Raw genomic sequence first — 72089 nt, forward strand, 5'->3', positions numbered from 1 at the left:
CATGCTTTAAAAAAAAAATGAGACAACTCCTGCAGATCCACTTAGGGTCCCAAACACACATTAATTAAAATTAGAGATTTATAAACATTTTCTGTAATAATCAAAATACTGGTCCCAAATATACTTCTCATTTCCTAAACCTTGAAAACTGAAGCCTGAAAGGAACACTAGGTTGTCTTCTTTTCTTGGTCCCTGCTTGCTGACACATCCCTGTTAACTATTCTCACACTCCCTTTGGAATCAGAGGGTTCAAAGAAGTTAGGAAAGAGGGTGGGTCTGGCTGGACTTGATGAGTTTTGACTTTCAGTTATGAAGATGTTTAGAGTGGAATTATTTAATGGGATGCTTTTGAGGCTCTTTGGAGATTCTCTATTAAAACTCTCCAGCATTTTCTCTGATCAAGATGGGTACTTCCACACATCCGGTACTGTTTCTACTGAGTCTTCCTTGACTCTTGCAGATCTTATGGGAAAAGAATCCAAGTTGACTTCATCATGGTTGTCTCTGCAGTTTTACCCACATATGCACAGGGAATAGTCATGCTTCTTGACTCAACAAATTGGGAACCATTCCCAACACTACAGTACTTACTGTCCTCACTCTCATAACAAAGTAATTAAATCAACCCTTCCATTGTTGGCCTGGGTAGACAACATCTTCTGTCTCCCGGATTTCCCCAGAGATACTTCAAAGCCCCTCCCTGAATTGGGAGAGCTAGTATCACCACACCCCATGCCTTTTCCAAGCTTGGAGCAGGAGAAGCCTCACTGCAGTATGACTGCTCTTGCTAAAGAAGTCTGTCCCTGTCTCCTTTCTCACAAAATCCTCTTTCTTTATTTTAAAGACATTGTTTTTAATCTCACTAAGAGTACCAGAGTTACAGAACAAAATACTTTTTCATTCCTTTTAAAAGCTCTGAATATTTGAATGGGAGGTGGCCTGGGGGATGTTCTTGTCTCAAAACACTTTGGTATCTTGAGATCTCTTACACTATAATCCCAAATGAAACAAAAGCCAGTCTTCATCATGAGTTAGAAATTGTACAGATATTCTATACATGACAAAGAGGAAGAAAAAGAAAATAATAAACTTGTATATGTAACACTTTCTATAAATAATATTTCAGCTTTTCAACATGAAATATGCCTTTGTAGTATTAGTACCTCTGCATTGTCTACATAACATTGGATCAATTTTTCAGCTTTCTCCATAGTGATTTGCACTCGAAGGGAAAGGATATTAAGCATACTAAGCTTTGGGGCCGCCACCAAGGTTATTTATTTTCAATTATGTATAAAGAGACAGCATAATGCTGTGTTGTGAATTAAATGGCTTCAATTCTCCATTAAGTGTGAATTCAAAGCTCAACTGTAGATGTAACCAGCCATGATAGAGGTGGAATCCAACAGGGGTCCTGCCAATAAAAGGATTTATTTTAAATAGCCTCATATTCAACTCATACTCTCCCTTCATTTTTTTAATAGTAAGTACTGACCATTATAATTAAGAATTAAATGTGCTGAGACCAGGAAATGCACAAAAATAAATTGAGGTGTCATCAAAACATTTATTATAGCCTGTAATTGTATATTTATTTGATAATTCTTTTATTTTCTGGTTGCATCACCAAAATGTATATGCAAAGAGAACAAATACCTTATCCTTCTTGTTCTTTATGTGTTTCCCAGTAACTAGAAAAATAATGTCTAGGACATAATAAACATTTTGTAATTATTTGATGGATTGAAAAATGAATGAGTAAATTAACAGAAAACTAAATCTTTAAATGAACATTTTTCATTATAATTAATTCCCAGAATTTTTTTTAAAAAGGAAATTTCACTATGAATGAAAGATGTAAAAGTAACTAGAGGCAATTAAAACAAAACCATCTATCACATTAGCAGAAAGTGAAATTTATAAAATATTAACACCATAGATTAGGCTATTCGAATCTTTAGGCTGCTGTCATACAACAATACCACAGGTGGCTGAAAACAAAAGAACTTTGTTCTCTTTGAGTCCTGAAGGCTAGAAAAGCAAAACTGAGGTGTTGGCAGAGTAGTTCTTCTGGCAGCACTGAAGGAGGACCTGTTCCATGCCTGTCCCCTAACTTCTGTTAGCTGCCAGCAGATCTGCGGTTTACCTGTGATGCACAGCTCCCAAATCTGCCTCTACACAGTGCCTGTCTCTGTGTCTCCAATCTCATCTGATTTCTTATAAGGACATTGTTCATTAGTTTTAGAGCCCACTCAAACTCCAGACTGATCAAATCTTGAGATCATTAACTTAATTACATCTGTTAAGTCTATTTCCAATGAGGTCGTATTCATATATGTCAGGATAAGAAATTGGAAATATTTTGGGGAGAGACACAATTCAACCCACCACAGTAACTTTAAGGAATTGGCTAATGGAAGCCAATATTAATCCTTTTCAGAACTAAAGATTCAGATACGCTCACCTCATATGCCTGTGTTGGCCTCTGAACCAGATTCTCTGGTTCTTCCATTCATTCAGATGCACTCCAAATCCCAGACTACCGTGGTTTGATCCTTCTTTTTAGATTGGATTCCTGCCTGGAAATTCTTGCCATACTGACCACCTTGAAGAATGGCCACCTAAATTCCCAGTCCCCAAGTGTAGATTCCTGCCTGCTGCTAAGGAGGTCCTACCTACTTTGGGAGCTCTACCACCCTCTCTCACATCCTCTCCAAATTACAACAGAAGCTTGGACACTGAGCTTTGATTGTCTTCAGCCTTCTTTGTCACCACAGCTTATGGTTCACACGGGGTATTCAAATCCTGCCTGCCCTGTGTTATCAGGGAAACCATCCAACTGTATAAATTCAGCTCATCAGAAAGTACTGTCCTGCTCTGATATTTCTTTTTCATGGAGCTATGAAGTTGCCTGAAATTCAACATTGAAGTGTTTGATCCTCAAATGCCTTCTTAGAAAGAATTGCTCATGCTAGATTGCATTATGTCACTAGAGGGGAAAGAGCTGGATGTCCTTGTGGAGTGCCATGAGGAATAAGGGCCAGCATAAACCTGGGACCAACAAGGCCAGAGTGTGTGTGGGGGGGGGGCGGGGGTTCAGAGGAAGAAATGCTTCTTTCACGTATTTCCTAAAGTTATCCCACATTCAGTCCTGTAACTCTCACTAGTAATTTTTATTGCCTTTTCCTCCAGATATCTCAACCTGATGATGAATATTCAGAGGAAAAACATCACATTTTTCCCCAAAATGTAATTAGTATTATTTTACTTCAAGAATCTTATTGCAAGCCCTTTAAATTTTGAGATAATAAACATTTTTCTAACATATAATTATATGAGTCCTGTGATAAATAGCTCTTCTAATAGGCATGGAATGCAATTAGAAATGGAAAGACACATTTTCTTCTACATAATATACTCAGTCAAAAAAGAGGAGACCTGGCTTTTTATCCCAAGCAAGTCATTATTGCTTTGTGAACTTAAAACTGTCATAAACTTAGCTTCCTCTACCCATATAAACTAGCAAAAGAATTAGATTCACTCAAATTCTAAAAATTTATAATTAAAGTCTTTGCACAGGATTCAGTATTATTAAAAAAAAAATAGAAAACTGCAATAAAAATTTACTGGCTCTGGCAGTAGCAGATATTAGTGACACTTAGGCTAGGTTCACATTCGCTTCTGTGATGTACATGCATCACCAAACTCAAACAAGGGCCTTGCATTCATTAAAGTGAAAGCAGAGATCACAATTCTGGTGATCTTTCAGATTTAAAAAAGAAAAGTTCATATTATATCCAAATTTTCATCATCTCTTGAAAAATAAGAAACTCTGCCATACTGAGCATGCAAGTCCTCGAGGCATTGAAAAACTAGAGCTGAATGCAGTTGCACACTTTAGTTAGCTCTTGGGGTTTCCATCTTGCCTTAGCCCTACTACTCCCTCTTATTTCCCTGAAACTGAGACCAAAAATCAGTTTATGCCTGTTCTGTTTTTCCTATACTAAGTACGTTTGGGGTATTTAAAACATAAACCTGTCTCTTAGAAGAATAGAAATTCGAAACTTGTGTATGTCTGTATTGATTGCCAGAGAATGGAGCTTGGTAGAATTGGGAGCCTCTGCTCTCAGCAAGAGCTACTGAATTGTGAACTTCTCAAGTGTCAGGAACTGTGACTCAAGGATTATTGTGTTAACAAATTCTAAACACAAGGACCTCAATAGCATTATGGAAAAAACAGTGCAGAACTAGAAAATAGTAATGAGTCTTTCCATCATAGTTTCCTCTCCAAGCTAAGTTTCTCCCCATTATTTGCTCCATGACTTGCACAACAGTGTAAAGTACTCAATGTTGCTTTGGAACTATACCTTGCAGCATGTGCTTACTTTTGTGCTACTTTGAGATTGACTACTCTCTTCCATGTTGGAAAAGACTAAGTCCATATCTTTTGTGCAGACTGTGTAAAAGCCCATTTAGGCTTCTGCAAACTTGAAATATCAGGCAGGATTGATCTGCTTGCAACGCAATACCTCAAGCTGACCAAGGATAAAATTTCACAGATGAAAAACAAATCAGATCAATTTTTATCTGCTCCTCAGCTAAATCATGCTAATAGCCATCTTTTCATACTCTTTCAATCCCTCAACTGCTTTTGAGATTTGTGCATGCCAGGACAGAAGTTTAAATTCTATAATCACCACTCAAAAATGAAGCTCATTCCCCGACCCAACATCAGAAAAGAAAAAGGTGGGAAGAGGAAAACTATGAGGGAGTATCTTGTTGGGACCACTGGATACTATGTAATCAGCTTCTCAGTATCATCAAAGTAAGGAAGTCTTCTGTAGAGATCTACATCTATAGAGATCTACTCTTATGAAGTTCTGAAGCCTTTCAGGCAGCAGCAATTTGCTGGCGCAGACAAATTGTTTGATAAAGTAAGACAGTTGTCTAAATATACTATTTTAATGATTTAGATAGCCTATTCTTCCACTGATAGGGAGAATATTGGTCTCATCAATTGAAACAACCTAAGTCAAAAAACATAGTTTTAAAAAACCACTGAAATGGTCTCTAACTTCATCAATATTTCCTTAACCTTTGCTGGGAAATCTATATAATTCATCATGATCTACGGAGTTTTTATTAGAGTCAACCATCACCTTGAAACCTCAGATACCTGAGATATACCTGACTTTCTTTCCTACTAATTCTAAATTAACTTTCCTGATAAGAGAGAAATCATAAACTTGATCAATACTTGTTTTGATAATTAAAAAATTATATCTTTGCTCACAAATTCCTCACTCAAACATCAACTATTTCCAGTAGCCATACTTTGGTTCACTACTCCTTATGCTAATTTTAATTGTTCTGTGTCAACTCCAAATTTTTAAAAAATACATTTTTTTAAATGTCATTTTTCAAAAACAGTAAACAAATAACAAACTCTAGCTATGTATGTGTGGAGGTGATTACAGGTAACATCTGCAATTTTGACATAGAAAAATAAGTTGGGTTGGTAGATGGCTAGACGGTCAATGAATATTTAGGTGATAAAATAAAGCAAATGTTAATTGCCAAACCTAGGTAGTGGACAAATATGTGTACTGTACAATTCTTTCAACTTTTTTTAATATATATTTTTAGTTGTAGATGGATGTAGTGCAGAGGATCTAACCCATTGCCTCATATATGCTAGGCAAGCACTCTCACTGGGCTATAGCTCCAGTTCCTTATTTGTTTTATATGTTTAATTTTTTCACAATAAAACTTAAAATGTGGAGAGAAGTTCAGCTGTGATAGTATTATTTTTTCCTCTTCCTGGAAGTATAATATTTAAAATATTTAAAAAGCAAAGCAGTATTTGTGCTCACCAATCAGCACAAATGCTCTCAGTAAACAAGAGACAAGCCATATTTCTGCATGGAATCATCACTATTAATGGCACTGAAACTTAGGAACTTCAATTCAGAAATGTAATTAGGAGAGGTACAAGATTCTGACTTGTAAGAGCTGCTCCTTTTATGGAATGTAGAGATCTACAGACTCATGCTCAAAACATAATTCACGTAACATGAGAAGAAAAATTCTCTTGTTTTTAACAAATTTGTGTTTCCTCCTGAGCCCACAACTGCATAGCAAAAGAGAAACATAACTTTTCATTAAGTTTTAAACTATATTATGGTCTGATGGATTAAGAGATTCTTTCAGGATAATAATAATTTTTCTTAGAAAAATAATATTTTGCCTCATATTTCTCTTCTGTTCTCCATCTCCCTGGCTTCTCTTATGACATCTGAAAATATCTGGCACAGGGAGGGAGATGTGCGCTGTCAACAATCTCTCAACAAAAAGACTGAGCTAGTCTCTCTCTCAGGGGCCTGTCCTCTGACCTTCTGGTCTCCAAGGTGATGTCCTTCCTCCACCTTATTTGTATGAACATCTAAATTCCAAGAATCATGATCACTCAGAATCTCTGCTGTGCTTGGTCATAAATCTGAAGCTTTCCCTGAGTCAATGTCTACACCTTGGCTTTAGTAGTTCCTTAATCTTGCTGTGGTTTTCAGGAGTTCCTTTTACCTGTCTAATCTGTGTTCCATAGAAACCAGTCTTGACCTAAGAAAGCTCAACTTTAACCCCCACCCCACCTAAGTAAGCAGGACTTCCAGGTTGCTTTTACCAAATGTTATATGTTGGCACCCCAGTAGGTCAAGGAAAACCGGGAAAAGATCTTCTTCCAGAAGCACCACCTTTGCTTTTCCACATATCTGCTTCTATAACCTTTGACCCCTTAGGACTTACAACAGTGAGTAGGACGGGTATTAGAGCCTCAGTCTTTATTACTTTCTTCAATCTTTTATTTCTTCCATCAATCAGAATGTATTACTTTTCTATGGTTGCTATAACAAAAGACCACAAATAGTGCAGCTGAAAAACAACACCCATTTATTATCTCCCTGACCTCCAGCTCAAAAATCCAGGCACGGCGTATCACAGTTGTCTTTTCTGCTTCCTTTCTGAAGTTTGTAGTAAAATATCTACTTAGAAGCACTTTCAGGTTCTTGGACAGATGCAATTCCTTGTCATTCTAGAGCTGAAGTCTTCATTTTCTGCTGCCTGTCAGTCTGCATTCCTTTTCATGTTTTCTGTATAGCATCCCTCTAGCCACAGATTCTCACTTTGAGTATCTTTCCCCATTGTTGCATCCATCTGCCTTCCTCTTCTGCTTGAAGTTAAGGAAAGTTCTCTGATGTGATGAAAATGGGCCTATCTGGGTTAACAGAATAACCTCCCTGATTTAAATATGTAACATACTTACATTTGGGGATCATTACTACAAAGGTATCAATGATTTACTTCTTCTTGAATGTATCTTGCTTAGGTAAAACACCTTAACTAATGAATTAAACCTAACATTCATAAATCTACCATATAAAAGCAAAAAAACAAAATAAATTCATAAAATATCTCTATATGTATTATATCTCAAAATGTCTGCTATAACAAATATAAACAAAAAAAATATTGGCCTGCAACACAGTTCCAGATCTGTTCATGTGAATGACTACAGAAGGTGCACACCTGTAATCCCAGCAGTTTGTGAGGCTGAGACAGGTGAATCAAAAGTTTGAGGCCACTCTCAGAAACTTAGTGAGGCCCTAAGCACATTATCAAGACCCTGTATCAAAATAAAAAATAAAAAGGGCTGGTAGATGTGACTCAGTGGTTAAGCACACCTGGGTTCAATCATGAGTACAAAATAATAATGATAATAATAATAATAATAATAATAATAATGTTTAGGCTTAGAATTTATAGAAACATCATCCGTTATACCTGCCTGAAGTATGAGGTAATAATTGCTAATATTTAATTGTATGCCAGTCTAAAGTGTGGTATTCATATTAACAAATGTAACCCACAATTCCATGAAATAAGTAGCATTATTATGTTCCATTTTGAAAAAAAAAATTAAAATACCAAGAGTTGAAGTCAAACTTACTGGGAACTAGAATTCAAATCCAGGCATTGTGGCTCTGGGTTCATGATCTTAACTATTCTTATGGAATAGAAATCCCTCTTATAAGAGTATAAGGTGACACTGCAAACCTGAGATTGATCAGAGTTTCATAACAGATCAGTTATATTTCTTATTAATAGTACTTAAGAAGGCTAGTTATTTAATCTGAAACAGTTCTTTTATCTGTAAAAGAGAGTATATGCGTTTGCTAGGATTGCCATAGGGCATCACCATTTTAAACAGATATTCATCTGGATTAAACAACAGAAATTTATGCTTTCACAAATTCATAATCTTGGAAGAGATCAAGGCAGGGTTGGCTCCCACTGGAGAGGTAGGGGAGAAAATCTGTTCCACACTTCTTTCCTAGCTTAAGGTGGTTTACTGATGACCTCTGGCATTTCTCAGCTTGTAGACGTGTCTACATTTTTGTGTGGCGTTCTCCTTGTGTGCATGTCTCAGTGCACAAATGATTGTTTTTTATAAGAACAACAGTCATATTGGATTACAGCCACCCTGATGACCTCATTATAAGTAATTATATCTGCAATAACACTTTTCAAATGAGGTCACTTTCTGAGGTACTAGAGATTAAGAATTCAACACATGAATTTGGGAGGGGCCACAATTCAATCCATATGAGGGAATAATGATATCTACTGTGGAGGGCTATTGTGGAAGTGAAATAGGACCAAGCACATGAAGTGCCCAGAACCATTTCTGGTTCACAGTAGGAGGTCAGTAAATATCGTAGTTATTTCATGAAATAATGTTGATATCAAAAGTAACAAGGGAATTTTTTTAGAGTAGAAATGAAGGAAAATTAAAGAAGCTAATTACATTTAAATTGGAATTTTGAAATGAATAATTTTGACAACCCAAATGGAGCTTAGGAGATCCACTGCCAATTCTAACCTTTCACTCCCTGACTGACTCTACTCACAAATCCTCTTCCTATGCTTGACCTAATCAATTTCACAGAAATATCTTTCACCTACCAGAGTAGGGAGGAAAACATGAAAATGGAGAAGCACAAAATCCAGTGTTCTTTCCAAAGGGTCTTCCAGGTTCTTCAGGCAAGTTTTGAGGAGAAAGATGGCAAAAATAAGATGCAGGTGTAAAAGAAAGGGCAAAGGACAAGAAATTAGGAGAAGGAGCCAGACTTTACTTGGGTCCAATGATCTCTAATCCATTCAAATTTCCTGGTATACAGAGTAAGAGACTTAGAAAGTTGCCTTTAAACAACATTCCAACTGCAATTCTCTTTACTTTCAATCTCTAAAGTTTTTCTTTAGAGCTCAAGCTCAGAGCTTGCCTTCCTTTAATACGGAAAGGAAAATTCAAAACCACAAGAATAGGGTCCTAACTAGAATAACTTATACTCTGGATATGTATATTTGCCAAAATATATTTTACTGCCATATGTAACTCAAAATAATGAAGAGAGAAATAAAGAAATTAAAAATTAAAAGAGAAAGTGTGTGTGTTAAAAAAAAAAAGAAACTCAAAAGGCAAAATTCTGTGAAATACATGCAATAATAAGAATGTTTCACTTTGGGGGGGCTTTCCAACTTACAGGGCATGGTAATGTATATTACCAAGGAAGGACAGCAGGAGTGACCTGTGGCACATATAAGGAATGAAAGGCTCACAGAAGCTGATGGCCTTCTTCCCACGCTGATTATCCACCATGTGCAGTGATGCATCACAGAAACAGTACACACATTGTTTTTCCACTTGTATCTGTATGTGGAGCATCTTTTCAGTTTGGATGAAACCCTGGAAAGTCTGTTTTTAACACCACAGCACGTGATCAACTCAATGCAATATGAGACCCTGGCAGGTACCCATCTCTCAGTTTCCTATTCTATTTGTAGCTCTGGGGTATTTGGGATCCCAGAGAATCTCTGTCTGTGATAAGAATAAGAATGAAAAAGTAAAGAGAAGGAAAAGGGAGCATTAAAAAATCCTCAGAGAGGCATGCAGTCCACAACCAGAGACTGAATTCTGGAGCACAAGTGCTGTTTTATATAATTTATTTTCTATCCTATTTTATAATATTAGAAGAGTCAGGCGATATGTAGAAAAATGTGACCAATTTAGATAGTAAAGCAAAACATGCCACTTGGTCTCATTTATCATAATAGAGATTTAAAAGGACACTCATGAGCTATTTAGAACCCATGAGTTAGTTGAGCAGAACAAGTGGTTTTGCATAAGATCTGCCCCTAAATCATTTAGTGCCTTCCTGCACCATTAAAAGGAATTTTTCTTTCAAATTATAAGAGTCATGACAACTTATCACAAAAACAATTTCAGTGCTGCTTAAAGAGCATGCAGGAGTCAAGAGAACCACCTGTGTTCTAAGTTTCAATCCCTGTGAGACACCTTAGTGTATTATTTTACTGTTTGTGTGATGGGGAAATACAACTTTCTTTACCCCCTCCCACCTTCTCTGTGACAGTCTTCAACTACAGTGTGTTAGCAGGTTCTGGGAACTCTCAGTCCAGCAGAAGAGAAAAGCCACCTGGCAACCACTCTGAGACAGTCAACACAGAACACAGAGCAGAAGCCCAGAGAAAGAGAGAGCAGCTTTGGGCATTGACTAGTCTGCACATCAGGCCTATTACAAACCAGACCTAGCCTCCTATTCAGAGGTCTTGCACCCTTTTCATGAAGTTTATAGTGAAAAGTGATCCCATCTCCCCACCCTACCCTACCCCAGGTGACAGCAGAAGGCAGACTGGTATCTTTTCATTGCTCATAAATCGATCTTCTATGAACACAGGTGATGGAGACCTTTAGTGAAGAGACTGTACTGAGCACAAAGGACAGCTGCTCAGAGCTCTATTGAGTGGTGGAGACCAATTAAGGTTGTCAATATCCACATTGGGGTCCATGTGCCATATGAAGAACCAAGAATACACGAGATATCTGTGGTATGTGAGAATATTCCTGGACTATCTCACGGTGGCTACTATGACATTGTTTTTACTGGCCTCTATTATAGCTAATGTCACAATACATAAAAATTATTTAAATGGTGATAGTGTTGAGTTAAAACTTGCATATGTTAGCTCACTTTCCCCATACAATGACTGGGAACTGTACCATGTCAGAGATGAGGAAATTGAGCAGTGGTAGGTCAGGTTATTCCTCAGAGGTCACACAACCACACTAACACAGGTCTGGCTGCAGAGTGAGCTTGTGACTCTGTGCTGGTCTTCCCTGTAATGGCCTGTCTTTCCTGCTGGGTAGTGAGCTTCCTGAGGGCAGAAGCTGCTTATCATCCAAATCTGAACCACTGATGCATGCCATGTAATAGCCTGTCCAACACACTCCACTGATCCTTCTGTCTTTTTTTTAAATTGTTTTTATTTGTTTTAATTAGTTACACATGACCATACAATGATCTTGACATATCATACATTTGAATCAGATTTGAATAAAAAAATTTCTCATTTTTCTGCATGTACAGGTTTCAGAATCACCTTGGTTCCTTCTGTCTTAAAACACACTTTCTTTAGGGTTACAGACAATTCTAAATCATAGGAAAAGCAAGTAAGGAGCCAGCAACACTTCTTAAACTGGCTGTAATACCAGATTCTTGACTTTAACCAAACTGTTGGAAACCAGATTGAAAAACTCAGTTGGCAAAGTTTCCTTGATTTATTATTATTCCCTTAGAATAATTATTAGTAGAGTTATTAATCAAGCTTGAATTTGATTTATTTTTACATTGAAAGAGATAAGGCCTATATATTCATTGTCTAGAAAAGTAATAAGTATATATTTTTTTCTTTTTTAGCCAACTTTTGGAAAAAATTTTCAAATATAAGGTTTATACACGAAAATATCCAGTCTCCCATGTGGTCTCTCAGTTGTGTATTTTTCTCCTAGAGACAAAGAATACAAATAGTTAAGTATGCACTTTGCTTTGTATTCATGTTCAACTTTTTGCAAAATGAGTATGATTGTATAAACTGTGGCTACATCCAGTATGCTACAACTAAGTGAAGCTCCATAACAGAATAAGGAAGAATATGTAAAGATAAAATGGCAGGTCAGGGTTGCTTGTAGAGGGATCTAGTGGGTTTCTGGGATACCTGCTTCTACATTCACCTCCATAATTTTTCCTGCCTTTGAGCATTTCTTATTTCTCATTGGCTGTTGGAGTCATTCATCTTTGTTTAAGCCTCTATTAGGAAAGTACGGCCAGATTCACTCACTAAAATGCTCAAATCTGACATGTTTCCTGTACTGTTTTTAAGTGAGTTGAGTTTACCAATTCAGGTTCTAGACTTGTTCTTACAAATAAGCCTCAATCAAGGGTCACATAATACACATTGATTTTTAAACTGTGTTTTGTACATTTTTCTATTCATCCTAACAACGGAATACTATTTTGTGGTATGACAATTCAACACTATAATTAGATATTTACTTTTTATTATTTATTTATTCTAATTTGTTATACAAGATGGCAGAATGAAATTCATTCCAAATTACACATATAGAGCACAATTTTTCAAGTCACTGATTTTGCACACAGTATTTCACACAATTTGTTCTTCATACATGTACTTAGGATACTGATGTCTAACTCATTCCACCGTCATTTCTACCACCTTGTCCACTTCCTTCACCTTCATCCCCTTTGCTCTATCTAAAGTTCCTCCATTCCTCCCATGCCCCCCCCCAAATCAACATTATGAGTTAGCATCTTCATATCAAAGAAAACATTCAACCTTTGGTTTTTTGGGATTGGCTTACTTTACTTAGCTTTATATTCTCCAATTCCATCCATTTACCTGCAAATGCCATGATTTTATTCTCTTTTAATGCTGAGTAATGTTCTATTATGTATATGTACCAAAGTTTCCCTATCCATTCACCTACTGAAGGGCACCTGGGTCAGTACCACAATTTAGCTATTGTGAATTGTCCTGCTATGAACATTGATATGGCTGTGTCCCTATAGTATGCTGTTTTTAAGTCCTTTGGTATAAGCCAAGGAGTGGGACAGCTGGGTCAAATAGTGATTCCATTCCAAATTTTTCAAGGAATCTCCATATTGCTTTCCATGTTGGCTGCACCAATTTGCAGTCCCACCAGCAATTTATGAGTGTTCCTTTTTCCCCACATCCTTGCCAACACTTATTGTTGTTTCTATTCTTGGTAGCCGCCATTCTGACTGGAGTGAGATGAAATCTTAGAGTAGTTTTGATTTGCACTACTCTAATTGCTAGAGATGTTGATCATTTTTCATGTTTGTTGATTGATTGTATATCCTCTTCTAAGAAGTGTCTGTTCAGTTCCTTGGCCCTTTTATTGATTGGGTTATTTGTTGTTGTTTTTTTTTTTTTTGGTGTGAAGGTTTTTGAGTTCTTTACATACACTAGAGATTAGTGCTCTATCTGATGTGTTTGTGGTAAAGATTTGCTCCTATTCTGTAGGCTCTCTATTCACTTCACTGATTGTTCCTTTTGCTGAGAAGAAGCTTTTTAGTTTGAATCCATCCCATTTATTAATTCTTGGTTTTAATTCTTGTACTATAGGAGTCTTATTATGAAAGTTGGGGGCTAATTTGACATGATGGAGATTTAGACCTACTTTTTCTTCCATTGGACATAAGGCCTCTGGTTTAATTCCTAGGTCCTTGATCCACTTTTAGTTGAGTTTTATGCATGGTGACAGATAGAGGATTAATTTTATTTTGTATCATGTGGCTTTCCAGTTTTCCCAGCACCATTTGTTGAAGAGGCTATCTTTTCTCTAATGTACATTTTTGGTGACTTTGTCTAACATAAGATAAATGTAGTTATACGAGTTAGTCTCCATGTCCTTTATTCTGTACTTTTGGTCTACCAGTCTATTTTGGTGCCAATACCATGCTGTTGACTTAACATCTCAAAGCCCTAGAAAAAGAAGAACAAATCAACCCCCAAAGCACTAGAAGACAGGAAATAATTGAAATCAGAGCTGAAATCAATGAAATTGAAACAAAAGAAACAATTGAAAAAAATGACAAAACAAAAAGTTGGTTCTTCGAAAAAATAAATAAAATTGATAAACCACTAGCCATGCTAATGAAGAGAAAGAGAGAGAAAACTTAAATTACTAACATCCATGATGTAAAAGGAAATGTTACAACTGACATTACAGAAATACAGAAATACAGAAGATAATTAGAAATTATTTTGAAAATTTGTACTCCAATAAAATAGGCATCAACAAATTTCTAGAAGCTTATGATATGCCCAAACTAAATCAGGATGATATATACCATTTAAACAGGTTGATTTCAAGCAAGGAAATAGAGGATGCTATCAGAAGCCTACCGACCAAGAGAAGCCCAGGACCAGATGGATACAAAGCTGAGTTCTATAGACCTTTAAAGAAAAACTAACACCAATACTTCTCAAACTATTTCATAAAATAGAAAAAGAGGGAACACTTCAAAATACTCTCTATGAGGCCAATATCACCCTGATTCCAAAAACAGACAAAGACACATTAAAAAAAAAAAACCTTCAGACCAATAGCTCTAATAAATATAGAAGTAAACATTCTCAATAAAATTCTGGCAAATCAAATACAAAATCATAAAATTCTGGCAAATCAAATACAAAATCAAATACAAAATCATGCACCATGATTAGGTAGAGTTCATCCCAGGGATGCAATGTTGGTTCAACATACAGAAATCAATAAATGTAATTCATCACATCAATAGACTCAAAGATAAGAATCATATGATCATCTCATATATGTAGAGAAAGCATTTGATAAAATACAGCATCCTTCATGTTCAAAATGCTATAAAAACTAGGGATAACAGGAACATATCTCAACATGGTAAAAACTATCTTTGCTAAACCCCAGGCCAGCATCATTATAAATGGAGAAAAATTGAAAGTATTCCCTCTAAAAACTGGAACAGGACAGAGATGTCCTCTTTCACCACTTCTATTTAACATAGTTCTTGTAACTATAGACGAAAGAAATTAAAGAGATACGGATAGAAAAAAAAGGAAACCAAATTATCACCATTTGCAGATGATATGATTTTATTCCTAGAAGACCCAAACATTCCACCAGAAATTTCTTAGAACTAATAAATAAATTCAGCAAAGTAGCTGGATATAAAATCAACACCCATAAGTCAAAGGCATTTCTATACATCAGTGACAAATCCTCAGAAAGAGAACTAGGAAAACCACAACATTTATAATAGCCTCCAAAATAAATAAAGAAATAAAATACTTGGGAATAGACTTAATGAAAGAGGTGAAAGACATTTACAATGAAAACTACAGCACACTAAAGAAAGAAATTAAAGAAGACCTTAGAAGATGGAAAGATCTCCCTTGTTCTTGGATAGGCAAAATTAATATTATCAAAATGAACATACTACCAAAAGCAAAAATACAGATTTAATGCAATACCAAAAAAAATCCCAATGACATTCCTCATAGAAATAGAAAAAGCAATCTTGAAATTCATCTGAAAGAATAAGAGACCCAGAATAGCCAAAGCAATCCTTTGCAAGAAGAGTGAAGCTGGTGGCATTACTATTCTATCCCTTAAACTACACTAAAGAGCTATTTACTTTTTCATGAAGGAGATTTAGGTTCTTTCCAATGTTTTACTATTAGAAACACTATTGCAATGCATTTTCTATTTTAAAAAGGTAACTGGAGCTTATAGAAAAAAAGGTGCAAATTGTGAAAAAAATTAACAAAGAAGATAACTATGGACTACATGTTTCTGTCCCCACCCTCACCCCCAAATTCACGTGTTGAAACCATAATCTCCAATAGTATGGTAAGGAGGTGAGGCCTCTGGGACATATTCAGGTTTAAATATGATCATGGATTTGGGATCCCAATGATGGAATTCGTAGTCTTATAAGAAGAGAAAGTGATTACATTTAGCTTCCTCTGCATCATGTTAAGTCTTTTACTGTCCTAGATTAGAGATACTATTCTTGCTTTTGTATCAATGCTTCAATGTAAATGGGTTATGGATCTTATTATATGTGTTAGGGGACTCGACTCAGCTTACCATTTTTTGTTGTTGCTATTGTTAAATAATGTTGCAGATACTATTTTTCAGGAGTTTATGAAAGATCTCTTGGGTTTTTTTAATAAATATAAAGAGGATTATTTTTTCTTATAGTTATATATTATAATACATTTTTAGTTCTGTGCTTGAATTATTATTTAAAATTTTATATTTAATTTTAGTCAATATCAAATTAATTTTGAGTTATGAAGTAAGATAGGATCTCACTTGTTCTTCATGGTAGTGTCATTATAATTAATATTCAGCTTTTCTTCTGGAATAAAGATTTATAATCTAATTTTATAGAAAAACATCACTTCCTATCAGGTGTGGTGGTACACACCTGTAATCCCAGCAACTGGGGAGGTTGAGGCAGGAAGATCACAAGTTAGAGGCCAGTATCAACAACTTAGAGAGACCCTGTCTCAAAATAAAAAGTAAAAAGGACTGGGGAATGTAGCTTAGTCATAGAGTACTCTGTGTTCAACAAAAAGAAAAGAAAAGCATCACTTCTTCATTGTCATGTTTAAATTTATTAGCAAAAATATCCCTCTTTTCATATATTCATGATATATATATATGTATATATACATATATATATATCCATGATATATACATGCTATATGCTAAATATATATATATATATGTTGAATATGTGTATGTATACACATATAAGAGATATAAACATACACTTATATCTAACATATATATAACAATGTGTGTACATAAATATCTAAAAATATATAACATTTTATATGTGTATACATATATATTTAACATCTAAATAATAGTAACTTTTGTATGTATACATATATATCATATATAATGTTTTATGAGTTGAGTTTTGCATTGTTTGAAATTTATCTGGCCATCTTAACCTCATATTTTTTTGTTTCATAGTTTATACTCATTCTTGTCCCTATATGCACTATAAAGTTATGTTTTGCACTCTGTCTGGCTTGTCTTCTAATAATGTAGTTAAATTTTCTACCCAAATTTATAATTTTTTGTTTGTCTTATTACTGTTCCTTGTTTCTTAGACCTTTAAATATACATTTACTTCATTGATGTTTTGGGAGGAAGGAGTACCAGGAATTGAACTCAAGGGCACTCAGCCACATCCTGAGAAATATTTTGTTTTTAATTTAGAGACAGGGTCTCAATGAGTTACTTACCACATTGCTGTTCTAAGGCTGGCTTTGAACTTACAATCCTCCTGCTTTAGTCTCCCAAGATGCTGGGCTTTTTCTAAATGGAATTTTCCACTTTTAGCTTCATGTTAGTGCCCCAGAAGTTTTTGATTTTGGAGCATTCTAAATTTCAGATTTTTATTTTTAATTTTTTGAAATTTGTTTTGGTTCTGTCGACTGAACCCAATGGCACTGAGCCATATACCTAGCTCTCTTTACACTTTATTTAGAGGCAGGTTCTCTCTAAGATGCTCAGGGTCTCATTTTAAGTGCTAAGGATGGCTTTGAACTCGGGATCATCCTGTCTCAGCCTCCCTAGCTGCTTGGATTATAGGCATGTGCCACTGAGTCCAGTTCAAATTTCAGAATTTTAGGTTAGGAATGCTGAACCTATAATCCTAGTAACTTCTGTGATTGCAGCCCAGGGGCACTATTGCTTGGAAAATAATATAAATAAAATAAATAGGAAAAAAAAAAGAGTGAACAGGGAGGTGTATTCATGGATAAGGCATTGCCAAAACAATTACAGCAAGTATCTCAGTTTCCACCCAGCTCAACCATCAGTCTCCTAAGCAGAATATTGAGATAAATCAAAAATATTTATGATGCACTCAGAAATCCTTACATATAATCCTTACATATATATCCAAGGCATAGACATATCTGTTCAAATTAGTTTAAAACTTAAAGGAAATAATTGGCTCATGTTACACTAATAAAGTCATATCTCTGAATCCAGGGAACACTTAATCCATCAGCTTGAAGGAGATTTTAAAAAAAAGTTTTTCCCTGCCCTTTTGATCTACTATCAATGGAATTTATTTCATCATCTCTAAAGGGACCTAGCAGTAAGTTTGCTCTGGAGATAGCAAATGGCTAGAGCATTTCCCAATTTTGCATCCTGACACCAGAGTAACCACACGAAGAGAGAAAATATCTATGTTCCAGAAACAGCAATAAATATTATTTTGTGTCTCATTAGTTCTGGTTGATCTTTGGGATGACTGGAAGAATGAGATTTGCTGACTGGGTTCAGTTGAGGAGAACTCAAGAATGCAATTCAGAAATGAATAAAAACTATTGAAAGCATAAGGCTTATACTGGGAGAGAGGCAATATCATCCTAAAACAAAAGGGTTGGATATGAGGCATAACAATAACCTCACAGGGCTGGGGATGTGGCTCAAGCAGTAACTCGCTCTCCTGGCATGAACAGGGTGCTGGGTTCAATCCTCAACACCACATACAAATAAAATAAAGATGCTGTGTCCACTGAAAACTAAAAAAGATAAAATAAAATATTAAAAAATTCTCTCTCTCTCTAAAAAAATGTTTAAAAAAATCAATAACCTCACAAATGACTATTATGGTTACACATGTTTAGATGGGGGAAGATGTTGAAGAGATGAAAGATAATGAGTGATATCATGGCAGCACTTAAGATCCTGAGGTCATGCAAGATCGGCAAAACAGGACAGGACCAAGAAAGATTTAAGTTATACTACTTTCCATATTAATCAATGTAATTTCAAGAAAAGCACCTTTAACTTTCCTGGGTTATATATGTTTATGGTAAATACATAGATAGTGCCATCTTCCTCCTCATTACTGAAATTAATCTATTTTGAAAGAGGAATTAATAAAACTTACAAAAATTGAAAGAAAGGTATGGGTCTTTAGAAAACATTCAAATGTACATGAATTTAGCAGCACACTTTCTAAAAAGCAGATAGCCATAAATGTAGACATCCTAGGTCTTTAGAAACACAGGAGGGGGAAAAAATCAGGCTTTTTCTAAATGGAATACAAATTTATTGCAGCAGGCAGATTTTAATGCTACTTTCAGAAAGCTGTTAGCGTCTATTATGTCAGCTCTCTCACCTCCTACAACACATCTTTGTCAGTGCATAGTCATTCAAAACATGAAAAATCAGAGACCTCAAAATGTTTAGAAATCTGCAGTTTGTTGGTGGCGAGTCAGAAGAAAATATTTAATAAGATCAGAAAATCCAACAAAAGTCAGAAATTCTCTGAATCAGAAGGTTGAATGTTTTCCTGCAGGTAGTGAGAGAAAGGTTGACATCACACCAATCAACCCTTAGGCTCAGGTGCCCCCAGGAATTGACTCACAGCATTTCTTGTCTATTACATGTCTCAGCTTCTCTCCTACCTTAAAAACTGCCTGGCAATCTGACCCAAGGGCCTGAAAGCTTCATAGTACCAGTGTATAGAACCAGCGGCTGCCTCCAGGCATGTTGACATAAGGATCATAGACTTAAAAACAAATGTGTGGCAAGGATGGCAAAAGATATTTTAACTCTTTTATTCCTTTCATAGACTTTTACTGAATACATTTAATGTGTCAGGTGTTGTCACACTTATATGAATATGAAAAAAATAATAATAAAATTTGGTGAAGAATAGGGACAAAACTACCACATGATACAGTCTAGGTCTGCAATGGAGAATTGAATCTTGGAAATGGTCCATGGTATCACAGAAAAATAGAAGCCAATTTATGTGACCTGATCTAGGGTGAAAAGGAGGAAGGAGTGCCAATAATGGGGAAGGCTGGAGAGTACATCATGGGTAAGCACAAGCTTAGGGCGAACATTTAAGTGTATGTCTTCAGGAGCCTTTGTAATGACTTGGTGTAAATAGGAATCTCCTATAAGTGCACAACAAGCTTTTATGTATTATAATTAGAAACAAGTATTATATGTATGGCAATCACTCATCTTAATTTTCCTGACACAGCAGTGCTAATATCTGCTGTTACAGCATATTTACTGTAGCACCCTATTCATTCTCTTAATTCTCCTGGGTGGGATGATAAGTTGTACAGTTTTGCTATTCTAACAAAATACCAGTGAGATCTTTTGTCATTCACAGAGTTCAGTAAATTAGAACCCTCTTTGTTAACTCATGGTCTCTTAGCTTTGGAAACCCAAGCCATTCTCTGAGAATTTCACAAATTCCCAAGGCCTTACATTAAGCTGGAAATCTGGGATCCCCTGACCTGTATTTTCTTTCCACACTGCCCTCATAGCCCTAGATAGAATACACATACACACACACACACACACACACACACACACACACATACACACTGCAATTAGCTTATAAAGAGATTCTTTATAAGTGACTACAAAGGGAAAACAGAGCAGAGGTGAGCAATTCTTATCACCCCAAAAAAACTGATTTGAGCTGCAAATGGCATGTCAGAAGTTTCCTTCTTTCACCTTCTCCCAGAGCGTGTCCAATCTCACCTTTTCCTGGGTCCTCTCCCTCTATATCCATTTTTACTTTTTCTCCTTCTTAAGTCTCTCCCTTATTTCTGGAGTCAACTAAACACTTTTTCCTTTTGTCTTCTGTAACTTCAATATCATGCTTGGTATCTGCTAACATTTATTCTCATCTACCACAAGAGGACAGAAACAGTCCTCTCTTTAATTGCAGCTCTGTTCCCAGTGGCAGTGGAACTCGAAATGTGGAAAAGGAAAACTGGAGAATTCCAACATGTGCTGGCAATGGCTGGGATAAGAGAGAGCACAGTGATTCCAGGTAGATACTCAGGTGCCTATTTTACAAGCATTTCCAAATATCCTAAATATTGACCTAAAAGTCTTCCTTTCATAATTTTCTTTTACAAATAAGATTTCTTATTGGAAAATATTCTGCCATTTTCTTTCTACTACAAATTATCATATTGGCTTTGTTACTTCAAATATTGTATAAGCTTCAGTAGTACCATACAATATTTTTTAAGATTTGGTTACTTTGTGTTCACTCATATTTATCGTTCAGGAAAAAATAATCAACCTGTGACCACTTATCAAAATACAAACAATACAATGGCTCTATTGAAGGGAAAATATAGAGAAAGGGAAAAGAAACTTTAATTAGCAAACTTTTTTAAAAGTGCATTTTATATACACCTCAGTATATGCTAGAGTTAGGTTGAAAAGTCAAGTCAGTGTTTCCCAGCAATGAAAACCAAAAGTGAAACCAAAATCAGTGAAAATATCCATAGTACCTATAAAATTTTAAAAGAAAAAAATGACTTCAAGAACAATTGTTTGTTTGTTTTTCTGGTAAAAGACCTGAAAAGAATTCCTCCCATGAAATTTCATTAAAAGAATTCTCCAAGATATAATGGACCATCTCCCAGCAATGTCTCTTGAAGAACTTTATGTACTGATTATTCCGTGTAAGTTACTGGCATATGCCCATTGCCATTGTTGAAATCAATTTTGGAAAAAGCTAAAATAACAGGGTGGATGTATGCAGCGTTCTAAAGGCATAATACAGATGTTTTATATATTTTATGGTTTGCATAGCCTTTAATAAAGGCTTCTTTAATATAATTTCTTTTATGCAAGATTTTGATAAGAATTGAACAACATAGGATTAAAATAGTGCTATCTGGCTAGAATTTGTAGTGCAGATATTTCAAACTGCTGATGAAATGAAAATCCATATTCTCTGACACTCAATGGAGTAGGCTTTACACAGTAATTAAATTGCTTAATCAAGATTTGTTGCTAAATAGATAGTCATCACACCTCCACACTAGGGTGGGTCTTTTTTTTGCTCTATTGGCAAAGAAAATAATTTCCTCAGAACATAGTTCTGGGTATCCTGTAACACACTGACAAATATACAGTCAAGACCCAAGGATTCTGTATCAGAACAAATCAAGAAGTTTTACTAGGAGAATGTGACTTGCCTTTGGATTCTAATTCTAGTTTTCCAAATGCCCTGTATGCATGATATTTGATATATTGAGTAGAGTTGGGTGGTCTCAACCTATTAAAATTGGGTGACATTGACTAGAAGTAGTAAGTTGGATTTTGAAACCTTTCAAAGATGATTTTTTAAAGAATTTGAATTGTATTGTATTTATTTGTTTTTATGTGGTGCTAAGGATCAAACCCAGGGCCTCACCCATGCTATGCAAGCATTTTGCCACTGAGCTACAAACCCAGCCCCTCAAAGATGATTTTGAACCAGTTTCTATTATAATTAGCTGACAGAACGAGTTGAAGCTATCTTTTACTTCGTACATTAAGACGGATACAGAAGAATGAGTTTCTATTTTTCATAATCGAAGTGCCATAAAAGAAAATATTATTCTTCAGTAGGCTGAAAATTTCCTTGAAGAAATAAGAGATCCATGCTTGAAATGAATAAGGTTTCATCTAATTCCATTAAAGACAGTTCAGCTTAGCAGAGGCCCAGGACTATAATCTGGAGGTTAGGATCTGAGTTCTAGATTGAGTTCTAACTACGTGGTATGACTTATACCAATCACTTAACCTCTTTGGGTCTTTGTACTCTATAAAATGAGGGGAAAGGAAGGTTCAGACCAAAGAGGTTCTCAAGCATTTGAAGTTAGAGACTTTCTTCAAATAAAAAACTGTATGTGTTGAAAATAGAGTTTTAGTTGCTCTGGCTGAAATAAGGCCAGAGCACACTTATTGTTTTTTTTTTTTTTCAGCTAAAGTAACCTCTATATGAATTCTGAAAGAATACTAGAATTGTATAGGGCAGTCTTCAACATAAATAGTTCTAGATTATCTAGAACATTGGCCATTGACTTGTCACTAGAAATTATCTAGCACAACATCTTTGATACACAGAAGGAAAACTAAAGAGCACAGAATCTAGTGGCTTTTCAAATACCAGGGTAGTAATTCCATGAGTCGGGCTCTGCATTTAGAAATTCATTCACTATACTTCAGCCAGAAAAAAAAAAAAAGAAAAAGAAATTCTGTACAGATAACTCTCTACCTAATGGTTCCTGAGTTAAAGTGAATTGTTAAATCAAATTGAACTGAGATGCTTTATCATGCTTAAATAAGGTATTACTGAAGCAATTGTACTTTTACATTACTGAAGAGTTGGATTGGATTTCATGTCCTGCTTACATAGTGACCGTGACCACCCTCTCCCTATCCAAGCTATCCACCTCCCATCGGTTCAACTTGACCTAGATTTTCATGACAATGTTGTTATTGTTACTATTTCTACTACTGCTACAGTTATTGTGGACCAAATAGTGCTAAAATGGGTGAAATTACAAGCTCTTAGAATTCTGTTAATGATGCTGGATGATTTTAAATGAAGTGAAGAAAGAAAGTAGTGAAGTGGAGGTGGGAGAAAGGGGGAAAGGGAAGGAGAGATGAAGCAAGAAGGACAGAAGTAAGCAAGGAGGGAAGGAGAAGGAAATTTTGCTTCAAAACAGCTTCATCAGAATTTGGAAGTTGTTTTTATTTTTCAAATTTAATTCATCTTCTATTTTTAAGTAATTGATTTTAATTTATTTATTTAATATACCTCATCAAATGAAAACAAGTCTCTATATATTAAAAATTTAATATTCTCACCTCTATATACAATAAAACAAAGGTATGTATTTTATTTTCTCTACTAATTAGATTCTGTGAAATTTTACAAATATGAACAAAAGTACCAGTGGAGTTTCTTGGTTCTCAACAAGGTAAATATCAATCCAGAGTCCTTCCATGTATTTCTCTTTATTTTAATGAAAACCATTTTCTTCAATGTTGTCTATGAGAAAACTTAATTGTAAAACATCTGCTTTATTTTAATTCCACATGGATCAAATTATGCAAATAGGATTTCACAGGATAGAAAAGTCAAGACTCTTTACCATTTGAGGTTCAAAATTTTATAACTCAATATTGTCATTTACTAACCATGGATGCAATATTTGCATGTGGATCCCACATATTTCACTGTGTATGTTTATCTCTGGACTAAATTGGGTCTTTCGAATGCAAAGGAATCCAGACAGACAAGGAGTTTGTGTAGATAATGTAGGAATAAATGTGTGAGTTACAATCATTTTTAGTAAGAACAGACACTCTCATGTTAATCCTACTAGAGCAAAGTATGTCCAATACATACCATCACGGGAAAGCATGTTTTTTCCCCATAGAATGCTTATTAATAGATCTCAAATGGCTTTCATCTTCTGATCAGAGTTACATTTTCCTATTATTTAATAACATTATGTTTTCTAACTAACTAGCCCTCATTTCATCAAAAACTGAAATTGTCATTTTAAAAAATCAACCTTGAGATTTGTAATCATGTCATATACTATTCAAATTATACCCAAGATTCATCAAAGTGAAAAATTTGAAGTGCAATTTATTTCTCACTCTCACTCTCATTGATGTGTGTGGAGGCTGAAAGGGAGTCCACTACTTAAGATGCATCATATCCACAAAGAGATTCAAACTGATTTTGAATTGTTCAGAAGAAGCATATGGTTAAGGGATAAATTTACCAAGATATTTGAATATTGAATATTTGAGTATTGAAGCTGACATGTGGAGTGTGTGGATTTGCACATATACAAAATATCTTAAAACCGTTCTTGTTTCAAGAGACAAAACCACTTCTTCATTTGTTCTACAAGGAAGCAGCTACAACAAGAACAAAATGCTCATTTCCTTCAGCTACGTAATTAGAAAAAAGAAGGAAAAACTATAAAGAGAAATACTCCCATCTTGTGGCTGCTGTTGAAATTACATGTCTTAACAGGTTTGGTTGCTACAGAAAATGTAATGTCATAAATTCATCACAAGTATTATTGCGTTTTATTGATCCTCTTCTAAGACCCAGGTATATATTAAAAACTATATGTTCCTAACATAATAATAATAACACATAAAACATGGTATTTATTTTTCAAAATAATTTTAAAAAGGATGTCCATTTACATTTTGCAGAAAATTATGCGATTTTATAAGAAACTCAGTGCATCTACAGTCCCACTTTTTTATTTCACAATGAGAATTGAAGTCCTAGCTGTTGAAGAGCTTTTACTCATTGATATCATTAATTACAATAGGCTTGGACCTCTCAGTTCTCGGTTTTATGCAAAAAATATCCCATCTCCGTTTGCATTATAGTATTCTACCATCTATGAAGGGAAAAATGCAGACCTCTAATTTTTCTGTCATTGTGATCTTACAGTGATTTATACTGGAATAAATGGTGCAATTCCTTATTGTTCCTTCCTTCCGTCTTTTCTTTTTGGAAATTGTATATTGAGTTACAATTGGTCATTTACTGGAAACAGGGTGTTTTATTTTTAATTACCTAATGTTGGTTCAGGTCAAAATGCTACTTCTGATTGGTAAAGGGACACTGTAAAAACTTTCAGAGAAAAGAAGTACATGGGTTTTCAGACAAACAACAATAGTCTAAAAGGTAACATAGTAAGAAATCCCATGACTAGAAATATATCTTTGGACTTTATAAAAAGGGATAAACTTCCATGTTACATTTCAACGTGTCATATAGCAAACTAGTGAGAGAGACTCATTGTATCATCTTCAATTCTTCTTTGCAGAGAAAGTAGAATTTTCTGAAATTTTCCCATAGTGAGTTTTTGTTAGATTTACTTAGATACAGGGGACAGAATGACATATTATTATTGTGGGGCTGGGGATGTGGCTCAAGTGGTAGCGCGCTCGCCTGGCATGCATGCGGCCCGGGTTCGGTCCTCAGCACCACATACAAAAAAAGAAGTTGTGTCTGCTGAAAACTAAAAAATAAATATTAAAATTCTCTCTTCTCTCTCTCTCTCTCTCTCTCTCTCTATATATATATATATATATATATATATATATATATATGTATATATATATACATATATATATATATATTATTATTATTATTGTGGGAAGTTCTCTGTTTCAGGGATCCCAATTATTGATGACTGGTTTGGAGGTTTTTGCCTAGATTACAGCAATAAAAATCCAGAATAAGGATTTTTATTTTGAAAAGCATGCTTCAGCTTCGAAAATATAAGATTGGTCAAATAAAACTATTTATCATAAAAACTCTGTTGTGCAGTTATTTCCATCCTGTTGACATGGTGCAGATCTCATTGTGCCAAGAGTGCAAAACAAACCTTCCTTGGCTCTCACTGTGGCCTGACACTTAACACACATCAGCAGCTCTAAAGAAACTGAAGAGGACTTTCTTTCATGAGCTGATATGGGGAGGAAGGATAAAACTTGCTGATTTAGTTTTACAGCATTATTGGGAAGGCATATTTTTTCCTGTTTTATGTAATTTTGATAAGATAAGACAAATATTCAGTTAATGAAGAAATCAAAAGTAATATATATCCTTCCTGAGAGGAAAAGTAAAAAGAGTGCTAGGGATGTACTAATGTCAGACTCTAATTCTAATATCCTAAGAATTGGCTTTTAAGTAAATATAATTTGGGGGCTGGGGATGTGGCTCAAGAGGTAGCGCACTCGCCTGGCATGCGTGCGGTTTGATCCTCAGCACCACATACAAACAAAGATGTTGTGTCCACCAAAAACTAAAAAATAAATATTAAAAAAATTCTCTCTCTTTCCCTCTCTCTTTAAAATATATATATATATATATATATATATATATATATATATATATATAATTTTGAAAAAGTATTTCTTAATGAAAGTTTAAATTATTGAAATGATGAGTGAAAATACTATTTAATCATTTTAGGTTAAAAACACTTTGAACTTCAGGACAGAGTCCCCAGTTCAGCAAAATATGATTTTTTTTTCAACTGTGTTCAGTACTATATACCATAAAAGATAATTCTTCAGTTCATTTTTACATTTCAAAATAAGTTTGATTTTTTAATGTGAACTTTGATTCTTGAATATTTCAAATGTATAACTAAATAAATCTCTATTCATATTGTGTGTATGTATATATATATATATATATATATTTATATGCACACGTGATTACATACTCACACACAAACATACATATTTTATTTTATAGCAAAACAATTATCATTTATGACTTCTGGAATATGAAGTTATACATAGAGACTAGCACTGAAAGGTGAAAGCTTCCAGGAGAAACTGTGTATTCTACTACCCTTGGCCAACACGCAAAAGATCATGTGTGCTGAACAAATTAGCTGCTGACTAGAGGCAGCTAGCATCTCAGTAACAAAATGTACCAGGTATAATAGTCTCTCACAGCCTGAAATAGCCCCTGAGGTCATATCTTCAACATCTGTATGCATGACTTAGCACTTGAGCTACTGTTAAAATTGAGACACCAAGCTGGGATATGTACAATGACCAAATTAGCACACCACTGCTTTCTGTTACTGTCAAATTCCACAAGGCTTTCTTCCTCCTGAATTATGTCATTAACTCCTTCCACTAAGAATAGCAATGAAATACAATAGATACATAAGCAAATGACATCAGTTTTGAAAGTCCCATCTAGTAGCATGTTCTCTAAACTGGTAGAAGACCTATAGGATAACTTGAACATAACAATATGTGGACAGCCATGAGCATTAGATTTGTGGAGAGTTTATCTATTAATAAAACCTCTGAATTCTTGACCATCCATAGGGGGAGACAGAAAGTCCCCAAATTCCCAATTCCCCCTATTCGTTGGAAGAAGAGTTAGAAAAGTGCAAGAACTAACGTAAGACGTGCTGACAGTGCGTGGGCAGACTGAAGGCAAAGAGGGAGGGGGCATCACAGCACACACAGGACAGGAATGGCCTCCATGGAATATGTGGCCACCGAAGACCTGGTTGAGGAAATCCAAGATGCCTTAGATGTGTTGCTCTTTCTCTTTGAAGTCCCTGAGCTGCCCGCATTCTAGATTCATTCATTTAATTCTACAGTTAGGATGTTTTGACCTTCAGGAGTTCCTTTTCAAAAAGAAATTATCTCTGTGCAAAGTCAAATTCCTCTACACTTAACAACTAAGTGAATATTTATTGACCCTTTGTTGAAAAGAAAGTGGAGGAGAAGATAGTTGCTGGGTTACCTAGCCGCAGAGGGAGAGCAAATAAACAAAACACAGGTATTATTTAAAAAAAAATACATTTTGTCTAGAATCTAATTTTATCTAGGGCTGATGCTTGGCTCCTATTCAAAAACTCTGCTATTGGTGGCTCCTCTAGTGTAAATACCTATGATTTGTGCCTCTCAAAATAAAAGGCTTTAGGGGACTATCTTACACTCTTTCTAATTGGCAGAAATAGGACAGGTTTTACATTTGAATAACCTGCTTTTTGACTCTCTCCCTGAGAATTTTTTCTAATCTAGTTATCAAGAACATCACACCACTCCCTACAATATTTCTTTATTAAAAAAATGAGTGATAGATCTGGTCCCTGGATTCTTGCTGTAAAGCTTTTTGCCTCTATTAAAAATTATTTCTTCATAGTGGGATAGGGAGAGGGAGCATGGGAGGAATAGATGAACTTTAGATAGGGCAGAGGGGTTTGGGGGAAGGGAGCAGGCATGAGGTTAGAAATGATGGTAGAATGTGAAGATCATTATTATCCAAAAATGGGTATAAAGACACAAATTGGTGTGAATATGCTTTGTATACAACCAAAGACATGAAAAATTGTGCTGTATATGTGTAATAAGAATTGTAGTGCATTCCACTGTCATATATAAATAAAAATTTAAAATATATATATATATATATTTCTTAAACATTCAGGTTTTCACACAGTGATAAAACTCAAGGTTTAACATATCATAGAACATAGCCTACTTGGCTGAATACTTGGTCACCTGTTGGTCTCCTATAAAGGTGGGAAGAGATCATTTGAAGTAATAAGGGGGAAAGATGCTCATGAGAGAAGAAAGACCCTTCTGTAGACTCCCTGAATGTAAAGTTCAAAATCTCATAGACTTGCTAGTTTTCAGGGTAAAAATGTCCACCATCCTTAAAGTTTTACATTCTAGGACAAACATAGTACTTATTGAACCAAGTAAAAGAAGGTAAATCTATCAGTCCTATTCAGGGCCCGCCCATAATTCTCTCTCTCTCTCTCTCTCTCTCTCTCTCTCTCTCTCTCTCTCTCTCTCCTCTCCAAAGTGAGAGCACCCACTAGTGAGGCCAGTACTTACAAGAAAGAGAAACTACTCTCATTTTTTTGGAGAGTAGGCCATTAGCACCTTCACACCAAATTATCTTTGCTATCTTATGTTCCCTCTGAGGAGTGAGAAGTCATTAAACAAGTTTCTCTTTTCCCATAAAACTCTAAATTACATTTTAACATCTCAACCACCCCCCAGCCTGATCCCAGTAAGAAAAATTGTCAAAACCAATAAAATCTTCACAATATTTTGTTGTCTTCCACTTTGGATTGATATATTCATCATCTATGTGTTAAGAGACTGGACCAGTTTCTTGCTCTTCTTGTTGGTTGCAGATAAATCTTAAACTGTATTCTTTGGGTGAAGAATGAGGACCTTAAATATTAGTGTGCATTGTGTTAAATTTCTGAAACTTTTTAAATAAGAGATTGGTTGGCCAAATTAGGCAGAAAAAACTGCTGGACATGTCAGGTTTTAAAATGTTTCATGGGTTCTTGCTAAGAGATAAACCAAGAGATAGATGACAGATATTGAATAGTAGATTGAATTGATAACTGTTTCTTCAAATAATATAAAAGGTATTTATCAAGATGCTAAATTTTCACTATTTGAAATTATGGATCCCTATTTACAAAATGAGCTCTGGCACTTTCTTTTGCTTACATTTGGCTTTTAGGAAAAGGAAGGCCTAATAGGCTTATGACCATCTATATATCCATAAGCATCTTCCTTCTTAAAATGCAAATTATGTATGTATGAAATAATTTGAAAGTTGAACAAAATACAGGAGATACAAAGTGCAATTAACTCTCAATTAGTTATTATAACTCTCAATATAATTATTGGAAAGGTCTCTTGAAGTACCCATGAAATTAAAAATGCAGCTAAATTCTTACTTCTTTCCCATAGCACCATCTTAGCTATAAAAACTTGGCTCACTTACAACAAAGAGTACTTATTGGACCAGTCCCAAATCTTAAGTAAGCCCTAAACTTTATTCTTAAGGGCTAATGAAATGCAAAGGACATGCAAATCAGGCTTCTTAAAACTCAAATAATCTTAGTTGGTAAAAATGTGCATAGATTTATATAAATATTTAATTTCTAAATATATACATATAACCATTATATTGGAGTTGTTTCTTTTAAAGTTTGATGATAAACTCTATGTTTAAAATATATAAATTAAAACATCAATCTTCTGTCCTTCAGTTCAATTCCTTTTTAAAATATATGACAGCTTATATACCAAAGAGACAACAGAATACTCAACACCTGTCTGCTTAGGTCTACTTGACTACCCACAGATAAGTGGCCTATAAACAAGGGAACAAATGAATCCAGACACTGTTAGGATCAAAATGACAACTAAGACTAAGGAGGAAGCTGCCACTCAGCCTTCACCATCATTCAAACCTTACAGCAAGGTGTTTTTAATACTTGAACCAGGAAACGTATATCTATGGAATTTGTAGATATTTCTATCAATTTTTTATAGAAGAATAGCAGCCTCAGAAAGAATCTGGGAAAAAAAAATGAGGCAAAATCCCTAAGCTTAGTGGGAGAAGAATTCAAAATACATATCAAAGTCTAAAATCTCTCTATTCTCAATCAAAGAATTTATACTCCATCAATTTGATGAATCCTAAACCTTTCAGTCATTTAGATTCAGCCTTAAGAAGCAAAACTATCATGCATCCAAAATGGTGTTTTTCTCATTAATCTCACAGCAGAACATCAAACAAAATGATCCAAAATGGACCTGCTCCAATCCATCTGGACCAGCCAGACCATGGGCAAGGTTTTCAATCACACGGTGAGGATCAGAAACAAAAGCTGTGTCAAGAAATATAGTCATCTCCTTCCTCCATACCTTCCTCTGTTCTACCCACTACCTTACCCCATGACCTCAAATAATCCCCAAATCTGGGAAACATTAGCAGAATTGCTCCAGCTGTCCCCCATTTCTGTCCCTGGTAGCTGAAGGTAGTCTCTGAGGTAGCGAATGTCAAGGTTTAGTGGGAAGCATAACATTATTTTCAGGCACAGAGATACTGAATGTGAAATAAAGAGGACATTGATGAAGAAGTGCATAAATGTCTTACAAGCATAGAACAATATCCTGGGTGAGGAAGTGATAAATAATAAGCCATTCTGACCACACCTGCTACTCATTAAGAGACAGAAGCCTCTTGGCCACCATTAATGCTTTCAGCATCTGCCAGAGGAAATAGAAGGCTTTATAAAGAGAATGATGTTTTTCAAAGGTGGTGGTAGAACGAGCAGATGTGAGTCTATTTGTTGATTATGCTGCAATGAAATTTACCAAAACAAGGTTTCATACTTAAAGCTGAAGTATAAACAGCATAGATCAAATACAATTTGCCTAAGTAGTTGAGGAGGTTCAACTCAGAAAGTCTGGGTTCAAGTACCCACCTCTGCCATTAACATTGTGTAACTGAAAGTTATTTCTTAAATACTGGAACATTCTTTGAATTTTCTATGAAAAAATTTGTTATAGGTAGTTTTTGGATTTGGAGGTTAATGGGGAAAATAAAAACTGTAAACAGAAGCCAATCTTTCTTTCACAAGCAGGAAAGGAAGGTACCCTAAGGATGATAGCTATAATGGCCCAGGCATTTTTTAATCTTTTTTTTTAATTGGTTGCTCAAAACATTACAATGATCTTGACATATATCTTACATTTGATTCAAATGGGGCATGAGCCCCACTCTTGCTGGGTGAAGGCAGTGGAAGAAGGGAGACAAGTCCCCTCTACCTTCTCAGAATGCATGGACACTACCACAGGAATGACCTCATGGTGCTAGGGGATGGAAGTGGGGGCCCAGCAAAATGTTATATAAAAAGAATAAATGTCTCATCTGCATAGTCCTGGATGAGTCTTCACAGAGCTCAACTTTGAAAATTCGGAAAATGGTACTTTTTTTATTCCCACCTGTCTTCCTGATAGGATTCTCTGCTAGAACCCCAAATAAAGATAACTGCACTGGAAGATATAGCTGGAGTTCTACCGTTCTAGTGAGACTGCATTTAAAGGCTTGCTTTACCCTTGGCTTGAGTGAGAAAAGGAATGAAATTTGTCTACTAGAAAAATCACTGAATTAAACTGTCTACTATAAAAATCACTTGGCTTGATTCTCAGAAGTCTGAGTTTCTGAGAAAAATTTAGTAACTGCTTTAATTCTTTAGGACCACTAAGGGACAATTTAAACCGTTACTACTAAGCTGCTAGCCTGCCCTGGCTCCATTTCTGAGGCTTTGTAATATGACAGAATTCTTTTCACTGTCTGCTTGGGTTCTGAGACAGCAGCATGATTTGATAACTATTGAAATTGTGATTAAGATCAAGTGTTCTCTCAGGGTAGTTTGCCCCCTACATTTTTTTTCCTATCCCAACCACTAAGATTAAAGACTTCACTCCTGAATACAATATTTGCTATTTCAAGTTGCAACCACAAGATAGCAGAATAACTTAATTTGAACTCCATCTGATAAGATAATGGATTCCCAGATTGATAAGATCAAATCAGGAAACATAAAAATATAATTATGATGTGTTACAGAAAAGTATAAAGTAAATAATTATTTGAAAAATAATTTTAACAATGATTCATCAATTGACCATTTTATGAATAATTAATTATGAAGGAATATTATAGAATAATAAATTGTACAAAAATCTGAGTACTTATTAACATAATGATGAAATTAATGTTAAAACCCCTTTCATGTCATTACAGATTAAAATGATACATATGTATATATATAAACCCAAGTCTTTCTACATAATTCCCAGCTCTTCTTATTTTGAACATATCACTATAATATTAGTAACTTATTTATGGAATGACATAAAAAAGGGAAAAATATGTTTTATTAACTACTAAATGTAATAATTAAATGTAGTAATGAAATGTTCTGTAAGAATAATGTAAAAAAAAAAAATAAGATGTCTCATCTGCATAGTCCTGAATGAGTCCTCACAGAGCTCAACTATAAATGTGTCTCAAGAATCCCAGCCAGTCCCTAGAGATTTCATAGCACTTCCTTCTCATGTCTCCCTAAAAGCAGAAGCCTGAGAAACCAGATGGGTCTTCCTCTGTGATTCACAGACCAACAGCCCAGCCTCTGGCGAAGAGTCAGAGAAGAATTCCAAGGCCAAAGGCCCTTCTCAAAAAATATACTGTTTCATTTTTCCCAGAATTCAAAGTGAGACCCTACTTTATGTACCACTGGGTTTATTGAATCTCCATGAATTGATAAATATCCCACCAGATTCACTATAAAGGAAGAAAAGAAGAAAAATAGATAACACTAGAAGAATACACAAACCACTTATGGATACATGTATTTTCAGAAATCAAGCATCTCCTAAGATATGTTAGTGCTAAATGCTGTAATTATAGAATGAAGTAAAGCAAACATAAAATCTAGCAATTTAGCATTGAGTAATGCTAATGGAAGAGAAGGTACTAAACTTCAAGTATGCCTGTAAGAATGAATAATTAATAATGTAGTTAAGGATTTAAGTACAAAAAAATACACAATCTGATGGGAAATCATGCAAAATATTTTCTCAGTCTAGGTAATTTTGAAAATTATTTGTGAAATTGAGTAACTTTTAATATGTATACTGAGAACAAAGTAGAAACTCAGTAAATGCATTCCAGTAAAACTATAACTATCATAATTCTTTTTCGTCTCTAGAAAGACTTCATTTCCAAAGGGACAAGAACAGTTTCATCCAAAACCTGTTTTACAGAACCACAGATGGAAGCAAGGAGTCAAAATATCTTATTGTGTTTTCATTAAAAATTCCATTATCTTTTTAATATATTGTACCTCAGATGTATGCTAATAAAATATAGATTTTATTTTCAAATAGTAATTTAAAAAGATTAACTAATAAATACTATCATAATTATCCTCCTTTATAATGTTTTTCCTTTGCAGCCTAGAGAGGACAGATGAAATTAATTTCCTTAAAGAATAAACCTTTTGTCATTTCAACACATAAATAATAGGTCTCAACACTTGGGCCCATTACTCCTTGCATCCTTTCCCAAAGCCATGTTCAGTTTTTATTTAACCTAAAATCTAGTGAACTCCAAATGATATCTCCATCTCAGACTGCTCTCCTGACACTTATCTTTCTATACTCATCTGCCTTGTGGACCCAACAGCCTGATGATTCACAGAAGTGCACAGGGTCAGCTAGTCTGGGACTAAAAGGAATGAATGAATTCATTCTCTTTCCTGCTTGAAGCATTTTATTTTCTTCAGGAAAGAAAAAAATATATGCTTCTGTTATTTCATTAACTCCATTAGCATCAATCTACCAATCACTCATTGGGTTCTTTCTTCTCATCCTCTCTGCCACTGCTTTAATTTAGAACTTTATCCCCTTTGCCTAGTGCATTATGACAATTTTTAAAAGCATGTTGCTGCCTCAAATATTGAACCCTTTAATTCTCCTCCCAAGGAGAACATTCTGAAAAGAAAAATCTAGTAAGTTGTGGCCCTTACTTAGAACTTTTAATGGCTTACCCAGAGGAAAAACCCAAAATTCTTAGGATGACATACAAAATCCCTCATGCATGCTTAAAGCTAATGCTCATGTTCCATTTCTTCCCTTTCCACTTCACTACCTTCTTTATATACTAATCACCTTGTGCTCTAGATACTCAGAAATACATGTAGTTTTCCAATAAGCATCATGCCATCTCACACCTCCAGGCCACTGTTCAAGCTGTCCTTGTTCCTTGGGTACTTTATTATTGTCAGACTTCTAGATAAACTCCTCCTTCAAGTTCTTTAAAATGTAAATATCTCAAGATTTCTTGGTCAACTAAATTTCCTTACATTCTCTACTCAGATTTTATAAATCTTTATTTTGTACCATTCTGTTTTAGTCAGCTTTATCACTACTTGACTAAAAGAACCCGACCAGAACAACTTTAGAGGAGAAAACATTTATTTGAAGGCTCACAGTTTCAGAGGTCTCAGTCTACACATAGCTGTCTCCATTCCTTGGGGCTTAAAGTGAGGCAGAACATCATGGCAGAGTGTGTGGCAGAGGGAAGCAGCTCCTATGATGATCAGAAAAAGAGAGAGAAAAAGTCCTCACTCTCTAGATACAAAATATATACCCCATAGCCACACCCCCAATGAGCCACTTCCTCCAGCCACACCCCTCCCGCCTCCAGTTACCACTCAGTTAATCCCATCTGGGATGGATTTACTGATTAGATTAAGGCTGTGACCCATTCAAACCTTCTTGCATTGTCTCACATGTAAGTTTTGGGGGGATACCTCACATCCAAACATAATGTAAAGAAAACAATCCTGATAATCCTGCATGCATTTTTATTTTAAAATAATTTTCAAAACGTCTTCCCTACAATACTTTGAAATCTTCTTAACAAAGACACACCTTTCCCCACCCTTGTATTCCCAATGACTTGGAGATGTTTGGTACCCAAGGAGCACTAGAAAACAGTTTAAATTAAAAAATAGTTAAAAAAAAATTAAAAAAAATAAAAAAATAAAAAATAGTTAAGACCTGATAAGATTATTTAAATTCTGCAGTTTGTAAGTCATTATTCTAGGTATTGTGGGAAATGAAAATACAAATAACATAGTTTTCCACCTTTAACCAGCTAAAGGAAGGAACAAGCATATATGTCAATAAGAATACATAGCAAGATACAAAATTATATTACTGTGAGAAATTAGAGAAAGATCTTTTTCCTGGCCAAAAGGACTCCGAAGTTTACGTGGGGAAATAGGAACTGGACATGGTAATTGAAAGTCATATTCAGCCTGAAAGTACATGGCTTTTAATTTAAATGACATGAAAATGAATGTCAGAGCACTACTGAGAAAAATAATTCATTTAATCACAGTGGTGAGGATCGATAGCATCAATGAAGGCTGAGTACAAAGAAAATTGGAAAATGACAATATTCCAGACACCCCATTCTGAATGACTTTTAGATCTCAGATACGGTCTCCTAGTTGAGAAAGTAAAGAAGTCAGGACAAACTTGGAATATGTGGAAGACAGAATCAGTGAAACCTGGCAAATGTTTTCACACAACCAGGTTAAAAGCATATTTGCCCAAGAATTAGAAGTTTTAAATCTTAGAATCTGAAAGAATATTGGTGTGGTGCCATTCATAGAAACAAGGAATATATGAAGACATGTAAACAGTGGCACCAACAAATAGGATATTCAATAAGCAACTGGAAAGGATTTTTTAAAAATCAGGAAAAGATTGTGACTGAGAGTAAAGATTTTGATCATGTATTCAAAGAGGATATTTAAAGAGATTGGAATTCGTGTTAGCGTCAAGGGATAAAAGGTAGGAAAATAAAAGGGTTCATGAAGAAAGTTGGGAAGGGAATAGCTTACATATAGGAAACAAGAAGATGAAAAGAATGCAAACACAAGGGCAGCAAACAGGGAATAATCCTGAGATTGTGATCCTTGAGAGCAAGGGAAAGCCAGTGTCAGTACGGAAGCCCAGTCAAAAATATCTAATTTCACTGAGGTATAGAGCTGCACTCTCTAGTGGGAACACAGTCACTAGCAACCTGTGCCTATTTAAATTTCCATCATATTAAACTAAAAATGTAGTTCCTCATTGACACCAGCCACATTTTAAGTGTTTAACACCCATATGTGCCAAGTGGCTTCTGTAAAATAATAGTGCAGGTACAGAAAAATGCATCTTGACAGAGAGTTCTTTTAGACAGTGTTAGATTAAAGAACATAAATATTAGGGGAAGAGTCAACAAAAAGGTAGGCTGTCATGCCAGCTAAGGGCTTAGGATTCCATTAGGAATAATTCTTCCTCACTCTTCTACTTATTCTCCATGTGTCCTCCAACAAATTACTGGATCTCTTTATACCCATTTGCTAATACTTAACTCCTAAAGTTCCTTTTTTTAAGACATTTAATAACATTTATGCTAATCTCATTCTTCATGGACCACTGTTAAGTCCTCAAAAAGGAAAAATGGCAGAGATGGCAGCTGCTTCTGGAGCAACCACAGCAGAGCACAGGGAGGTTGGAAGCCTGATGGCTAAGGATAAAAAAGAAAATGGGTGGACAACATGTGGATAGAGCAGGCTGACCCCACTCCTGAGCAGGCCAAAAAGACAGGAAGGCAGACTACACAGGTGACAGGAAAAGGAGCTCTTTTGTAGTAAGAGTGTTAGAGCAGGGAGCCATGTGCATGAAGGGATGACATAGAGGGGACATGAAGAGGGAACAGCTAGAAAGCTGGAAAGTATTTGTGAGCATAGATTGATGACTTTCAACTGTTGAAGGGAAGGCTATCTGTCAAAGGAAATATCACATGTTAGGGAGGAGATTGGAGAGGGGAATTTTTATTGGGAAAGGGCAAGCAAGAAGTCAAAGTAGGAGCAAGAGGTGTTTCACATTGCTACTGAAACCATATTATTTCTAGAGTTAGGATTGTTTTCATATCTAAAATCTAAGTCTGACTTTACTGGTCATTGCTGTCTGAGGCCTATGTTTGGACTCTGGAAAAGAGTACACAAATAAAGAGCAACTTTGAGTGGAAACAGAAGTTTCAATTAAAGGTCAACTCTGCCTGTGGCCCTGGTTTAATTGGTGTCAGGTGGTTAAATAGCCAGAAAGAAATGTTCTTGGCTTTTCTGCCTCAGAAGGTCTCTTGTTCTGGGACACACAGACTGGAAGACTTACACTCTAGAGAACTGTCTGTAGTGTCTCACATCCATGTAACCAGCAGCCTGTGCCCTATTCCTCCCTTCACCAAACCAGTGTAATTCCCTGAGGCCCTAATTCCTTGTCCTTCTTGTGTTCCTAGAGGTCCAATGTCCTTAATGCAAAATTCATCTCCACTTTCACTCCTAAATCCCCTGAAGCATATCTGGCCCCTACCCATGGTGCATGATGACAGTCTTCCCACATGCCATCCATAGCCATTTGAGCCTTTAAAAGCAGAGAATAGTCAATTGACCTGGTCAAGGACACTGAGGTCATGGAAGATGGAAGCTGACAAAGAATTTAACATAGATCCTTTTCTGTTTTGTTGTGTTTCCATGTGAGAGTGTAGATGATAAACATTGAACTGAATAAAGGAAATGCCTCATATTTTGGTTTGGATCTGAAATATCCTGGCAAAAGCTCATGTGTTCAAAGCATGATTCCCAATGCAGCAAGGTTCAGAGTATTTTAGGCAATGATCAGATTATGAGGGCTATAATTTTTGATGGAGTGAATTTTGGGAATAGTGAAAACCACAGGCAGGTACAGCATGGCTGGAGGAAGTAGTTCACTGGAACCTGGCTTTGAGAAGTACATTTGTCCGAATCCCCCACCCTTTCTCTCTTTGCTTTCTGGTTGTCATAAACTAAGAAGCTTTTCTCTTTCATGCTCATCCACCATGATGTTTCGGGCATTGGAGCCTGCTGACAGAAGACTCAAACTATGAGCCATAATAAATCTTTTTTCTCAAAGTTGTCTTTTTCAGATATTTTGGTCACAGTGTTGAAAAGCCAACTAACACATCTCATTAAACATGGTTACACATGTTCAGAACCTAGAAAACAAAGTGTGAAGATTATTTGTAGCAAACACCATACACTGCTTATTTTTTCATGAACTTTGAATATCTGCCAATCTTCAGTCAATGCATATGACATTGGTGATAAAATTATAAACAATATCTTACTCCTAATTTCAAGGTAATTAAGGTCTTGCACATAATGGGCACACATGATTTCTATTAGTGACTTAACAAGAATAAAGACTTATTTGACTCTATAATGAACACATATTGCAGTCATTATGTGATTTTTTACATGTGTTGTGCTTTTTAAAATCCTTCTAGAGCATCAGTGATCATGCTAATCATTGAATGTGTCAGAATAATTTAGTGATAAAATACAATTGATTAAAATATTAACTGTAATAGATTCTCTATGTAATTTTATATAATTTTCTCATCATAGCCTCGTGTCCTGTGTACTAAAAATAAGAATATTGCTCACATTATACTTCTCAAATAATTCAAATCTCAGCACTGATGCTCATGTCCTATCCCCTTTCTAGTTTTCAGAACAAAAATTGGGAAAGAATGTAAATATTTACCTGAATTTGGTTAAGGTTTGCCAAAATTACAGTGAACAAACATGACTACACATTTAGCTGTTCTGATTAAATTTTATTTTTCTTCTTATATTGAATCATTTATTATAGGTTTATGGAGAATTCAGATAAAAAATGAAGGAACTAGTTTGAATGATCCTAAGCAGTAGGGGGAAAAAAACTGACAGATCACCAATCCTTCAGGTTTTATTCTCCATGATAATAGAACTTTGAAAAATTAGACAAAGAGTGCTTAAGCTAAAACTAAACAGGGACTTCTCAGAAAATCTTTAGAACAAACCAAAGAAATGGGGAAAAAAAAACTTGTTCTTTGAATTTTAGTGCTGTTATTCAGGAGTTATGTGGTTTTTGGAGTCCAATATAGCCTTTCATTTCTCTCTGAGACAAAATGTTTCTGTATAAATCAACCAAGGCTTCCTAATCAGTGTATCAACTCTTTCTCTTTCTTCTGTTCTCTCCCTACTCTCCTCCCTGTTAATATATACTGAGCATATGCTTCCTTTGACCACTTCAAAGAAATATAACTTTCTTAAATATTATTCAAGTGCAGCTCTGTGTCTTTAAAAGTGAGAAAGTATAACTGACTTTGAATCTTTTACTATATGAGTGGAGAAAGGAGGAGTGATTGAAATGTTACATTGACCAGCCTAGGAAGTAAGAAATAGCTTGTGATCAAATGCAGATGTTAACCTGAAATTTTTAGTTAATCACAGATATTAAGTATGCTTGGAAACCATAAAAAGACAAAATAAACCAATGAATAACCTTGCATTGAAATAGTATAGTGACAAACAATTCACATTGGGTAAAAAATAATGGACTAAATTTAAATTACTTCAACTTTTCCATCTTATGTAAATGTTTATGAACAAATGAACACACCAGTACAGGGACTAGTAACCAGGGAACAGTGGCACCTTGAATAAGTAAAAATCAGAGTGGAAAGATCCGTGGATGACAGGTATTTTAAGTAGTACTTGGAAAAAAACAAGCTGAAAAATATTCTACTTGAGTTATTAACCACATTAGTAATATTATCAAGAGCTTTAAAAACCCATAATGCCCATATATTTAAAGATTGTGCAATAATATAGAAAGCAGATTACAATTTGCCATAAATAGTGCTTGGAGATCCAACTAGGCATTTCATATCTAGTGCTCCATAGCCTAGTATTGGTCTTGGCATACAATTGAAACTCAATAAATGTTGGTTCTGATTTATTGTTATTAGTGTTCCTCAAAATATAAAAAAATATATAAATTCAAATGAATTTGAGCAAGCTAATAATATCAGTTGTAGATATATATATATATATATACACATATGTATATAATTTAGTTATAAGATACTTTTGATTAGACTATTAACTCTAATGATTCCCCATATGATTTTATATAATTAAATGTAATACATGTTACATTTTACCAGCAGTCACCACTCTTTACTGCTTCCAGTTACCAATCTAACATTGTTAAAAAGCACCTGTATTTTACTCTGAGCTCCAATGAGTTTCTCATTAATCATTTTCTGTTGCTAATTTATCACTTTCAGCAGCTGAATTTTGAAATCCCAGTGTAAATGCAGTCAGGAGTCTGGTGATACATGAGGATAACCATAAATTACAGCGTGGCATTTTGCAAGATGAATCAAAATTATTCCTCACCAGTTTTGCTTTCCAAAGCGCCTTCCAAGATGTACTTCAGCAAATGTGGCATGTTTCATATCAATAAATGCCTACCCCTAAGAGCCACAGTTTTGGTCAAATCACAGTACTGAGACCAGAAGGTAATTCTAAAGTTTTGGGGTTTTGTTTTTGTTTTTTGGAGGTAACTTTTTTATTATAATTTGTTACATATTACAGAAGAATGCATTACAATTCATTTTACACATGTACAGCACAATTTTTCATATCTCCTTGGTTGTATACAAAATATATTCACACCATTTGTGTCTTCATACATGTACTTAGGGTAATGATGCCCATCTCATTCCACCATCATTTTTTACCCCCTTGCCCCATCCCTTCTCCTCCCTCCCCTTTGCCCTATCTAGAGTTAGTCTAATCTTCCCATGCTCCACCCTCAACCCCACTATGAATCACTTTCCTTATATCAAAGAAAACATTCGGCATTTGGTTTTTAGGGATTGGCTTACTTCACTTAGCATTATATTCTCCAACTCCATCCATTTACTTGAAAATGCCATGATTTTATTCTCTTTTATTATTAATATTCCATTGTGTATATATGCCACATTTTCTTATCCATTCATCTACTGAAGGGCATCTAGTTTGGTTCCACAGTTTAGTAATTGTGAATTGTGCTCCAATAAACATTGATGTGCCTCCCTAGTATGCTGTTTTAAGTCCTTTCGTATAAACCAAGAAGTGGAAGAGCTGGGTCAAAAGATGGTTCCATTCCCAGTTTTCCAAGGAATCTTCATACTGCTTTCCATATAGGCTGCACAATTTTGCAGTTCCATCAGAAATGTATGAGTGTACCTTTTTCCCCAGATCCTCACCAATACTTATTGTTGTTTGCATTTTTAATAGCTGCCATTCTGATTGGATTGAGGAAATCTTGGAGTTGATTTAATGTGCATTTCTCTACTTTCTAGAGATGTTGAACATTTTTTCATATATTTGCTGATTGATTGTATATCACCTTCTGAGAAGTGTCTGTTCACTTTTTTGGTCCACTTATTGACTGGGCTACTTGTTTGTTTGTTTGTTGGTGTTTGGCTTTATGAGTTCTTTATATACACTAAAGATTACGGCTTTATCTGATGTGCAAGTGGTAAAAATTTGCTCCCAAGCTAAAGGCTCTCTATTCACCTCACTGATTGCTCCTTTAGCTGAGAAGAAGCTTTTTAGTTTGAATACATCCCGTTTATTAAATATTCATTTTAATTCTTTTGCTATAGGAGTCTTATTATGGAAGGAGGGGCCTAATCTAGTATGATGTAGATTTGGGCCTACTTTTTCTTCTATTAGATGCAGGGCCTCTGGTTTAATTCCTAGGTCTTAATCCATTTTGAGTTGAGTTTTGGGGAGAGATAGGGATTTAATTTTATTTTGTTGCATATGTATTTCCAGTTTTCCTAGCACCATTTGTTGAAGAGGCTATCTTTTCTCCAATGTATGTTTTTGATACCTTTGTTTAATATAAGATAACTGTAATTATGTGGGTTAGTATCTGTGTCTCTGATCTGTACCAATGGTCTACAAGTCTATTTTGGTGCCAATACCATGCTGTCTTTGTCACTATTGCTCTGTAGTATAGTTTAAGTTCTGGTATAGTGATACTTCCCTCTTCTTGCTAAGTATTGCTTTAGCTATTCTGGGTCTTATATTTCCAGATGAATTTCATTACTGCTTTTTCTATTTCTGAGGAATGTCATTGGGATTTTACTGGAATTCATTAAATCTATACAATGCTTTTGGTAGTATGGTCATTTTGACAATATTAATTCTACCTATCCAAGAACAAGGGAGATCTTTTCATCTTCTAAGGTCTTCTTTAATTTTTTTCTTTAGTGTTCTGTATTTTTTTGTTGTAGAGATATTTCACCTCTTTTGTTAGGTTGGTTCCCAAGTATTTTATATTATATTTTGAGATTATTATAAATAGGGTAGTTTTCCTCATTTCTCTTTCAGAGGATTTGTCATTAATATATAGAAATGTCTTTGATTTATGGCTGTTGATTTTGTATCCTGCTACTTTGCTGAATTCATTTACTACTTCTGGTGGAATGTTTTGGGTCTTCTAGGTATAGCATCATGTTGTTGGCAACCTAGTGCTAATTTTAGCTCTCCTTTTCCCATTTGGATCCCTTTAATTTCTTTTGTCTGTCTAATTGCTCTGGCCAGTGTTTCAAGAACTATATTAAATAGAAGAGGTGAAAGAGGATATTCCTGTCTTGTTCCAGTTTTTAGAGAGAATGTTTTCAATTTTTCTCCATTTAGAATGAGGTTGGCCTGGGGCCTAGCATAGATAGCCTTTACAATGTTGAGATATGTTCCTGATATCCCCAGTTTTTGTCATGTTTTGAACATGAAGACATGCTGTATTTTGTAGAACACTTTTTCTGTATCTATTGAGATGATCATATGGTTCTTATCTTTAAATCTATTGATGTGATGAATTACATTTAATTTTTGTATGTTGAAACAACCTTGCATCCCTGGGATTAACCCCATTTGGTCATGGTGTACTATCTTTTTGATATGTTTTTGTATTAGATTTGTCAGAAATTCATTGAAAATTTTTGCATCTATGTTCATTAAAGATATTGGTCTGAAGTTTTCTTTTTTGATGTGTCTTTATCTGGTTTTGAAATGAGTATGATATTTTTCTCATAGAATGAGTTTGAAAATTTTTCTACAAAAATTTCTGAAATAAATTGAAGAGTACTTGTATTGGTTCTTTTTTAAAGGTCTTGTAGAACTCAGCTGTGTATTCATCTGGTCCTGTGCTTTTCTTTATATCATCTTCTATTTCATCACTTGAAATTGATTAAATTGTGTAAATCATCCTGATTCAATTTGTCCAAATTATATGACTCTAGAAATTTGTCAATGCCTTTTTATTTTATTGGAGTACAAATCTTCAAAATAATTTCTAATTATCTTCTCTATTTCTGTAGTGTCTGTTGTGTTATTTCCTTTTTCATCATGTATGTTAGTAACTTGAGTTTTCTGTTTTTCTCTTCATCAGCATAGCAAAGTATCTGTCAATATTATTTATTTTTTCAAAGAACCAACTTTTTATTTTGTCAATTTTTTCAATTTTTTTTTCAATTTTATTGATTCCACCTCTGATTTTAATTATTTCCTGTTTTCTACTACTTTTGGAATTTATTTGTTCTTCTTTTCTAGGGCTTTGAGATGTAATATTAAGTCATTTATTTGATGACATTTTCTTCTTCTAAGGAATGAACTCCCTGCAGTGAACTTTCCTCTTAGTATTGCCTTCATAGTGTTCCAGAGATTTTGATGCATCGTATCTGTGTTCTCATTCACCTCTAAGAATTTTTTAATCTCCTTGATGACTTCTGTAACCTATTGTTCATTCAGTAGCATATTATTTGGTCTAGAGGTGTTACAGTAGCTTATTTTTTTCATTGATTTCTAATTCATTCCATTATGATCTGACAGAAAGAAGGGTAATTTTCTCTACATTTTTATATTTGCTAAGAGTTGCTTTGCAGCATAGTGTGGTCTATTTTAGAGAAGGATCCATGTGCTGCTGAGAAGAAAGTGTATTTGTTCATTGAAGGGCAAAATATTCTATATATGTCAGTTAAGTCTTAGTTATTGATTGTATTAATTGGTTCAGCTTTTGTTTGGATGATCTATCTAGTGGTGAAACAGGTGTGTTAAAGTCACCCAAAATTATTGTGTTGTGGTCTATTTGACTCTTGAACTTGAGAAATATTTGTTTGATAAATGTAGATACTCCTTTGTTTGGGTTATATAAATTTTTTATTGATGTCTTGTTAATAAATGGTTCTCTTAAGCAGTATGAAATATCCTTCTTTATCCTTTTGATTAACCCTGGCTTGAAGTCTACTTTATTTAATATGAGGTTGGAAATCCCTGCTTTCTTCTGCAGTCCATGTTAGTGGTATGATTTTTCGCAACCTTTCACCTTCTTTTTGTGGATGTCTTTTCCTATGAGATGAGTCTCTTGGAGGCAGCATATTGTTGGATCTTTTTTTTTTTTAATTTCATCTGCCAGTCTGTGTCTTTTTTTTAATGAATATATCTTCATTATTTTTATTGAAAGTTATATATCTTCAAGCTATGGATCAGAAAATCAGTTAATTGGAAATTTCTTAGAAGTAATTGATCGGATTTAGCTCCAGTCCATTTCTTTTTTTTTAACATCAGAAATTTATTAGTTGCTCAAAACATTACATTGATCTTAACATATCATATATCATACATTTGTTTCAAATGGGGTATGAATTCTTATTATTCCCACGTGTACAGATTGCAGGATCACATTGGTTATACAGCTACATTTATACATACTGCCATACTAATGTCTATTGTATTCTGCTGCCCTTCCTATCCCCTTCCTATCCCCCTCTCCTTCCCTTTCCTTCTCTCCCCTCCCCTCTCTCTACCCCATCTACTATAACTCATTTTTCTATCTCTCTCGTTTTTTTTTTCTTTCTCCCCTTCGCCTCACATCCTCTTATATGTATTTTTGTTGATTGATGAGGTTAGGCCATTAACGTGCAGGGTTATTATTGAGACATGATTTGTATTCCCAGTAATTTTTATTTATTTTTGGTATTTAACTTGACTTGGTTTCTCCTTTGATTAGTTTCTCCCTTCGTGTAATACATCCCTTTGCTGATTTTCGTTGCTATTTTACAATTCCTCTTCATGAAATATTTTGCAGAGGATGTTCTGTAGTGTTGGCTTTTGAGTTGTAAACTCTTTTAACTTTTGTTTATCATGGAAGATTTTTATTTTATCATCAAATCTAAAACTTAATTTTGCTGGATATGAGATCTTGAATGGCATCCATTTTCTTTCAGAGCTTGATACATATTGTTCCAGGATCATCTAGCTTTAAGGGTCTGGTTGAAAAATATGCACATAATCTAATTTGTTTCCCCCTATATGTAATATGATTCCTTTCTCTCATGGCTCTTAATTTTCTCTCCTTATTCTGTATGTTAGGCATTTTCATTATAATGTGACTTGTTGTGTATCTGTTGTGATTTTTGCGCATTCGGTGTCCTGTAAGCTTCTTTAATTTGGTTTTCCAATTCATTCTTCATGTTTGGAAAAATTTTTGATATTATTTCATTGAATGGATTGCTCATTCCTTTGGTTTGAAACTCTATGCCTTCCTTTATCCCAATAAATCTTAAATTTTATCTTTTTATACTATCCCATATTTCTTAAATATTCTGTCCCTGGTTTCTTAGCATTTTCACTGTGTGGTCTACATTCTTTTAAAGATGTTATATTTTGTCTTCATTGTCTGAGGTCCTTTCTTCCAAGTTGTCTAATCTGTTGGTGATGCTTTCAATTGAACTTTTAATTTGGTTTATTGTTTCTTTCATTTCAAGGATTTCTGTTTTTTTGTTTGTTTGGGGGTTTTTTGTTTGTTTGTTTGTTTTTGGATTTTTTGGTTTGTTTGTTTTATTTTGTTTTGTTTTAGAACCTTTATCTCCCTACTGAAGTAATCTTTTGATTCTTATGGTTGTTTATGTAGCTGTTTGTTAAAATAAAATCTTTTGCTTTCTGTTTTTGGAAATACAGAAAGCAAAAGATTTTATACCCCCATTTAATTTGCAGAACATTTTAGTTATGTACACCCTGAACTCCTTCTCTGTAATTTTTTCTGTGTGTTGGCCATGGATTCTAATAATGTGGTATTTTGACTTGTTTGAAGCACTTTCTTCCATTGTCTTTTCATGTTGCTAGGTGTCTTCCTTTCTAGCTCTGTGGATCTGAGTCATTACTGTTTTTACCCTATAGATTTATAGTGCCCCTGTAGGGATCCAATACCTCTTCTTTGAGGTGAAGGACAATGTTATCAGATCACAATATAAACAACATACACCCTAAAAACAAATATTTGTTATTAAGATTTTTATAATTTGGTCACAATATACAGAAATGGTGAATTGAATTATTATCTACAATATACTCAGTAGGGTTGTAAAAGGATTTACAGTTTTTGATAGTAGACAAAGAACCAGGAATGAGGAATAGGATAATATGCTGAGAAGGTAGGAAGTAAGGATATAGAGTTATTATATATTAGGAAGTGTGAAAGAAAATCTAAAGAGGAGGATTAGTAGCAGGAGAAGGGAGAGGATGTAATTTTAGTTAGACAAGTAAATGGGAAGAGAGTAGAGTGTGTAAACAAACACACATATATATTAAGAAAAATAAAAATATTAAAATAGTAGAAATTGGTGGGGAAAAAAGATTTTAAAAAAAGAATATACAACACAACTGTAATATACTATTCAAACATCCCAGTCCCCAAAATCCTAATTTATGCTAATATATGGTTTCACATATGCTGGGATGTGAGGGTGGGAGAATAGAGAGGGAGAGGGAAAAAAATCTTGAAGGAAGAAACAAGAGTTGTTTGGGCTGGAGATCAGTATCTTTCCTGCTTCCCTTCTCATCCAATAGGTGGGGTCATCTGCTGTTAGCTGGTATCTCTGCTCTCAGGATGGTGAAGGTAACCAGGGTGTTACTGTGCCAGGGCAGAAGCTGCTGGGGAGAAGAGGGAGTTAGAAACTGGGTACCAGGTCAGCTGGAGTTCTAAACTAGGAGTTTACCCCACTGAAGATGGTGATAAAGGTGGCCCAGGATGGAAGCTTCTGCTTTTAGTGTTGGGATGTTGGGCCATGTGGGGGGAGCCGAGGGATAGCATTGGACAATGAGTTCGGAGACGAGCTCTGTGGGGTGCAGTGTGTGGCTGACAGCTGACTTCAGAGCCTGTGTGAAGTTCTCTGAGTGCAGGCAGACACCATGTAAAAAGGACTACTCTGTTGCTGCAGAATCCCAAGATAGTGGCTACCAGGAGAGCCCGACGTTGGTAGATGGGAGTCTACACAGGAGTGGCAGCCAGAGTTCCTGTGCATGGAAAGCTGCCAGGTGTCCTGTGTGATTTCTGCTCAGCTGTCCAAAAGTTCTTCATGGGTGCTGCTGCCAATGGTCTCACTAGGGTACCCAGTAGTCCTGCATGGGCGAGTAGTTGGGAGACCTACTCTTATGCTGAGGCCTGGAGCCCTGGAAGGGCACCATGACCAAAATTCCTGTGCAGGAACAGGAATATCACTCGCAGAGAAGCAGTATTCTCACTACTTGAGTCCCAGGTCACGGAGCCATGCAGAATGCTGCCTCCCTCTGGCCCACCAACTTGGATCTCCTGGAGGTAACTTTATTATTATTATTATTATTATTATTATTATTATTATGTTTTATTATTATTATTAGTAGTAGTTCTAGTTAGTTATATATGATAGCAGAATGCATTTCAACTCATTGTACACAAATGGAGCACAACTTTTCATTATGTGATGCAGAGACACACAATTTGTGCAATCATACATATACAAAGAGTAATAATGCCCATCTCATTCCACTATCTTTACCACCCCTATACCCTCTCCCCTCCACTCACTCCCCTCTATCCAATCCAAAGTTCCTCTATTCTTCATTGCCCGTGTATTATGGATCTTCTCAGGAAAGGAAACAATAATGTGAAGAGAGAACCTACAGAATGGGAGAAAATCTTTACCACATGAACATCAGGTAGAGCACTAATCTCCAGGAGATATATATATATATATATATATATATATATATATATAAAGAGAGAGAGAGAGAGAGAGAGAGAGAGAGAGAGAGAGAGAGAAAATCAAAAGAAGTAACTCCAACAAAAAAAACCCAATCAATAAATGGGCTAAAGAACTGAGCAGACATTTCACAGAAGACAATATACAATCAATCAACAAATGTATGAAAAAAATATTCAACATGTCTAGCAATTAGAGAAATGCAAATCAAAACTACTCTGAGATTTCATCTCACTCCAGTAAAAATGGCAGTTACCAACAATACAAGCAACAATAATTGTTGGTGAGGATGTGGGGGGAAAGAGTACACTCATACATTGCTGGTGGTACTGCAAATTAGTGCAACCACTTGGAAAACAGTATGGAGATTCCTTAGAAAACTTGGAATGAAACCATTATTTGACCCAGCTATCTCACTCCTCATTTTTTACCCAAAGGACTTAAAATCAGCATACTACCCTGATGAAGCTACATTGATGTGTATAGCAGCTCAATTCACACTAGCTAAACTGGAACCAACCTAAATGACTTTCAAACAAAGAAAATATAAAGAAACTGTGGTATATATACATAATGGAATATTACTCAGCCTTAAAGAAGAATGAGATTATGACATTTGCAGGTAAATGGATGGAGCTGGAGAATATCACACTATGTGAAATAAGCCAATCTCAAAGAACCAAAGGCCAGATATTTACTCTGATATGTGGATGTTGATCCATAATCTCAGAGATTTTGATGTGTTGTATTGCTGTTCTCATTTACCTCTAAGAATTTTTTTATCTCCTCCCTGTCTTCTGCTATCCTTTCATTATTCAATAGCATATTATTTAGTATCCATGTGTCAGAGTAGCTTCTATTTTTTATTTTATTATTGGTTTCTAATTTTATTCCATTATGATCTGATAGAATACGGAGTAGTATCTCTAACTCTTTTGCTAAGAGTTACTTTGTGGTATAATATATGGTCTATTTTAGAGAAGGATCCATGTGCTACTGAGAAGAAAATGTATTTGCATGTTGATGGATGAAATATTCTATATATGTCTGTTAAGTCTAAATTATTGATTGTATTATTGAGTTTTATAGTTTCTCTGTTAAGTTTTTAGAAGGTCTTTGAAAGATCTATCCAGTGGTGAGAGAGGTTTATTAAAATCACCCAGTATTATTGTGTTATATTCTATTTGATACTAGAAATTGAGAAGGGTTTGTTTGATATATGTAGATGATTGTTATGTCTTGTTAATGTATGATTCCCTTAAGCAGTACAAAATGTCCTTCTATATCCTTTTTAACTTACTTTGGTTTGAAGTCTACATTATCTGATATGAGGATGGAAATTCCTACTTGTTTACCCAGTCCATGTGAGTAATATGTTTTTTCCCATTTTTTCACTTTCAATCTGTGGATATCTTTTCCTATGAGATGAGTGTCTTTCAGGCAGCATATTTTTAGGTCTTTTGTTAATCCAATCTGCCTGTCTATGTCTTTTGATTGATGAGTTTAGGTCTTTAACATTCAAGGTTATACTGAGATATGATTTGTATTCCAAGTTATTGTTGGTTTTTAACTTGACTTGGTTTCTCCTTTGATTGATTTTTCCTTTAGTGTGATTCCTCCCTTTGCTGGTTTTCATTATTTTTCATTTTATCCTCATGGATTTTTTTTGCTGAGAATATTGTGTAGTGAAGGCTTTCTTCCTGTAAATTCTCTTAATTTTTGTTTATTATGGAAGGTTTTTATTTCATCATCAAATATGAAGCTTAATTTTTCTGGATATAATATGGTTGGTATCCATTTTCTTTCAGAGCTTGGTTTATGTTGTTCCAGGACTTCCTAGTTTTGAGGGTCTGTGTTGAAAAATCTGCTGAGGTCTGAATTGTTTTACCCTTATATCTAATCTGATACTTTTCTATTGTGACCTTAAAAATTCTATTATTTTTCTGTATGCTAGGCATTTTCATTATAATGTGCCTTGGTGTGGATCTGTTGTAATTTGTACATTTAGTGTCCTGTATACCTCTTGTATTTGATTTTCCATTTCATTCTTCAGGTCTGGGAAATTATTTTGATATTATTTCATTGAAAATATTGTGCATTCCTTTAATTTGTATCTCTGTCTTTCCTCTATCCTGATAAATCTTAAATTTGGTTTTTTCATGCAACCCCATAATTCTTGGAAGTTCTGTTCATGGTTTCTTACCATCTTCACTGTGTGCTCAATTGTGTTTTCAAGATTATATATTTTGTCTTCATTGCTTGATGTCCTGCCTTCTTCCAAGTGATCTAGTCTGTTGGTGATGCTTTCTATTGAATTTTTAATTTGGTTTATTGTTTCCTTCACTTCAAGGTTTTCTGTTTGTTTCTTTGTTTTTTGGAGTCTCTATCTCTTTATTGAAGTGATCTTTTGCTGCCTGTATTTGCTCTCTTATAACATCCTTTACTTTGCAGATTATTTTAACTATGTACATTCTTAAGTCCTTCTCTGACATTTCTTCTGCTGTGTGGTCAATGAATTCTATTATTTTAGCAACATGGTTTGTTTGGGGTGCTTTCTTTTTTTTTCTTATTGTTCATGTATCTTCCCTTCTAGCAATATAGATCCAAGATATTACAGTTTCTAACCCATAGATCTATAGTGTCTCTGCAGATTTCAGTATCTTGCCTTTAAGAGGGAGATCAATATTAACAACACCCAATGCAAACAATATGCAGCCTTAAACCAAATTGCTCCTATTTAGATGTTTCTTCAGAGAGAAAGAGACTCCAGGGAAACAAATAGGTGAGAGGAAGAGAGAGAGAGAGAGAGAGAGAGAGAGAGAGAGAGAGAGAGAGAGAACAAAAATAAATAAAAATATAAATTTTTAAAAGTAAAATAAGAATAAGAAAATTGAAAAAAATCAGGAAATGTATAAATAGAAGATTATATAACAAAAATGTAATATACTACTCAGACATCCCAGTCCTCAGTAGCCTGATGCATGAAAAGTACTTGTTTTCACAAATATTGTGGATGTGAGAGGGTGGGGGAAAGGAAAAAAAATCTTGAAGGAAAATTGAACAATTATTTCTGTTGGAATTCAATATCTTCTCTCCTTCCCTTCTCATCTGATAGGTGGGGTTGTCTAGAGTTTGCTGGTATCTCCACCCTCAGGATGGTGAAGATTACTAGGTTGGCAGGATGAGTCTTGGAGGTGGAACTCCTGGAGGTAGGGTACAGCAATTGCTGGTCCCTATTGGAAGACTCCACCCCCAAAATCTTCTTTTGGGTCTGGTCATGTGAAGTAGGAACCTGTTCTTTATTCCTTACATTGTCTGTGGGCCCCATAGTTCCTCATCTCTCATTTAGTCTCTAAGCTGTATCTCTTCCATCCTTGCCCTTTCATCTTCACAATCAGGAGCCACTCTCTCTGGAGGTCCTGAGGGCTGAGCTTCAGGACCTGTGCACCTGTCCTGGAGAGCTGTTCTGTATTAGGCGGATCAGAACCATGCATTGAGAGCTGCAGGCCAGCCAGGTAGCTGTAAGTGCTGGACCAGTTGGTGGCTTGGGTTGGGGCCGAGAGACTGATGACTGGGGAGCCTGAGGGCCCTGTGGATTGCCAAACCTGCGGAAACAGGTAATCAGTGCATGTCATGTTGGGAAGGGAGTTAGGAGCCTGGTATTGGGTCCCAGCAAGTGCCACTGATTTGGCCCTGGGAACCTAGTGGGTGCTGAGGTGGTTGGCTGGGCAAGCTCGCATCAAGATGCCCTCACACTGTCTTCCAATATACCAACCCTGCATGAGGCTCTCTCTGACTCTGCAACTAGATGATGATTACTAGCACACCTACCAGAGAGACCTCAGGTATAACCAAGGCTGCAGGCACCTTGGTGATGTCTTTCTGGTCCTGTTGTTCCTAGATGGTAGTGGCCACATCTCTAGTTGATAGTGGCAGCAGTGGCAAACCTGCAGGCACCTTGATGTTGGACTTTGAGGCCCCTGATGGGAGATGGAAGCTGCCCCAACTAAAGATGGTGATGGCGCCTGCAGAGGTTATCCAAGATTGAGAATTCCAAAGTTTTGAAACAGTAGATAAGAAAACAAAAAAGAATTGGCCTTAGACAAACACTATGACTGAAAACTGAGTTTCTGGTATGATTGATTTTAATGTTTATGTTTTTTTTAATCCAGCAGTTTAAAGGATTGATGCAGTGTTGTTTGTCCATAGAGAGAGTTTTGTTGACAGATGAAGGGAAAAGTTAACCCATAGAACTGACAAAAAAAATGAATTGAACATGTAATTCAGAATAAAAAAAAACAAAGGAAGTGGGAATATAAGGTTTATAAATTGGAATAAATGGCAGTGGAAAGAAGAGTTGAAGAGTCTTAATGAAGTCAACAAGCAGTGGTCATACAAGGCAGCATGTATTAACTTAAATTCTCTAATCCCTGAAAAGACACCTAATCCTCATAGAGAAATGTTCTAGTGAAGGAAGCACATGGAGACTCCATCAAATGTCATTTCTCTCCTGTTCTAGCATATATAAAATCCCACATTTTTTCAGGCCAGTGACTGCAAAGGTAATAATGTTATTGTCCTACTACATAGATCAGACTTCCTGATCACAAGAAAATGACTTACAGGACAGAAGTTGGAAAAAAAATAAACCTGCAAAACTAATCTCAACTCATTTCCTGTACTGAATTTAATAAACCTGAATATTAACGAGCAGAGATAGTCATTATCACAACTGGAGCTGTGCCATAGCTTCGGAAGTTTTAGTTTCTCATTCAGTGTTACATGCCTTTAAACATGGAAATGAAAACAGATTTGTTAAACTACAGAAAAACTTATTGTTTTGACATTCTTCTTTCTCTTTTATTCCCCTGAGCACTTCTGAAATAAAAATAGAATTATCCCCATCTCCCTCAATCCAATTCAAGTTTAAAATGTAGTTGGATCTAGCCAGGGATGAAATGATGAGTTTATTTAAGGCTAGAAATAGAGTCAGTCATCTTTGAAGAATGTGATGAAATAATTTGATGAAATCCCACCTCCTGTCAGTTGTGGTTGACCTAGGGACCTCCAGTCCACTAGATGAGGCGAATCGCATTGCTCACTCAGGTTTATTCCAATATACTTCTCTTGGTTCATCAATACTGGCTCCATCACACAGATCTCATTATGTTCTTTCTCTTCTAAAATATTTGTGGATTTTGATTTTTTTAATCTTGTACAAATTATTGTACAAATTATTATGTTTCACTGTGACACTTCCATAAACACATGTATCCTGCTTTGATCATGAGATCTACCTAGATGCCTTTTATTATTTTAAATTTAATTTTCTTTCAAAGAAATTTCTGTCAAAGTATAAGTGAAATGGGCCTTAAGTAGAAGGGAAATGGTCAAAATTAGGCTATAGGATCTGGATATGTGAGTGAGCATATAAGTCAAAATCAGATTAGATTGTCAGCAACAGTATAAACAACAGTGCAAATTGAGGAAGATACACACAAAGGAATAAGATAAGACCTACCATGAATTAAATGGTTAAATAAGTGGGTTCTTGAATCAGTCAAATAGCAGAATTCAAAAGGAAAATCAGATAATATAAAACAGTCAGGACATATAGAAACAAAATTTAGATGTTGGTCAATATGAAAAAAATACCCAAGGGAGATATAAGTCAATGAAAAAGAGTATGTGTGTGTGTGTTTATATGTATATGTGTATTTTTATATATGTGTTTATATGTGTGTGTATATATACATATATATTCACATATATATTTTTTTACTTTTGTTCCCCCAAGGATATCATCTTCTTTTTCTCTAACAGCTCTAATTTCACATATTAATAATCATAATTATCATTATTATTATTAATTTTTCCTGACCTGGTCAAGAAAGAGTTATACATAGCAATTCAAAAACTATGGAAGATATGAGTTATGTTTTTTTAAGATATTCTTTTTCACACACATACACACACTCATAGTCACAAACTTGGAGTTGACATCTACTCCTTCAAATAGAAAAATAAACACATCAGGGCAACATTCTAAAATGATTTACATACATTTTTAATGTTTATTTTTGTATGACTAAGAGATGATACATTAATGGTATTACCCATAAAAGACTACAAGAAGTGGAAAAAATAGTGTATTTATAAGAAAATACTCTGAAATGTACCTGTTCTGCATACTTAATTTGAATTTAAACAATAGTAGTGCTTCCTGGAATCATTGCAAAAAGGAAACATTCATTCATTTGAACCATATTTTTCTTCTTCATAAAACTATAGAATTCTCTCTTAAGTTTTGCTTCTATCATTGATCCATTGACTTAAACACATGAAGCCATTCCTTAGAGTGCTGTAGTACTCCGAAATTATGACTTCCTAACCAATCTTACTCACTTTCCATAAAAGAACTTTGATACCCTTTCCTGGGCAAGCTGTTGGCTTTCTGTCCACCCACCAGTCAGCTCCATGGTAACTTATCGAAGAATTTATTAAATATTGTATCAATTTACACATTCCTTCTTTCAGCTAAAATCCTTTTGCTTTTTTATAATAGTCCTATCCCTTCTATACTTCTGATCTCTAACTATAATTAGCTATTCACATTCTTGTGACATTAGACATACAAATTCTTTGGAAGCTACTAAACAGTGCCCTCTTTATATTCCTCATTGAGCTATGAATAAAGAATTCTTATAAAAATAAGACTTGGCCTAAGATTTGGAAGAAACTTAGACAAAATGACATTCAAAGAGTGAGTCCACAAAAAAAATTATATATTGGAATCCTCTTGATAACTTTGCTTTTCCTAAATCTACACAGAGAGACACTGCACCTATATATAAATAACATTAATCTTTAAACATAAATGAAAGGGACAGAACAACAAGATGCCACCTACAGAGAACATCACAAGAATTGATTTAAAATGTACACACTGCCTGGGTGCAGTTGTGCGTGCCTGTAATCCCAGCAACTCGGGAGGCTGAGGAAGAAGGATTGCATGTTCCAGGCCAGCCTCAGGAACTTAGCTTGTCCCTAAGCAACTTAGTGTATCAAAATAAAAAATAAAAAGAGCTGGGGATACACGTAACTCAGTGGTAAAGCATCTTTGGGTTCAATTCCCATTACCCACTCCCCAGAAATGTGTGCACTGTACGCCTAATAAAATCACATGTGTTCGTGTCGTGATTCAAGGCAGCTGAATCCATGATAAAATGGATTATTGCACACTTTATTCAGTACATTACATACTAAAACAAATCTGGTTAAGCATACAAATAAATGAAAAGATCAACACTTAACTTTCAATAAACCCATGAAATAAAAATTAGAAAAAAAAAGTAAATTTCCAGTGATGAACATAGAAGAGTAGTAAAAATGCTTGTCAAAACCCCAGACCAACCAAGAAGGGAAAAGAGTTTAATAAAATGCTCAAAAAAAAAAAAAAAACCCACATCCTAATCTCTATGTGGCTTTAAAATCAAATTAGCATAGAACAGAAATTTATTATTAAAAAATCCAGAACCAGAATATCATGGAGATCTCTAATATAGGTGAATTTAAATCCACCTTCAGAAATGTATCCATAGTCCTGGATACCTGCAGGAGTCAGTTGGAGCTAAAGTTGCAGCTGACTGCTAATTGAATGCATACTGGGAGACTACGAGGTAGAAGTAGCAGGCTCAAGAATAGGAATATTTTGCACAAAATATTTTAAAATTTTTAAAAAATATTTAAATTTTAAAAAATATTGGAAAAAAAGCTTTAAAAGTTTAAAATATTCTAACAGATAAAGGAATTAAAACAATACAGTAATAGAAGATAAAAATAAGACTAATGAGAAACTGATTAAAATGAAATGCAGAGAAAAGAAACCTATGTTTTGTTTGTGAAGGGTCCCTGAGACTACCTTCAGTTTTAGTGATTCACTTGATAGACTCACAGGAGACAGAAAAAGCTACTTTACCTATGGTTATATGTTATTATAGCAAAATAATACAAATTATAATGAGCAAGGGGAAAGACACAAACATGAGGTCAAGAAGAACAGACTTTTAGGTGTCCTTTTCTAGTGGAGTCGCATCAAACAGCTTAATTATGCCAACAGCAATGTGTAGTAACACATGTGAATTTCTGTCAGTCAGGGAAGATCACGTCGTCTTGTGACTGGGGTTTGTATTAGATGTCAGTCAGGTAAGCATGCAGCATCTGCAGGATTAAACTCAGCTATACCAGCCCTATAAAGCAAAAACAGGTACTCAGCATGAGTCACAGTGTTAGCATAAATGATCTGATCAAATTGGTTCAGTGTGGCCCCAGCCTCAGGTGTAAAAACACTCTAAACATGCAGAATATTCCAAGGACTCAGAGTTTGTCTCCCAGGAGCTGTCCAAGGGCAAGTTCTGAAGACAGGCCTTCCCTGGGCAGGTACAGGGTTTGAGCAACTCACACCTGTAGAATTGTTTTCCTTTTGAGCAACTCACACTTACAGAGTCGCTTTCATGCATATATTTACAAAATTAAAAGAAAAATACATCAGTGAGTGAATTGAACATTACAATAGATAACAAAGAAAATATAAATGGATTAATTCAAACATTAATCTGAAGACACCTTCCAGAATTTAGTACAAATTGGCAAGGATAAATGCAGAAATATTAAGTATAGATTTGGAAGTCAGTGGCCCACTAGGAAGAGTGAATGAAGGAGGAAATAGAAAATATTAGAGAAAGACTCATTGTTCATAGAAATGTTCAGAACACAAGTCTCAGCTTGACAAAGCACACCAAGGCACCAGCAGGGTAAGAAAAACAAATCCATATCCAGCCCCATCTAAATACTCCTGCAAAATGTCAAATAAAAATCTTTAAACGACCCGAAGGAAGCAAGATAGACAACATATTTTGGATCTGTGGATGTCAGTTAAGAATAGACTTTTAAAAGAGTTATTTCCCCCTTGAATTATATCATTCCATTGCCTTTAACATTCTCTGGTGGTAACTTTTAAGAGTTTTCCAGTCTGAGATATTTATTTACCCAATCCATGACTCAGATTCATCATTATAAAATGAAAATAATAATGCTTAATTTTTAAAATAAAATGCAGACGTCTTCAAATAAACCTAGATGAAGAGTTAATAATTCTGTAGAACCTTGTTAAAGGAAACAAAAGAGGTGATTTAGAAAAGAATGAACCCAGAAAGAATACGTAGAATGGAAGAAATAAAGATATTTTAAAACTTTTTGGTAAGTATAATAATTGATACTTTTTGGTAAGTATAACTTTTTGGTAAGTATAATTGGTTATAAAATAAATTGATGATGACATGAGAAGAAAACATTTAAATTAATAAATGAGGCAATGATAACATGGAATGAACCAAAATTAGATTGTTTTAAGATCTTTGTATTATTTGGGTATTCTATAGGAGGTGGACAAAGATTCTGAAGAACTTCAAACATCTTTCAGTTAAACATACAAGCTAAAATTTGAGATAAATTCTTATGTAAAATGTTAAGCAAAATGAATAACCTCTGAACCAATGGAGAAAGAAAAAATACAGAATAAAGAAAGTTCTGTCAATGAAAAAGAAAAAAAAGTCACAAAGAAGAAAAAAGGAGAAAAAGTAGTGACATTACACAATTATAAAGTTTAATAAGATATGCTAAAATACAAACCAAGTTGCAACAAATACCCAAATATGGCAGGAATTACAGAGAGTATTATTGTATTATATCCAGCCTACAAGATAGAACATTAGAGCTCCAGGTTCCAGAACATTTGGATCCAGGACTTATACCAGTGCCCCATCTTCTCTACCCCACCCCCATCCCAGGTTCTCAGACCTTTGGTCTCAGACTGAGAGTTAGACCATTAGCTTGTCTGGATCTTAGGGTTTAAAGGATTCAGGCTGAATTATACCATCAAATTTTCTGGTTATTCAGCTTTCTGACACCATGTCAGGACACTTCTCTTCCTCCATCATGTGATAACTAGAGAATATTTTATTTCTTTTAGTGCTTTTTTTAAAACATAAAATAAATGAATTAGACATAAAGAAGTCAGAAAAAGAAAATTAGGAGAAAGACAAAATTAGAAATTAATAAAAATAAAACTAGCCCAACAGAAAGAATGACAAAAATTAAGAAACAAAAGTGGTCTTTGAAAAGACAAAATGGAAAAACAGTCAAAAGATTAATTCATAAATGGACAACACATACATCTTAGCACACATATAAAAAAGTATGTGTATGTGTGTGTTCATTTGTGTGTACGTATATGCAATAATTAAGTATAATTATCCTTTAAAGGCAAAGTATCAATAAATGTGCTCTATTGATAAGATGGAATAATAACCAGAAGTTAAATAAATGGAATATCATGAGTAGATAATATAATTTAACAAATTGAAAAGAGCAAATTGCAGAATGTTACTTATAATATGGTATTATTTAAGTCAATGTTATAAACAAATAAAACTTTTCATTGCTTTTGAGCACATGTATGTGTAAAGAAAAAGTAAAGTCACATGACGTGGCTATATAACTAATTCACAATAATACTTTCCTTTGGAGAAAAAAAGAAAGTTGGAAAGAGGATTTCAAAGAAGAAAAAAGGAGAGCTCTCTCTTATCTATAGTTTTAAAAGTCTAAAGCAAATATGACAATCTTTTTTTTTCTTTCAAAGTGGCTATGCAATTTGAAGTTACCTCTCTAGATGCAAATGTTTGTCCACTAGCTCTTCTGGTGAGGAGTATCATCCGAAATCCAAGGTTCACACACTTTCTGAGCTCAATATGGTGATATGGGCTATCTGTAATTTTTCCTAAACTAACTTAGGAAATCTTCATGAACCCTGTGAAACAGTGGATCTCAACCCTGTTTGGCCCAAAAGTAAACATCTTTGAAAGATCATTGCATAATATACTATTCTAAAATAAAATAACATAAACAGCCTTTATGATTCTTAAAAAATTAATGTAATTCTCTGAATTTAAACTGAAGAAAAGTAATTTAAAATAAAACAATGTATATGTTAATGTTCAGCCATTATTATAATTGTAAATGTAATAGAATTTCAGTTGTTGAAACCTATCAAGTCACTAAATAAGAAGGCACAAATGCAGACCAATATAGTTGTGTAGACAAATACTACAAGCTGTATGATTTCCTAATATTACTAGAATCTGTCATTAAGGACCTTAAGAACATATTGTATAATCTTTCCTCAACTTATACTGCATTGGCATTCTTCAGAAATTGGCTGCATACTATAAACTTTTATTTCTAAGTTTATATCAGTAATTCTCAAGACAAGTTCTCAGATAATGCTGATGCTATTGGTTAAAAGTCCACATTCACCAGCACGGTGACACACACCTATAATCCCAGCAACTCTAGAGGCTGAGGCGGAGGATCACAAGTTCAAAGCAGCCTCAGCAAAAATTAGGTGCTAAGTAACTCAGTGAGTCCCTGTCTCTAAATATAATACAAAATAGGGGTGGGGATGTGGCTCCAAGGATTAGTGACTTGTGAAATTGAGGCAGAAGGATCCCTAAGTTCAATGCCCAGTACAAAAAAAAAAAAAATCTACATTTAATAGGCACATCTTAGAGAGGTCTGCAATTTATTTTCTGCTATTTTCATTGAAGATGGAGTCCATTTCTCCCCTTAAAAATTTTCAGCATCTTTGACCCCTGAATAATAGAATACAATGGAAGTGCCAGTTTCTGCCTCAAGATGTAAGAGAGTGTTTCCATGTTCTTTCTCTCTCTTAGAAATCTTTGCTTGGAACACTGAACTACCATGTAAGAAGATTGACTTCCTTGGCATTCAATGAATGAGTGCCAGGGAACAGGGAGCCTAGACTTTTTTTTTGTACCAGTGATTGATCCCAGAAGCACTTAACCACAGAGTCACATCCCCAGCCTTTTTAAAAAATATTTTATTAGAAACAGGATCTAGCTGAGTTGTTTAGGGCCTCTCTAAGTTGACGAGGCTGGGTTTGAACTTGTGATCCTCCTTCCTCAGTTTCCCAAGTCAGTGGCATCACAGGCATGCACAACCATGCCCAGAGATGTTAGACCCTTCAACAATGGGGCCATTCTGAAACCTGATAACAATTACACATATCTTTGAAATGTTTCAGAAAGCATTTATGGAACACAAGAAAAGTACATATAAAATTTCTTCATGATTTCTCACTGAGTATAGTCAAGCTTCTTGCGTGATGAATCCATAAGGGAGTACCCAAGAGACAAGAAGACAAAGTCACTTTCTCATAAGCCAAGGCTCAGAAATTGAAACATCTCTTCTGTCAAGCACATTTAAAACTCATTCAGATTCAAGGACAGAGATGTTGAACTCAAATTTCAGTGAAAAGAGTATCAAAAAATTTATGTCTGCCTTTAGCACACCACTTCTCCCATCAGTCTGGCAAACAAAACTGCCAGCTTCAACAATTCCTTCCAATACATGAAGTACTTCCTGTGAATCTACTTTCTATAACATTTAATTTTTTCAGCCTGACTTTAGGGGAATTACCATTCCCAAGGATCTGAGCTCTAACACTCTCTGCTAGTGAAGGAGCTACTATCCCTGGGGATAGTTTTTGGGTGCAATTTCATCATCACATTAAGCATACTTCTGTGGACCAGAAAAGACTACAAAACTAACAGGAACTCTTTTCCGTGAGATTAACTTGTACTGTTTTTAAGGTATTATGAGATTCTTCTTCAAATGCTTTGTATTGGCTGATAAATACATTCCTGGTTTATTGCCAGGGATTTCCCAAGAGAGTTTCCTATTATAAGTGCAATATCCAGGTGTATAAATTTTTCTAGATTTCTTCTGGAAGAAATGGGAACAGGCTGCTATGGCTCTGGCAGCCAAATACTAACTTCCTTTTGTAGACCATGCTTCCATGTTCTTGTCCTGATCAACTGGAGCTGGCAAGGCCAGGACAAGAGAAAAATCGTTAAAAGGCTCTAGGCATTCAGACAAAGAGAAAGGTGCTGAGTTGCTAAGCTTCTGAGGAGCGAGAGCTAATGCTGTAGCCCAAGATTGGATACAGGCCATATGTGCTGTGAGCGCTAGGGAAAAAGAAAAAAAAGAAAGAAAGAAAGAAAAGAAGTTCAGAGAAAGGTCCTTCCACTATTCCTGTCTGCAGTCTCAAAATTTCTGCTAACACAGACACTTTCTAAAGTACATTTCAGTCATGTTGACTTTTCCTGAAACTAAATATACCTGGACATTTGCATAAAGCTAGAAACTTCAGAATTTAGGTTTTGTGTACTCCTCAATCAAGTACACTTAACAAAATGTCTATGACTTATTATCTTCCTGCTTTTGGGTATGGGATTTTCTAAGCCTAATGCCTCCATGAAGGTGAATAAGTAGTTAGTTCTTCTTCTTCTTCTCCTCCACCCCACTCCTTCTCTCCTTCTTCTCCTCCTCTTCCTCTCTCTCTTTCCCTCCCCCTTCTTCTTCTCTTCTCCTCCTACTCCTCCTCCTCCTCCTCCTCCTCTTCTTCCTCTCCTCCCCCTCCTCTTTCTCTCCTCCTCCTCCTCTTCTTCCTCTTCCTTCTCCTCATTCTTTGCACCTCTCTCTCTATTTAGAATTCTTTTATTCTGTTCTTTTCAGTGATCTGGTATTAATTATGTATGCCAGTTGCCTTGCAGGGCTGGGATCACTAACGTAAATGCTGTATACTTGCTGGAGATTTGCAAAGTTTCCACTCCAGTTACATATACCTTATGTTTGTGAACAGTAACCACTGAATAAATATTTATAAATTGCTTACTGATCCAGGATTCCTTGCCTTCTAAAAAATTTCTTCTTTATAAGCCTTAGTAATTCCACATTAGTGCTGCAGTCAACTTATTTCAAGCTGTCTCCAACCTACAGGGCCCCCATGATCCTAATTCAGGAAACAGAGACATATGCAGGAATATCCCACAGTATTGGTATGTATGTCTCTTTGTGTCAGGGTTTCTTTTTCACGCAGAGAAAAATTCAGTTGAAAATATACATGGTCTTTGAAAACAAACACGGAAATAATGGGTGGTTTAAAATCAGAGTATAGAGAAGTTGACTGTTCCTTTAACAAATAAAAACCTTCATTTTTTTCTCCATAAGCCATAAATAGTAGTACACATGCTCTCCCAAGCATGAGTTTATCACTCATCAACACAAGCTACGACAGCTAATTTTCTTAGATTTGTTTGGTTCTTGTAAACTAGCCAGTAGACTAACTGCTTGAAAAATGAAATGTTAAATTATTTCTACTTTTTTGGTAAAAGAGCAGTTTGATATTTTTGAAGCCAAACCCAGATGAGGCATTTTCCAGAAAGTCACAAACTGTAATTGTAATATAATGCATGAGAATTTTAACAGTGCCAATTGGAGCCTGGAAGGAAATAGGATAGAGTTACTTGTCTCTTTGTGCAGGTCATGTTACAATGCTTCTCAAAGAATAATCCAATATTCAATGTGAGTTGTACAGTAACATCCATAGTGAGAAGGGAAGAAAAGCTGAGCTGGTGGAATGCTCTGTCCTCTTTCCTAAGGTCAGCCAGTAGGAACTGAAACAGTGAATATCCTAGACAGTGGGAATGTAGGAGAAGGTTTTTTCCCTTCTTTCCCAAGAGAAAAAATAAATATCAAGACATTTTGAAATCCAGAAAAATCACAGCTGGAAACCCAAAATAAACCTTCCTCAACCCTCAGATTCTATCATTTGATTTATTATCTCCTTGAGAGTCCAAATGAAGTAAAACATTAAGTTTACAAAAGGGGCCTCATTGGGATTTCTAACAAAGAACTTCAACTCAAGCTAAATTGCTGTTTAAAGTTTATTGACAACTTTTAAAGTTTAATATCACACATAACTACTAAATATAAATGATTCCTGTCCTTATCCATTAACTTTCAGCAATTTTTGTCATCTTCTTCACCTTGTTCAATAAGCCTTTGTGAAGTCTATTCTGGATATTTTCCTGAATTACAGATTCCATTTTTGATACACTTTGCACATATTTCTGAGTTCCCATTCTTTCTTCTTTGCAAGGTTTCTCTCCAACTTTCATCTTCCTGCCTGAGAAAGTGAAGATGAGATGTAGGATTCTTCAAAATCACCCCACAATTGACAGGTTGACATCCCTCCACAAGCTGTATCTGATGTACTTATTACCTTAATCCTGTTTAAAAGCAAGAAAACAACCAAGGAAACAAATTAGCAAAGAAGGACAGTTATGTCCAGACTTTCAAATCATTACTGGCATCATAATAACCAATTGTATAATTTATTCATGTGGATCTTGGTCACATACTGTGCCTAGTGAGGCTAACCTCAACGTACTGGGTACAGAGTAAATGGTACAACTAAATTCTCCCCATGGCCCATCCCACCCTGTTCTGAGTAACACCTGAAAATCTTCTCATCAGCAGAAGTTCTTTTTAGCATGCTCCTTTAAATTCTACCAGTTAGATATTAACATCTGTTCAAAATATTGCTCTTCAAAAGAATTCATGGATGCTCAGTGAACAATGGAAATGTGTTGTAGTACAATAGTCTCCCTGGAATAGTAGTACACAGTTATATGCCTTTACTTTGTACCAGGCACTGTTCTACATGGTTCACATACACAAACTCATTTGAAACTCACCTCCTTCCTATGAAGCACATATGTTTTCCCCTTCATGCTTTGGTATATAAGGGGAAAGTGAGGTACACAGAGGGCAAGTGATGCACCCTAGGTTACCAACATCATAAACAGCAGAGTATTGAATTCAGGAGGCCTTGACTCCAGGTCCATGCTTCTGATCACAGTTGGTGTGCTGCCTTTCTGACCACAAGAGGTCAGCCTCCCTAGACGAAGCAAGATTTACCAGAGGTCAGGTGCTATCCCAAAGAAAGAAGAGAAGAATCATGGGGAAGACTATCCTGATTTTAGTATCAGAATTCTACACAAAAAGGAGAAAATTTGCAACAGATGAAGAAATACAAATGTCCCCTGATTAGAAAATTACCTGCTGCACAGTTTCGCTGAGACTTGTTTGTACTAGAAAGAAGCAATAAACATGCCTAGGAATACTTTGAAGGCATTAAGTGGTACTCAGTGACAAAAGAACCAGAGCTATACTTACACAATTACTTCATGGCTCATCAAGATAATTCTCTAAACACGTATTAGGTATCTATTATGCATATTCAATATGAAGCATCTGTTATGCATAGGACATTATATTAGCTAATAGGAAGACACAAAGATTAATGATACTTGTTTGGAGTAAGAGAGCATCATTTGAGCCTCAACATATAAAGCAAGGCTTTTGAATTTCCAGTGAAAAAATTCCAGGGACCCCTGAACCAGTAAACTCAGAATCTTTAGGATGGGATCTAGGCATGAGGATTTCCAATATGAAGCCAAGTTTGAGAATGATGAGAACCACTGCTCTAGAGCACCCACTGTGACTGTCTGACCCTCAACATCCTCAGCCAAAGGATCCCTCTTGTCTTTTATCTCCCTTTTATTTTTCTTTCCCAAACAGATAGATAATAGGCTGTAGTTTCCTTGTTATTTTTATTGAACCTATTTAAAGTGCCCCTTTTTTTTTTTTGGAGCACTTATTTGCCTCTAATTCACAATTGGCATCAGAGGGAGTGGTGTCAGGTGAAGTTGGTCACTGTTATTTCCTTTACATTTTTATTTAAAAATGGGAAATGCTATGCAGTTAGAAGGGAAGCAGCACGAGGCTGTGAAAAGTTCTGGGCTCTAAACATAGAAACATCTGGCTCTCCCCCTCATTTCTTCTTTTCCATATTATGACCTTGAGACAATCACTTAACACCTTTATTTAGTCTTGCTCCTGTAATTATAAAATAAGGATAATGATGACTATTGTGAAAACTAAATAAATAACTTATGTAAAGTGCCTAGTAGATTCACATGGATCTTGTGAAGACAGAGTAGATGCTCAAGAAACAGCATTCTCCCCCTGCCCCTCCCCATGCTATAATTATCTTGCTACTTGGAATGACTCCTGACCCATCCAAGGCCTTCTTTGCAGAGCTCTTCTCCTAAGGGTCAGGCTGTGTGATCTTCATCACAGGGGCTGTTCTCCCCCATTCAGACAAACATCTTTGAACCTCTCCATTTCCTTTAGTGGCAATTTCCCACACTGGACAGCTGAAGTCACGTCTTGGCTTCCTCCAAACAGTTTTCAATTCTTCAGATTCTTTGGTCGCTGTCATTTTTTTCCCATATTCCAGACTTCAACTTTAAAAGGGGTCTTTGCTTTCAGGATCTTCCCATGTAGTTCCTTCCTGTTGGTTTTCTCCTCCCTGTGCTGAACCCCTCTGTATCCTCTCATTATGTTCTCAAATGCATAAAATGGACACTTAAAACTCTTTTGACTCCAGCTTTTTGCTGCAGTTTTTACTTTTAAGATTAAGGCTCTAAACCCAATGAAGATTTCATGTGGAACACTTCTCAGCCCTCATTTGCTGAGGTGGTTATAATAACCAGCAGAAAAGCTGTAATAAAATAAACTCAATAAAGACAACCAGAGAGAATATATTAGGAGGCCCAAATGTATGGCTGCTAGATGAGTCAGAATGTTCTAGAAGAGGATTTGCCACTTCTTTTTTTGGTTGTTGTGTACGGCCCTTAGTCTCTTTTCTCTTTGCTGTTTAGCATCTCTCTTTGAACCTATCCTCCATCAGCTTCTTTTTTAAATCTGCAAACGCTCCGTAAGTCCCTGTTCTCAACACCTCCCTTCCACTTCCACAGATTATAGAATACACTTATAGCAGTGCTGCACTGTGTTCCTATTAGATAGCTTCAAGGATTATATCCATACTGTGCCCTGAGTCTGATTCTTTTCATTTCTCATGTTTCCCACGGTTCTAGAAAATCCTCACAAGGCCTGACCTCCTTTCAATACATACAGCAGTGTCTTCTGTGGGAACATGAACTTCATCTGGATGCTGTCCTCTTTTCACCAACCCACCTGGTCACTAAAGAGAAACTGGGTATGGATTGGTGAGGTGCCATGAATGACTGACGCTTCCATAACAAGGAACTGATATGTACTGCTTTAAAGAAAGCTACATCATCCTCCTGCCTGTGCTATTTGGCTCATCAGTCTTCTCACTTCTAACTTGTCCATCTTTCCTATTTTCTCAACCTTTTAGTATAATTTTCAGCCTTCATCCTACTGCTGCTACCAGTGCTTCTTATCCACTGTTGTTTCTGCAAAATTAGATTTCCACCATAGACTGTGAGGTAACATCAATTGTCACTCTTAATAGAGTTTTATCTTGTACCTGATAATTTTTAAAAAAATCTTTATCTTATCCATCCTATCACTTAATAATTACAAGATCTTCTGAATTTTGCTCTGCCTTTTTTAACCTTTTCTCTTTTTTTCTTTTTTAGGACTGAGGCAGGTATGTGTAGATAGCCTAAAAGCTGACTCTTTTAGGTAATGCCTGCCCATTGCCCATGCAGAACCAAGAGCATATCAAATAAGAAGTAGTTATGCCAATGTTCTTTAAATTCTTCAAGATCATAAATTCTCACTAGTGTGCAATTTAATTCTTTCTTGGAAAAATATCTGATTATAATGATGAAATGCAATCTATAAAATCCACAGATTAGTCTAGCTATGGTTCCTTGCTCTCCCAGAAGTCTTATAAAATTGATTGCTCCCAACACACGCTTAACACTGCAAATATATTCTCTAGATCTGTGCAGCTCCAAAGTTGCGGGCCACAGAGGGATAGATTTCTCAATAAGAAATCACAAGACGTCAGGGAAAACATTTTGGTTGGGAAATCAAAATATCACGTAGTTGAATGTAGGAAAAATGCCACCTACTTTATTTTATGCTAGTTCCAAATACCATATATGTTAACAAGGAAAAAGTTGGCCAGAAACTAGAATCTCCAAAAAATATAGTGTTGTTGCTTTTGGACAGTGATACTTCTGTCAAAATGAATATTTATGATTAATTGAATCAGTTAAGCTGTGATTTTCATATAGAATCACAAAATTGCTTGCAAATTTAAAAAAAGGAATTTGAGGTCACCAAATTTAGTCACTGAAAAAAAAAAAATCAATACAGCCTTTTATCCTAAAGAAACCTTAGTGTTTCCAGGATTGAAGATTTGGTGGGAGTTTCAGGCTTATCTGAGCCCAACCTATCCTCTCCATCTGGCTGGAGACTTGTTTAAAAATAACTGATCTAGTTCAACATGTTTACTTATAAAGGAGAGCATCGAGACCTAAACACATTAAATGCCTCACCCAAGGACCCAGGTCTTGTTAGTAGTACGTAACATAAATAAGAACTGAAGGCTCCCAGTTGCAGGCCTGCAAGTTCTTCAGATACCATGCCATCTCCACCTCAAGGAGCTCCATTTTGGAAATCATACTTTGACCACAAAAGAGGACTCAAAATTGGTAGAACTCAAAATTCTGCTCAAAATTGTGAAGCATACATTGTAAATGAACAAATAGCCAAGACGCATTAATGTATTGGCAAAGTCATAGGATTTCTGTACTCCTTCTTGCATTTATATATTTCATCTCCCTGATAGCAAATAGGGTGCACAGCAGCTTATAGCTGAGAAGCCTGTGGTTTTGTATATATGGGAACCTGTGTCTGCAACTATGTTAAGAAAGATAAAGTTATGTAAACTGTTCAGCTGTTTAAATTAGACAAACTTTAATCAGTTTGAGTAGGATATTTTTAGACATATCTAAAATGATCACTGCCATATATTTAGTCAACTATAAGTCCAACAAGTAAACAAATTTCTATACACTGGATCTTTCCTGAGTATAACATTTTGTAACAAGCCTCAGGAAGGACAATGTATGCCTCAAAAGACTGTAAGAACTTTTGTGTGTCATTCATAATGATTGAAAGAAAACCAAATTAATCTGAACTCCAGTGAATTCTAAACCTATGAAATTTCAATTAATATTCCAACTGTCGTAATACTATAAAGTGAATGACTTACATTATGGAAATTATCTTCTCACGGCTCTGGAGGCTGAAAGTCTGAAATCAGGGTGCCCTAATTATGAAGTTTTTTATAACTGAAGTTTTGGAGAGATTCAAGTCTAAGATTGGGTGACATTTTTGTTTTGGGACTCTATTGAGTGTGCCGGATGGCAATGGTGGGAGTATTTTGGAGCAAGCAGTCATGTATCAAGACAGAGGGGATGGACACTCCCACAGTCCCCTTCAAGAGCATACCCCCAGTGACCCAAGGACCTCTCAGTAGGCCTCATCTCCTAAAAGTTCCACCACCTCCCAATAAAGGCTTGGAGATCGAGGCTTTGACATATGGGTTTTGCGGGGACATTTAGCATCAACACAATAGCAGAACCTTAGACACACTGGGTGTAAGTTAGACCTTCAGCATATGAAGCTTGAAAGGCCACAGTTTAGTCCCTCACATACATGATTCTCATTTAATATAAACATGGAATGTATGCATGACATGGGATTTTGAAACTGATTAGATTTATTGTAAAACATTTAAGTATTACATAATTGCATTGTTGAGTAGAATTGGGCCTTGACTTTCACTCCCAACCTGGAGCTTCAAGGTAGTTATAATCATGTAGTCAGCTGTTCTTCTGTTATTTAAACTTTATGAGAAGTGATTTAATAATAAGACTCTTGTTTTAAGATTCCTTCATGATCACAGCAATTGGCAAAAGCATTGCAGTGTAGCAGAAAGTTTTACACAGAGTTGGAAGTTTTGTTACTTAAAAAAAAAAATGGGGAATGTATATTAAGAAGATAAACTGTCCATTTCCTTTGGGCTATTTTTTCTTTTGTGGTCTTATGATTAACTATGAAAACATTAACTAATATTAATTAGTATTAAACCATTTTGTATAGAGATAAACATTGAAGTTTTATTTATTTTACTAAACCTGTAAAAATTCAATTTATGTGACAAAAATATCATATCATGATAAAAATATGGTATAAGGCCTAACTAAAATAAGGTCCAATTTTATGTTCTATCCTGAAATTTGGAGAAATCAGGAAGGCCTCACCTCAGTGTCCTAACCACAACCCCCCACCCCAACTCTGTCCCCAGGGTTTAGGTCACCCCCTGTTTATCAAGGTAACTGGTAGCAGTTCCTGCTAAGCCCTGAGAGTCAAATTTTAATTCCCTGCCAGTTGCAGAATTATTGAAGCAAACTAATCACATCTTTCTACAGGAGCCAGGGGTACACACTCTGTGGGTGGTATAAAGCCCATCTCCCACACATTCTCTTCTAAAGTGCAACCTTCCTGTGGCTCTACAGTGTGTCCTCTATGTGTGTTGTGTCCACTTGCCCAGAGCTGTGAGTTTCTGTGACTAGCAAACTGCTGTAATTCATCTGTCCAGGCTGCGTGCCAGTCATTGCCATCATAGCTTAGGGTGAGAATCTCTCCTTCACCAGTGGGTCAAACAGAGGATCCAAAACAAGCAAACCAAAAACTTAGTTACACAAGGAATTTCTAGTAACATGGGGAACAGAAGAAGTTATAACAGGTGAAAATACGGATCACAAATATATACAGAATACAAATTTAACATTATTTAAAGGTTTCCTCTTTATATTGCAGTTCAGTCTTTTTCCTTCTTTCCTACTTGCCTTATTTTTCCATTATCTAAAGTTTAATATATAAAAACATTTCAAAATCAGTTCTATTTTTTTTCCTACTATAAAAACTTGATCAGTGAAGATTGTTCCAGTCTTCATTTTATTGCTCAGTGAAAGATCTAAGAGGAACTTCCTGCATCATGGCTGGGTTCACTTTGGAGTGCTCTGAGACTGTTACACACATTTTAATAGTTTCAATAATATAAAGCATTTTGTGGTTAATTATTATAGTAATAAACAGGATTCTTCCATTAACACTGCTAGAGTTGGCTAGTTGCAGAGACATTTTCCGGCCTTCTGGACTCTGCCAGCTTCTTATGAAATTCTAATTTGACACGTGGACTTCAGCATTCACCTCCAGGCCCAGTTCTTAGAGTGAGCCTCTTGATATCCAGGGCTCCATTTCTCTCTCAGACAAACCACAAAGAAGCTTATTGCATGATGTTGCTCCTCTATTCTCCCTTCCTTGGCCCGTCCCTTGCCAAAGCATTGAATTTTATTCAAGTTTCTTTTGTCCTTCCTTTCTGCTCTTTGTGATGACAACCACACAACCATCTGCACCATCTTTACAATGGAAAAAAATATATGTCAATAGCTTAAGATATGTATATTTTAACAATATCTCCTAATAATCTTAACCCAAAGAAGGGACTTAAATGGGAATAATTATTTTTATTCTTAAATTATCATTATATCTTGTGCCTTACTATCTAAGGATAGAGGATCATGGAACTCAAGTTCATCAATAGAACATATAATACAAAGTGTGAGCCTCTAACCCTGCCCCTGTCAATAGAAGCCAAAATGTTCTAAGAAGAATGTTCTGATGGAAGCATGAAAGGAGTTCCATGCCTCCCTGAGATCAACCGTGGGGTAAAAGGCTAAAGTGACCCAACTTCTAAAATCATTTCCTATGTTCTATTTTCAAAGTAAATTTAGGAACACATATTGGGAGAGAGGAGTTTAAAAGAACGATATTTCCAAGTATGTGAATTTAGTTACAAATAAAAATGTATTCTTAGAAGTAAATGTAATTTAGAGTCTCATAATCCCCTTTACTTGTTATCCCATCATCTTGATGGATGTTAGAAAGCTACACTTTTTTCAGGTATGTTGCAATTGCTTCATAACTTGAGCATACACTGTGATTATATGCTACAGGGTCGACAGCTAAAGTACTGAAGGGCCATTTCTAATGCTATTGGTGATGCTATTCTCCCTTTGTGCCTGGAATTCAGGTGCTTGTATTCTACAATTATTACTTGACATTTGGAATGGGCTGGGGTTTGGGTTATTTTTTTTTTTAACTAGTGATCATCCAAAGACTGCATCATGATAATTTCAAACATCTTAGGAGGCCTGTTTCCATCTAAATCATTTGATCTCATGTAATTTTAGGTTAATACTCTATTTAGAAAGGCCTCGGCAAATATAGTTGGAGGCATTCACAGATGTTCGGGATGCATCTTGCAGGACATCTTAGCTCTGGGAAAGCAAGGTTAATAATGATAAAGGATAGACCAGAAGATAGTTTAAGTGATAACAAGGTGCAGAATAAAATTAGGCAGTGGGGGAGGGGGAAGCAAAACAACAACAAAAACTTCTGGGACGTTTTCTGAAATAAGCTACCCCCAAATAATCTGTTTTCTTCACTAAAATGAGAGAAGGGAAAAAATTG

This window comes from Urocitellus parryii, chromosome 1, assembly GCF_045843805.1.
Source record: "Urocitellus parryii isolate mUroPar1 chromosome 1, mUroPar1.hap1, whole genome shotgun sequence".
NCBI lineage: Eukaryota > Metazoa > Chordata > Mammalia > Rodentia > Sciuridae > Urocitellus > Urocitellus parryii.